This window comes from Nuphar pumila, chromosome 13 (assembly GCF_984573655.1).
Source record: "Nuphar pumila chromosome 13, dmNupPumi1.hap1.1, whole genome shotgun sequence".
Classification (NCBI taxonomy): Eukaryota; Viridiplantae; Streptophyta; class Magnoliopsida; order Nymphaeales; family Nymphaeaceae; genus Nuphar; species Nuphar pumila.
Genome location: NC_143261.1, coordinates 84,991,902 through 85,063,990, shown reverse-complemented (window position 1 = coordinate 85,063,990; position 72,089 = coordinate 84,991,902). Strand labels below are relative to the sequence as shown.

At 37.4% G+C, this 72,089-nt stretch overlaps 2 protein-coding genes across 4 annotated transcripts; both read left to right on the top strand.

Annotated features, from left to right (window-relative positions):
* The first annotated feature begins 32,583 nt into the window (after positions 1 to 32,583).
* On the top strand, positions 32,584 to 43,408 carry LOC149818959 (V-type proton ATPase subunit G1-like). Of its 3 annotated transcripts, none has more exons than XM_089985912.1 (4): positions 32,584 to 32,646; positions 42,676 to 42,768; positions 42,856 to 42,956; positions 43,047 to 43,408. In XM_089985912.1, the coding sequence occupies exons 2-4, from the start codon at positions 42,681 to 42,683 to the stop codon at positions 43,188 to 43,190; spliced, it is 333 nt and encodes a 110-aa protein (XP_089842038.1). In that variant the 5' UTR covers positions 32,584 to 32,646; positions 42,676 to 42,680; the 3' UTR covers positions 43,191 to 43,408. The 3 variants fall into 3 exon arrangements, with proteins under 3 accessions (XP_089842038.1, XP_089842039.1, XP_089842040.1); XM_089985913.1 differs by lacking the exon at positions 32,584 to 32,646 and adding an exon at positions 32,692 to 32,789; XM_089985914.1 differs by lacking the exon at positions 32,584 to 32,646 and adding an exon at positions 32,716 to 32,774.
* Positions 43,409 to 51,486: 8,078 nt separating this feature from the next.
* LOC149818958 (U-box domain-containing protein 33-like) lies at positions 51,487 to 63,549 on the top strand. The gene is made up of 7 exons (XM_089985911.1): positions 51,487 to 51,798; positions 58,054 to 58,178; positions 59,417 to 59,532; positions 60,251 to 60,656; positions 60,799 to 60,933; positions 61,369 to 61,770; positions 62,715 to 63,549. Exons 1-7 carry the CDS (start codon positions 51,612 to 51,614, stop codon positions 63,378 to 63,380), a joined length of 2,037 nt encoding a protein of 678 aa, XP_089842037.1. The 5' UTR covers positions 51,487 to 51,611; the 3' UTR covers positions 63,381 to 63,549.
* The last annotated feature ends 8,540 nt before the right edge of the window (positions 63,550 to 72,089 follow it).

The following is a 72,089-nucleotide window of genomic DNA, read 5'->3' as shown; positions in this document are numbered from 1 at the left end:
CCCCTTTGTCTGGCTGCACCTAAACACAAAAAAAAAAAAACTAAACGAATAGGGGAAACAGGGCCCTGCCAACAAGAGTCCCTGTTGGGGTTGTAGAGAAAGCGGCGAAGCTTGCCAGAGGTGGTAGCTCCACCCCCTGCTGCCATTTCTCTGACTGGTTGCAGTGCAAAAAAAAAGGCTGAAAGAAATGGGGAAACAGGGGCTCGCTGGCAAGAGTCAGTGTTTGGTTCTCAGGAGGAAAGAGGACATGCCTAAAACCTTTTTCTGGCGTGCTCTTGTTTACCTTAACCCATTCCCTGCGGTTGCAGGTTTGTAGCCACCCAAAAACGAAAAAAAAAACCTCATCCATCACCCCCTTGTTTCACTCGCAAGGTACTCATATTCTCCAATGAGTTGTTTAGGTACGCAGTAGTTGAACCCCAAAACCCTCGTAACCCCTTTTCATGGTGGTAGTAGATATTGGGGCATAACCCCAACGTCTATTTTACAGAAGAGAAGAGGAGCATGATGTGATTTTGAATCAAATCACATATGGCACATTTGGAAGCAAAAAAGCTCTCATACTAAAAGAAAATTTTGCCCATAAAAAGTTTTGATAGGATTTAACATGAGAAAAATAGAATAATTTTTTTTTGCTTGTTTGTTTGTGCATGAAAAGTTTTTTCTCCTATATTAAATGCTAACAAATGGTAGTTCTCCCACAATATTGCTAACAAAAAAAGATGCACTAATAAAATTTTGATGGCTTAATGCAATAAAGAAACTCCATCACCTATTATCCAAAAATTTACCAACCAAATGGCAGAAAAATGGCAAACAAAAAATTCAATTCATCCCATAACACATGCATGATCCCAGCATTAAAATCATAGACATAAAAATAGTGCACATTGTATGTTTCAATGAAAACATGGAGCAACCATACCACTCCAAATTTCCACAAATACATTTAAAAGGTATATAACAAATAAAACAAAATCTTAAAATCAAAACATATCAACCAAAAGCCCTTATAAAATGATCAATTAAAGAATATCCATCTAAAACTCTAATGCTACTATAAGCTACAAGAAAGATTTGACACGATGGAAACCAAAAAAAAAAGGAAAAAGAAAAAAGAAAAGAGAAAAGAAAAACCTTAAATTAACACAGTAAAAAAACAGTTTAGAGAGAGAGAGAGAGAGGACGGAAGAGGATGCTGTGCGAGGAGTGGTGCACTGTCAATGAGTGGTATGAACGTTGAGGAAGACCAACTCTCGAAACTCGGTAAGTTGAGAGAGGTTACCGACGATGAAGAAAGACGTTATCGAAGGAGTGGGGCACGCAAGGAGAGGATCACGAGTATGAGTAATACTGTCGGCAGGAGAGGAGGGGGTTATGGTTGGGGCTCCTTTCCTTAGCTGCAGAAAAATAAAAGAGGGGCAAGAGATGGGTTTTGCTTTAGTCTAGAAAATTTTTGATACGTTCACTCTCATGTGAAGAATTTTTTTTATAAAAAAAGGACTTTTTAGAAAAATTTCCTTAGAAACATTTTCTCTTGTTTGGAAAAGTTGAAAAAACCGGCACTATTTTTTCACCTTTGTATCACTTTTTTTATGTGTTTCTCACTTTCCAATGTGCCCTTAATGTGAGATTTCAAACGGGGTGAGGCGGGGCAGAGCTCCGTTTTCTCTCGATCCATTGTCATACCTAAAGAAAGATTGAGTACAGGGTAGGGTGGGGCGTAAGTCCACCCCTGCCTCCATCCCAGAACGGGTTTTGATTTTAACCTCCATCCCTGTTTCATGTCCTCCATCCCCAGTCCAAACGGGGCAAGGTGAGGCTAGGCGCGATGAGGCCCCGTTTTTCCCCATGTCCCCAACATCTTTTCTCTCTATATTCTTGTGAAAACCAGGGTTGAGGAGGTAGAGCTCACAGGCCTCCCTGGTGGGGCTTGCGTGAGCTCTATTTTTTTCAGTTAAGGAGGAACTCAACCACCATTGGTTGCATCCTATCGATCCCTGGTTTCTTGGGTGACTTGAAGAAGGGAGGAGCTCAACCACCAGTGGTTCTCACCGGTGAGCTCCACTGCCCTCTCTGGTGGGCCTGTCGGGAACCCTAATTTTTTTTTAGTCAAGGAGGAGCTTGATTATCATCGGGCTCCATCCCATCCCTCCCTGGTTTTTTGAGGTGACTTGAGGGGAGAAGGATCTCGCTCATGGTTCTTGTTGACGAACTCCAACACCCTTCCTAGTGGGGGCTTGCCAAGGCCTTTTTTTTCAAGTTTTTCTGTCAAGGTGGAGCTCTGTCCTATACCTCCCTTGGGTTTTGGGGTGCACCTAGGTGAGGAGGGGATCACCGGCAAGATCCACATCCTCCCTCCTGCGGCTCGCTGCCCCCCTCCCCTCCACTTGCCTTTTTTTCGCGTAGAGCTCCACCCCCATCCCTGGTTTTTCAGGTGACTTGAGGCCAGGAGGAGCTCGCCGGCTGGAACCACTGGCGAGCTCCAACCCCCATCCCTGGTTTTTCAGGTGACTTGAGGCCAGGAGGAGCTCGCCGGCTGGAACCACTGGAGAGCTCCAACCCCCCTCCTTGCCTGATTTCTTTCCTCACTCTAAACAAACACGAGAAAAGAAATCACATGAGATTCCAAATCATGTGCTCATGTGATTTGGAGTCTTCATTTTTTCAAAAAAGCAACCAAACATACCCTAAGAAAGCACAAAACGGTCACCAAAACCTCAAATGCAAATCTCTCTACATAATTCATCCTCTCTTCCATCATAATTTTACCAAATATTTTTACTTAAGAATCAGTTGCACCTTGTGGTTTATAGGCTTACATGGGGATGACCATGGTTCGAAGCTTAGTGTACTTTTTATGAGCAAGAAGGGCCTCAATGGTTTTAGCAACGGGAGGCCTTCCAATGTGCAGGTGATGATGAGGTCTTTTCCTTGGCTTAGGCCCTCCCCCACAAAAAAAAAGAAAAAGAAAAAGCTGAGGTACACTTTCTATTCTCTCTTGTCATGCCTTTTCAAGATTATCTTATTAGCCTGGCCTTTAATTCATTAATCTACCCTTAATTTGACCATTTTGAAGTGGGAAAAGAATGGCATGAAATGGAAGACATAAAAAAATTTGATGCATTTTTCAAATGAGATAACATTATATATGAAATTTTCACATTTTTGTATGATTTTCACCAGCTATACATACGAAAAACGTCCACCTATGGAGGTAGAGGAATGGTGGCGAACTTTGTCTACTATATATCCCATGATTTTCATACGATGAATGTTCATTTTTTTTAAGAAAAAATTCACTACATCCAAGCTTAAACTAAAAACTAGGGGATATTTTTGCTTTGCCTTTTTTCCATTGGGTTCTTACCAGCAAAAGAAAAAGTATTAGAAAAAGGAAAAGCCTGCACCTTGTTTATTCTCCTTGCCGGTTGTGGGCACTAATTAATTAGGCCCAGGGAACACTCAATTTTTTCTGCCTATTGGAAGAAGGCTCACTAAATATGAGTACCCCTTCAAAGAAATGAGCTAAATGAAAATCATTACGGTAGATAGGAAAGTGTCATGCTGGCACAAGTGGACTCCAGTTTTTCCCACCACTTGTCACTTGTGCAAATGTTTTCACACCTCTCATCCTACGAAAACATTCTTATGGAAAGGCTGATCTGACATGATATTTTATAAATCTATGCTCATTCTCATGAAAGGCCTTTCCTTTCCATGGAAATGAAACAAAGGAGCCTCATAAGAGTACATTTGCTTTGCTGCCGCAATATGATTCCTAATCAGATGAGATTTTGGGATCGTATGAATCAGAATCGCAAGGGGCCTCTCGTGGTAAAGATCCTGACAGTAAATAACAAAATGACAGTCATTGTCTCGTGCTCCATTCTCTCACGCTTGTTTTGGGATGAGAAAATGGACTTAATGAGAATCATGAACTCATTTGTGTGGGAGAATGATTATCATGGGAGATATACAAACGTGCCTTTGAGTTTTTTTACTTATAGGATGAGTGATCAACCTCCTCCACTTGATGCAAACCTTCTTTCATCTACGAGGGGGTCCAACCTATGATTTCATATATAGACTTGGGTCACCTTAGATGAAATTATTGGTGCAATGTCCTATTCAGTCCTCATGCATGCCATGTTAGAATGCATACCCGAAGAACTTTTGAAGCTGAGAGCAATATTTTATGCACTAGTTAGTTTTTGGTGAGAGGGTTGTGTATGTTCGCCCCCTATGATTCACTGAATCCCACGTCCGTGTTCGGGGGATCGAATGAGCGCCACGTATTCATGCACATGGGGCTCGTATTCCCGTGTATGTTGACATAACTTTGCATCGGACTCTGGTGTTGTTGCAAAGACTTAAGTACCCTTTATTGCTATTCTTCTCATAAAGTGATGGTTTGAAAAAATGACAAAAATGCCCTTCATTTAAAAAAGAAAAAACAAATAGTTCAAAAAAAGGACAAACATGTCCTCCGTCCAGAAAGTCGAGGATGATGTTGACTCTTCAAAGTCTTCTTCTTTTTCTGTTCAAAAAAAGGACAAACATGTCTTCTTCTTCTTTCTCCGTAAAACACGGTAAAACCCTTTCTCTCTCTAGAGAAGAAATCAAGGGAAACAAAGAGTTCTTCCTGGAGAAGGCCATGAACATCAACCCTCTCACTCTCTCTCCCTTCTCTCTCTACTTCTGTGCACATCCAACAGACGATCCTACATTGCTCCATCGTCATCTTCTTCTTCCTTCTTCGTAAAACCCTCTCTCTGTAGAGAAAAAATCAAGAGAGGTAAAGGGTTCCTCCTGGAGAAGGCCATGAACACCAACTCTCTCACTCTCTCTCTTCTCTCTCTACTTATGTGCCTGATTTAGAGTTTTTGCCCTTACAGGAGGGGGGTCCGGGGGCTCCCCCCCGGCGCGGATCCCGATTTTATTTTGAAAACTTTTTTGGGCCTTCCAACAATGATTTGTAGTATTATCGGGCTTTCCTACAGCAATTTGTAGTATTTGTAGTGTCTTCCGTAAATCGCGAAACGCTATAGCGATTTGTAGTGTCTTCCGTAAATCGCTATAGCGATTTGTAGTGTCTTCCGCAAATCGCTATAGCGATTCGCAAATCGCTATAGCGATTCGCAAATCGCTATAGCGATTTGTAGTGTCTTCCGCAAATCGCTATAGCGATTTGTAGTGTGCACATCCATTGATGGCCAGATGCACATCATCGCAAATTGCTATAGCGATTTGTAGTGTCTTCCGCAAATCGCTATAGCGATTTGTAGTGTCTTCCGCAAATTAGGACCAACTTGTCAGAGTCATATCTCCCTAACCGGAGGTCATATTCCAAATCCGTAAAAAGTGGTGTCTTTGTTATTGAGTCTAGTTTATTTCTGTAAATTTTCAGCAATTTCTATTGTCATTTCATTCCCCATTTTAACTTTAACGATACATTACAACCACAATCATCAAAAGAAAGATTGGCCAAGCTAAGAGTCACCGTTCTCGCCCTCCTCCTCGACAGCAACCCAGTCGGTGCAGTCGCGCTGAAGATGGCCAGCAGAAGCTCCACCACGTCGTCTTCTTCTCCCTAGCGAGGAGGTCTCAGCGGAACCGTCGTTCCGGTGACGGGTGTTCATCTCGTTCCGGTGACGGGTGTTCTACGAAATGTAAATCCCCCCTTCTGTAAGGGCAAAAGGCCATGAACACGCTGGGAGGAGCCCTCAGACCCCCCTTTCTGTAAGGGTAAAAGCTCTGAATCAGACTCCATAACTCTTCAAGTTGAATGATGCTACCCACACTGGGAGGAGCTCTCAGACCCCCCTTTCTGTAAGGGTAAAAACTCTAAATCAGACTCCACAACTCTTCAAGTTGAATGATGCTACCCACGCTGTGATCTTCTAATGGATGTGCATAGAAGCAGAAATAGAAGGGAGAGAGTGAGAGTTGAATGATGCTACCCACGCTGGGATGAGCCCCCAAACCCTCCTCCTGTAAGGGTAAAAACTTTGAATCAGGCTCCACAACAGTCAATGTGCAGGTCAGTCGGTGTTTGATGGAGCAATGTATGATCTTCTAATGGATGTGCACAGAAGCAGAAATAGAAGGGAGAGAGAGAGAGTAAGAGGGTTGATGTTCATGGCCTCCTCTAGGGGAGATTTCTTTCTCGGATAATCCTGCAGTGTAGAGACTGGGTCTTAAATAATCATCTTCGGGGCACTTAAGTCTTTACAACCACTCCTTTTCAATAACCGTCATTTTTTTTTGCACCAATGGAGGAGAGGGTACTTAAGTCTTTGCAATCGCATCAAACTCCAACGCTAATTAATGGTGACAAACATGGGGATACGAGACGCACATGCTTACATACGTGGTGCTCTTTGGGACCCCCGATCATGAGATGTAGCTAACTGCCCTGTTCGGGGGGGGGAACATATAACCTGCTTCGGTTTTTGGTCATGTACCATTGCACTTTTTTTTTTACTCAGAGAAACCACCTCTTGATTGTAGACCTAGCTAGTTGTGTTGGCTCTGCCTGCCGTACTTATGTTCGCTATCCTGATAGCTTAAAACTCCAAATGCTTACCCCTCGCCCCTAGAGAGTAGGGGTGGCAATCGGATCGGGTTGGCATGTCAGCATACCTCAACACGAACCCGGCCCGTTTAATAAATGGGTAACCCGACACGACCCGCCAACCCATTTAATAAATGGGTTGGGTCGGGTAAACGGGTTCTCAGGCTCGCGGGTCAGGTTGGCGGGTTAACGGGTCGGGTTGATGGGTCGGGATGACGGGTTGGCATACCCCTAACACGAACCCGGCCCGTTTAATAAACGGGTTAGGCGGGTTGACCTGTTTATTAAACGGGTTTGTATTTTCCTAACCCAAACCCGCATAAGAGGCAGGTTGGCGGGTCGTGTCAGGTTTTGCCACCCCTACTAGAGAGTTGTCATGCTTTGGCTTGCGCAGTAGGTGACCTCTCGTAAAATTTAAACCTACACCACACGCATAATGGCCTAGGCCGCCTAGGCCCCATCCCACTACCACCTAAAATTTGGTAGACTAATATTTTAGCCCTTAAGAACTTGTCACAAGAGAGGGAGGAGGCCTTTCTCTCTCTGCTTTCTCTTATGGAAGTTGATACCTGGATCACCACCACTGAGTTTTAAGATCAAGGCATGCTAATGTATGTAAAGCTGGGCAAGAGTTTTGCTGAAAGTAGTTTGTTCCTTCTTGTGAAAAACGATTTTCGAATTGATTGCTTGATGCTGTCATTCACCGGGTTGTCATCTATAACTGCTCTCTGATCTCAAGAGTTTTATATGGGTTGGAGCTAAGTACCTTGGATTTATTATAATAGGTGTCAATGGTGAATTGGTGATGTAAAACAAACTGTTGTCCCTTGATTATTTAATACAGCAATTCTTTTAAACTTGAAGCAGGCTTTTTCTTTTCCAAAATGGGCCACTAATTACATCACTTTTTAAATAATCTTTACCACAGCCAATCATGTGAGCCCACTTGGCAGTAAGCCATTTGAAACCATTTAATAATCACCAAAAAGACTGTCATCAACACTGGCCTTTGCTGTTGAAAGCTTGTTCTGATCTGCAAGAACCCTAATTTTGTTATTTCATCCCATATTTGAAAATAATTTCTTAGAGGCCCCTCAACCTTGAAATTTTATAATTTTTCAGTTTGTTCTAGCTAGCGTTCACTGAATACACGTGGCTGTTTTTAATTTTTTAAAAGCTTTGGATTATGAATTTTTTTATTGCCAGAAAATATCCAGAAGCTCTTACTGTCTTACATCATGCAATGGAAACAGTCTAATATTTCATTATTTAGCAGATGTACCCTTTTCCAATCGACAAAAATTGCCATTTAGTTTGGTAAAAAACCAACAATATATACGGTTCGGTGTCAACTGGTCAGGGTCTGGGCCTTGCCTGACCTGATTAAGGTCCATTTCCAGCCGGGTCATGTGTGTCCAGGTCCAGTTCTGAGAAGTACCAAGTCAGGTTTTAAACAATTTGGTTCCTCATCGTTTCCCAAATTGAGTTCGTTTCTCAAATTGACTTCCTTTCGCTTTCTTAATGTTTTCCTCTTGCTTCTTATAACTTCCCATTCTCTTTCCCTTATCTTTCTAAGGTTTTCACATTAAAAAATAATAACGTTTTATAGCAAATTTGGATATGGGTTTTATTTCATTTTATACTTGGTGTTCATGTTATTTCTTATTTGTTTCTCTTTGTGATTCTTATTGCTTTTTATGTGCCTTTTTTTAGTTTTCATGCACTTGGATAATCACTTCATAGCCATACCCCGCTTTCTGGTTCATATTATTTTTTAACACATGCTTTCCTGCTTTTACTTCATGCATCACTTTTCATATCCATTTCATTTCTTGGTAACTATGGTGCATAGTGATAAATATCGCGAGATTTATGAAAATCTTGTCATTATATCACGAGAAATTGCTTGAAAGTTTAAAACTGTAATTTCTCATGAGATTTATGAAAAAACATAAATACCATGATTTAAATGCTATATTTACGTTTTAAATGGCTATTTATCGTGTATTTTTATTAATATTTTTCTTTATATTTTTTAATTTATTTTTTTATTGCCAAGATTTTGCCAAAAAATGCTAGATTTATGAAAAAATTTCAATTTTTCATGAGTTTTTGAAAAACTAGATTTTTGCCAAAAAAAAAGTTTGTCACTATGCTATGGTGGTTCAAAAAACTAAAAACATAAATGCACCAAATTTTATTTTATTTTTATCAAAATACATTATTCTTGAGTTGATCACTATCAAATCCAACATGTTGAACACATTTATAGGGTCAGATTGAGTCAAACCAATTTGTACTTGTGAGCTTCAACTCATTTCTACCTCTGGCACCAAAGACTTAATTTCCCTCTCACCTAAGACTAGACTGGGCATGGACCTGACAATAGTCTGCATCTAACCCTAATACCGGTTCATGTTATGCTTTAAATCGCACTCAGAAATATCATTGATCTTTAAAAATATCACTATTTTATCACGGTAACTTGTAACAACCGGTACAATCCCAAATAAAAATCGTGATATTTCAAAATATTGCTCACTTTGAAAATGTCATAATTTTTTTTTATATTTATGAGGAGAAACTATCCTCAGGATCAGAGATCTAGCCATGCTGGTTCTGCCAGACGTACTTACCGTCGCTATCCCGACAGCGTAAAACTCCATGAGCTTACCCCTTTCCCTCAGAGAGTCGCCACGCTTCGGCTTGTGTAAGAATTGACAGCCATGGAGTTTTAACCTAGACCACCTTGGAAGGTGTATTTTTCTTTATATGTGTATAGCTTCTCGTCCCATAATTGGTGTCTGAACCAAAGCGATGGTTTCTCCTATTTTAAAAAAAAAAAAAAGGCTAAAAATCTTCCTCACTGTGCTCCTGAGTTTGAAAGTTTTCCTTCAACACAGTGCCAATGTCCCCTAAGAAAACTTTTTTTTTATATATTTTTTTATTAAGCAGATGGAAGCTGCATCCGTTGCTCTGATCTGTTCAGCAAATAGATTTTTCAATGTGATTATCCTTATCCAAAAAGAGTGGTGGACCCATCACCATGTCAACATAATGAAACCATGCACCCACCATCATGTACCCAATTAGTAATGGATGGTGTCCCCCAAAAGGGATCTAAAGGCCTGCTTTCACTCCATTGGCATAAGGCCATGGACCCCAACAAAGTGGATGGTGATGGCCATGCTTGATGTCATATGATGGGTACTAGACATCCATGAAGACAGCTGGGTCACTAGTAGTTGCAAACTCACTGTCAATTATGATATGTTGTCTTCTAATGAAGATAAATACAATAACAAGGTTGTCTAGTGAGAGGGTACTTCTATTATTTTATGTAATAGAGATGGTAGGGTAACTAAAATATGTTTACCAACCAAACATGTTTATTGGTATGAACCAAGATTTTTATAGTTTTTTAAATTTTTTTCAAAAATTTTACCGTACTAATGAGATTTAGACGCTTGGTTTTATAGAAATAGACACATGTGTCATCCAATTACGATGTATAAGAAGAATATTTTTAATGGTTGAAAATCAATGGCTTAGAATTTTCATAAATATTCAAGCATACAAAATCACATTTCTTCATCCGATTATGAATCACATTTCTTGATCCGATTACGATATTCCAACGGTCAATTCTTAGCAAATGAACCACGCGAATGCATATGCAGGGTTAGATTTGCAAAAAAACTATGAAAATCTCATATTGATACCAGCCAACATATTTGGTTGGTAAACATATTTCAGTTTTTCAAAGATGGTACATCCTAAAATGAAAGCAATGTGATCTATTGACTTGTATTTTTTTTTTTTTGAAAGAAAAACGTTTGTCCTTTAAGAATAAAAAAATTACAAAGAACACAATAATAAAAGAACATAACCCATAACCAACAAAGAGCCTTTACAAGCCAAACTCTCAATGTGAAGACTTAGAATGGGTTTGTTCAAACTTTCACATCTTGTTGTTGATAATGCAACAACAGCTAGAAAGTACCATGTGCGATGTGCTGGCTTGGACATGCAAGGGTCGCTTTTGGCTTCAAAGGAAAGTTTTTTTTTTCAAGACAACAAAACTTGAAAGACAATTGTTTGAATATTTTTGAAGCGTACTGATTCAAAGCTAGGGGTGTGATGCAGGAGAGATCCAGGCCCGTTGGGTTTTATTTTCTATTTTTTATCATTTTGGTGATCTATTTGTATTTAAATTGTGGATCGTTACATGAGATTGGTATTATGTAGGATAAGTTTTAGAAGGTTTATCAAGATTAGGTAGTGTTTACCAAAATTAAGAAATTGAGATTTGTTAAAATTAGAAACTTTCATCTATAAGAATATGGGCGTTGGATTAGAAGTGAGTTGATATAAATTATCATTTAATTTCTAGTTTTATTGAATTTCCTTGTTATTTCCTATTTTCCCTTATAATTTCTAGTTCTCCTAAATATTCTTGGATATTCCTAGATCATTTTAGTGTAGCTTCCATGTTTGGGTACCAAATCTGTAGGTTTTAGGGACAATTTTCTGAATCTCTACATCACGGTGCAAAATGAGTTGGTTAGGATCGACTTCCATAATACTTGTTTTTTATTTGGGTACAGAAAATATACCCAAACCCAAGCTGGTAATGATCCCAGATCACGTTTGGCTCTAGGAATACTTTTTATTATATACCCGGATGAGTTACCATGTTCGGTTATATATTTTGTCAGGTACAAATAAGCCGAGTAAATTTTGGGTTGGGTCAGGTTCGGTTTAGACGTAACTCAAGTTTGGTGTATGCTAACTTATGTATAACAATTTTGGTAATAATTGGTTTGGATATATAGGTTTGGGTTAAGAATATACAAGTGCAGTATAATGGTATAAATGGCTTCAAATTATACGAATCTGATTCAGGTTTGGATGCACCCACATGAACCCGAGAGAGAGAAACCTACCAAGAAAATGTATCAACCCTACCCACTAAGAAAATTTTTGGTGTTTTTTTTAAAGTCTGACCTTACATGTGTTCACCATGATTGATTTACTAGAAATCGACACTTAGATCATGCATTTTGAATGAAAAACAGTATCTGAAGCCTCAAAATTTTATGAAAATTGTAGACGATGGATTTTTCAACCTTATAAAAACCTATCATGTAACTGAATCAAATGATCCGAGTGTCAATCTCTAGTACATATATGATCTATATGCTCGTTTTTATAGGAATCAGTTTTTTGAGCATTTGATTCTGATACATGGGTATGTTTTTCTAAGTTTCAAAATCAATGACATATAATTTTCATATTTGAGGCTTCAAATACTATTTTTCTATCCAAAATTCATGATCCAAGTATCTATTTATAGTAAATTAATCATGCTAAACACATATGTACCATCAGAAAAATGAAAAAAATAACAAAAAAAAATTATTGGAGAGGTTTGGGAGGGTTTCCATTGAAGAGGTTTTTATACCCCTATATATATAGAGAGAGAAACTGAAATATATATGTTTACCAACAAAATATGTTTGTTGGTATGAATTGAGATCTTTATAGGTTTTTATGCAAATCTAACCTTGCATATGTATTCGGTGTGGTCTATTTACTAGGAATCGACTGTTGGATCATCATAATTGGATTAAAAAATGCAATGTTTTATGCTTGAATATTTATGAAAATTCTAACCCATTGATTTTTAACCCATAAAATATCCTTCTTATACATCGTAATTGGATTATCCAAGAGACTGTTTCTATAAAACCAATTGTCTAGATCACATCCATGCAAGAAAATTTTCAAAAACAAGTAAAAAGACATGAAAAACTTGGTTCATACTAGTAAACATATTTTAATTGCCTCATATATACTCACTAGAATACTAGAAATATGCGAACTAATGTTTGAACCGTGATTTTTATGATTTTTTTAATTCTTTTCTCTTGAATCTAATTGTACAAATGTGTGATCTACATGCTTGATTTTATAAGAAAATGCTCTTGAATCATCCAATTTTGATGCATATACGAGATTTTTTTTACGCTTTAAAATCAATAGCTCACAATCTTCATAAATAATCAAGCATTAAAAAATCACATTTTTCATCAAAAATACATGATTGAATGGTTGATTCCTAGCAAATTGATCATGCCAAACACATCCACATGGTTGAATTTGTAAAAAAAAAAAAAGTGTTGGAAATGCCCATATTTCTCTCTCTCTCTCTCTCTCTCTCTCTCTCTCTCTCTCTCTCTCTCTCTCTCTATATATATATATATATATATATATATATATATATATATATATGAAAAATATTGTTGAGAATAGTTGCAAGTTGTATCGACTCAATTTAACCGCATAGATGTGTTCAATAAGGATCAAGCCTTGGATTGTGCTTTTCTGATGTAAAAATGTGATCTTTTGAGTTATGAAAATTTTGGACGTTGTGCGCCATTGAGTTTTGAACCCCTTTAAAAACTGAATTACTTGTCATAATCACATGATTCAAAATAAATTTTCTACTAAACAAACCATGTTGATCACATCCCTAACATTTGATCTACAAAAAATTAAATTTTTTTGAAGAAAAGAGTTATTTTTACACATTAGTTTCTTACCTTCATTAGCTAATATTTACCCTACTATATATATATATATATATATATATATATATATATATATATATAGAGAGAGAGAGAGAGAGAGAGAGAGAGAGAGGAACAAATAAAAACAAGTTGGGTTTGGTCACAAGTTTTCTTACCAAAATACCAACTCATTTTGCAAAATGGGTCTAGCTTTTGGACTTGACACAACCATGGGTCTGCTGAAATTGGGTCGGATCAGGTCACTTCATATCTTTTGTTCCTACGTATTCTGCCCTCATTTTCAATTGGATAACCCACTAATCCGAATTTATTTAACGAAAAATGACCGTACAACAAAAATGATGCATTTTTTTGAAAAACATTACCATTTTTTAAAAGTCATTTGCGTTCGTAACTGTAACTTTTTTTTGTTGTAAAATGACTTTTCACCCTTCCCATAAGTGTCAAACCCCTTGCATTAACGTGCGCAAGGGATAAGCCTGAGTGACTCCCTTAGGGCAATGAGGGATGGCAGTGGACCGGGGCGGTGGCGGGGGACAAGGTCTCCACCCCCACCCCGTCTCAAATCCGAACCTCCATCCCCTCCTTCATCCCTGCACGGGGATGGATTTTAACCTCCACCCCGCCTCCATCCCCGTTTCATGTCCTCCATCTCCGGTCCAAACAGGGGCGAGGTGGGGCGGAGCCCCATTTCCCCTCGGTCTATAGTCATCCTTTGAAGGATTGAGGACGGGGCGGGGTAAGACAAGGCAGGGATTGGGATGGGAATGGGGGAAAGTGTAAGTTCATTCCGGTCTCCATCCCTGTTTCATACCCTTCATCCCCGGTCCAAACGGGGCAAGGCGGGGCTCGTTGTCCCCATGTCCACTGCCATCCCTAAGGGCAAGGGTTGTGCCACGGGTTTACACCGTTGAGAAAGCGATAGTAAGTATGGCAGGCTTAGCCAGCTCGAATAGGTCTTTGATCCGGAGGGTGATTTCCCCGTCCTTCATGAAAAAAGTTGAAGGCGCCTTTAAATTGTGGGACACACCCGAGCCGGGACAGACTGTGGTCCCGGACCAGGTGCTGTCCCAGGCTTGATATGCAAGACGAGTGGCATCCAGGACCGCACCCAGCCCTTCCTGTGCGACACTTTGTAAAGCGTCGACTGCACAAGGCGCACCCCCAGGGGTGTGTGACTGGCCAGTCCAGAATAAACGCCACTCATTCATTCTGCCTCCGTGGTATTTGCCCTCCGATGCAAACGATATTTTTCAGAACAATGTTCTTGTTATGGTGTAAAGGATTATGACACCTTGGTAGGCCAGAGAGAAAGGGAACAATGAAGAATCATATCAGAAAAGTCCAAGTATTTCATGGTGCACAAATTGAGACCCATGCCCAATTGAAGAAAATAGACCCAATCAAGTTGTATTGTTTGAATATTAAATAAATGCATTAGTGCTTGTGATGGAAATTTCATCAATCACAGACTTTTATATTTGGGTTTTGTGATGCAGAATATTGAGCTGCCAAGATTGAGCTTTCTTATTATTGAGAAAAAAAAAAAAAAACAATTTGGTATATTGTAGGCTTTTGATTTTTTCAACCATCATACAATCTGACATATACATCAAAAACATGGTCCAAAAGTCGGTTTGATTCTAAAAAAACTGAAAAAGTAAAATTATTACATTTTTTTTTTTACTTAAGGGTTGGGCAGCAAACATCGCCCCCCAATAACATGGCTTCTTTTATGTGATAATATGTTTGTTTATAGGAGTTGGGCAGATCACCTTTACTTGAGAATTGTAAATGCTGCAGCGGATCAATCAAAGCTCTTCATAAATAGTGAATGCCAATTTGCTGCTGAGCTGCTTCTTCCAGCATGCAGCAGCCAGGAGGTCAATCTAGGTGCATGTGCTATAATTGAATAAAATACCAACCTGGACAAAACCCTATAGGGTCCGCGTGTGATGACAAATAAGAAGACTAGATTAAGACCTGGGTCCAGACCCGAAGGTCTGATTAATACATGAACACCGGTATAGTTTGTGAAATTTTATACCAAACCCGGGCCCAACCTGAGTTCCGAGTAAGACCTTGCAATTTTTCAATGTAAAAATAATAAAAAATATTATTTTACCAGGTGTGGTTCATGTAGTTCTTATCGGGTCTAGGTATGGTTTTTCTTACAGTAGACCCAATTAAATTCAGGTCCAGACTCGATATCATACCCGAAAATCTGGTCCAAGTCTGGTTTTACTTGGGTCCGAATCAAACTCGAACCGTTGACACCCCTAAAAATAACTAGATGGTGTCCCTGGCATTGCCACATCAACGTGTTTTTCTTCGATGAAATGCTTTTCGAGTTCAACGCTGTCTTAACAAAAGCAAAAAGGTCTTGAGAAATGTTTTTTGTAAGATCTGGTTTGGATAATAAAGAAAATCAGGTTTCTAGGTTTAAGCTAAAATAAGGTTAAGAGATATAAACCAGGTTATGACATCTGTTCGGATTAGGGATGGCAGTGGACCGGGGGAAAGCGGGGCCCCGCCCCACCTCGCCCCGTTTGGACTGGGGATGAAGGGTATGAAACGGGGATAGAGGCGGGGACGAAGGTTAAAATCCATCCCCATCCGGGGGTGGAGGCGGGGATGGACGTGCACTTTTCCCCGCCCCGCCCCGTCCCCGCCACGATCCCCGCCTCATCCCCGCCCCAACCACTTTTCCCCGCAATATCCCCGCCTCGACCACTTTTCCCCGCAATATCCCCGCCCCGCCTCATCCCTGTTTGAACCGGGGATGGAGGACATGAAACAGGGATGAAGGCGGGGATGGAGGATAAAATCCATTCCCGGCCGGGGATGGAGGCGGGGGTGGAGGATAAAATCTTGAGGCGAGGCGGGGGTGGAGGATAAAATCTTGAGGCGGGGCGGGGGTGGAGACCTTGTCCCCCGCCCCACTGCCATCCCTAGTTCGGATGATGCAAAATCTGATTTTCATAAACCAGGTTTTAATAAATTGGGCGACTCCCGAGGGCAAGGGATAAGCTCACAGAGTTTTATGCTGTCCGGACAGCGACAGTAAGTACATCAGGCAAAGCCAGCGCGGCTAGGACTTTGATCCTAGGGTAATTTCTCCGTGTAAATATAAAAAAAAAACAGGTTTTAATTAAAAATCAAGTTCTTCCAAATGAATATCACCAAGTTGACAGAACGTCAAAAGTTTGAAACCCTTGAGTGGTGTCCCTTGCCAAAAGGTCGAAGCTGGGTGTACTCCCGGTGAGCATGGGGGAGGGACCTCAAGGCTTTAAAAAGTAGGGGTCAGCCAATGTAGGTTGGTGGATAATTGAAATTTGTTGGATTTTTTTATTGTAAAAACTTTTTTTTATCATTTTTAATCGGTAGCCATGATTGAAAAAAGTCTTTTTTTAATCAACAGAAAAATAGGTTTTTAGTCATCCACTAGGTTTTGGGGCATCTACATATGCTAAAAACTTAGTTTTAACCCAAACCTGGGTTTGTAAAAAGCTTAGGTTGCCCTTCATCATAAAAAGGAGCTTAAAATTTTTCATAACATGGGCTAGAGTGTTTTCCTGGCAAAGTCTTTTTTTTTTCTTTTTCTTTTTTCATTTGGAAGAGAGGAGGCAAAAGAATGAAATGGGAATATTTTGCAGATTAGAAAATGGTACAAAGATTCTTGATCTTTAAAAGAATAAGAGAAGCTTAATTAAGGAAAACTCAAAGGTCGTTGCATTAGCAATAGTTAGGAGATTCTTTATTGCATTATATTCTTTCTTGTATGTGCTGCCAGTTTTCAACTAATTAATCTAAATTAATGGAGGAAAAGCTTCGCTGTTAAACCATCTAATGGAGTACATTTTCAAACAAACTGTTGGAATATGTTACTAAGAAATAAGAAAGAAAGGCTATCTAAAAAAACAATATAATTTAGATGGATTAAATGATCAAGTTCTTAAACACGAACACGTTTTCGCCGCTTATCTCTTGCCATCATTAATGCGAGGGGCTGATGCTCATGGAAATGGAACCCTGACCACCTGCCTAGTGACCAAGTCGCCATCCACTGCACCAAACCCCTTGGAGCTAAGAAGACCCAAAAAATAAAGGAATTTACTTGTATTATTATGACCTTAAATTGGAGGAGGACCAAAAATAAATGCAATTTACTTGTCACGTGCATATGCCATTTTCTCACATGTTATGAAATATCATCTTTTGGTTCAGAGTTGGAGAATTAAAAATTAAGGACCAAAATGTTGTCTTGTTCAGTTGTTCTTGCAGGAACAACGACGCTTTACAGTAGGTGTCTGTGTTGGCCTTTATTTACTTATTTATTTCTAAATTCCTTCCAATATCCAAGATGTGGGACATAGCCTCTGCCCAATTTCAACGATGGGTAAAAAAATAGTTTCTTTTATTGAATCTGGATATCTGAATTTAAGCTAATTAAATCCGGATTTGGCAGTAGTTTCTTTTATTGAATCTGGATCCGATTCCGACTTACCAAATGCCTACAGATCCAAGTTTAGACCCACTGCCTTTCAAAATCTTGGTCATCTCATCAATACTTTCAACTCATGGAAGTTGGATACAAAAACTTATAAAAAAAATGTCCTTTTTCAATATTGCTTTTAATTTAAGAAGTAGAGAAATATTAAAAAATACCAAGGTTTTACAATGGCACATGAGGTTGTACCAAAATCAGTACCCAATTTTCTACAATGTTTGAAGTGTGCCAACCAAAAGCACAAATGGACAAAGGAATGTGGATCCCTAGCGCTGCATCACAGCTTTGTGAAAATGAGCTGCTTTCACTCATTGTAGGCCATGCATATCTTGTTTGCCCAACAGCTTGGGAGTCTCGTGCCTCACGGTCACGGCCCACTTGACTGCAGTAACATTAGGGATGGCAGTGGGGCGGGGCGGGGCGGGGGACAAGGTCTCCACCTCCGCCCCGCCTCAAGATTTTATCCTCCACCCCCGCCTCCATCCCCGCCTTCATCCCCGTTTCATGTCCTCCATCCCCGGTTCAAACGGGGATGAGGCGGGGCGGGGATATTGCGGGGAAAAGTGGTTGGGGCGGGGATCGGGGCGGGACAGGGAAAAGTGCACGTGCCAGCCTCTCCTTCTCAAGTCACTTTATGGAGAGAGAGAGAGAGAGAGAGAGAAAGAGAGAGAGAGAGAGATTGCAAAATAAGTGTACAAATCTAGATTAGGTATAAAGTATTACATCCAAACCAGAACTGAATCTGAATACGCTGTATCTGATTACCTGTATGTTATTTAATCCAGTGGGATCCACCTAGTTAGGGGTGTCAATTGTTCAGGTTTGGCCCCATATCGACATGTACCAGACCCTATAAGGTCAGGGTTTGGTGATAAAGAAGGTCTGATTAGAATCCAGGTCCGACCCAAAAGATCTGATTAGCATATGAAGCTGGTGATGGTTTGTGAAATTAAAGACTAGACCTAGGTCTCAATCCAAATTCTGATTAAGATACGTGATTTTTCAATGTGAAAAAGATTTAAAATATATATTTTATTAGGCTGGTGGACCCAGGTTTGGACTTGGTATCAGCACCTCAAAGCCAGATCTGAGTTTGGACCTACCTGGATCCGAACCCAGTCCAACCCATTGCAACCGTACATCTGCCCCTACGAGGTCATCCTAGTTGGTTACGATAAGCATTGGGAAGTCTGGAAGCCATAGAGATCCTAATGAATTCCTCATCATAACAAAAAAAAAACAGCTGGATCTGGATTCAGTACTGTTTTTCTCATCTGTATCGAATCCAGCCCCGAATTTAAATAGGAAATATCCAATCATGTGGAATGCAGTAACGCCTGCATTTGAACCAAATACGATTTAGTTTACATCCCTGTTAAAGGCCCGGTCTCATAGTTTTAAAGTACATCACGATCTTGAAAGAAGATAAATAAAATATATTCAAGTAATTAGCTTCATTATGTATTTACATGAACTTATAAAAAAAAAAACTCATTGATTTGGTCAGGTCACCATAATGTCTGAATAAACTTTTTATTTATTTATTTGTAGTTTTTCATGAAACTAATCTTGTAATGTGATCTTCATGGTTTGTTAGTGGGAATGGGCTCTTGAATCATCCGATTATGACATGTAGGTACAACTTTATGAGACTTCAAAAATCGATGACTCAAAATATACGATATTCTTAACTCATAAAATCATTTTTTTTTCATAAAAAAAAAACACAATCCGATAGCTGATTCCTAGCTAGCATTTATACTATGCTGAACATATCTATGACTACGAGGAACAATTAGGTCAGAACAACCTGCACTTATGATTTCTAGCATTTATACGTATGTTACATGCATATAAAAAAACTCAGATCTCAACTCATTACAGATCAGAAATTAAAAATTTTGTTAAGTATAGACTATTTTCTGTCTATGAAACAGTCTTTAATGGTCCCAAGATGAGCTCCCTGAGACATGTAAATTGGTTCAACTGCAAAAGTAGATGATGCCATGTCTCATTCAACAAATGGGCAGATCCAGAAAAGGCGTTCAGCGGTTTCTAGATTCTCTTCATACTAACTACAACGATTTACAATATGAAGACAAGACCCCAGTTCTGCATACGATCTCTTGTGAATAGCAATAATAGCCATACTAATGTATTACTAACAACAGTCATATAATTATCACTCGAGTGCATCTAGATACAGATGGATCTGCCAAAATGGTGCAGATCATTACATAAAGACAACTAGTTGCAATTGGCAAACTATCTTAGTGAGAGAATCTGCATTAGGATTTGATTCTCTATGAATATGATAAATTAGGAACTTGGACCTACTTCCTGTGTGCCTCTAATTATGGGTGAGCATGCAATGACTTCTAGGAATGTGGGCATTTAAAGCTGCAAGTAAACATTTTTCCAAGTTATATGGGCATTTTGGTTAGTCATTCAAAGTACCAATATTTGTTGCTTTAAAGCTTGAACATAATCATTTATTACTTTTCAAGGTTCTTACATAGTCTTGATTCTCAGCTCATCGAAAATACCTGCATTTCTTATTCTAGAATATATAAAGTTGTCCTTCTATTATGTGTTAAAAAGAAAATTTAGGTAAAGATATATTGGATCCACACACACTCGCGCACTCACACATACACATGCACACATAGACTGCCTGTATTGCTATGTAACTTGTGTTTTACATTTTCCTAGTAGCATAATGAGTTCATGTGGATCGTCCAAGCTTGGATCTGATCCATGCAGCAGCATCCACAAGACTTAGAGATTGGGTTTCTTAGGAATACACCTTTTGCAACTACGTGCTTTACTACCAAGAATGGTTTTGAAGATATTTGCTTGTAGATATGTGCATCTCATGATTTTTGGTCCTGTTCAGTATAAAGAGGTTGGTGGCAATATGGTGCCCATAACAAACAGGGCTCCAACCATCTGGTAGGAGCAGTTTGTGCAAGTCATCATGTGATGGGATGTTGCAAGTTCGAACCCCAATGGTATACCGGTGGTTGAATAACTACCTGGTAGTTTGAACAGGCCTCTGGCCTGTCTGGGATGACATAAAGGCTGTTTGTAAAAGGAGGGGGCCCTAATTCCCCCAGCTATGTTATGAACAAAAATTGAGCCCATAAAGCCCCTTACCCTGAGGGAGGATCAGGTGCAATGTGATTGCACACTTTCAGTGTGCTGCTGCATTTGATCACCCACCATCTTTGAGATAAAGTCTGTCAGCTATGGGACTCAACAGCAGATGGCAGTGATGATCAGTTGCAGCAGCACACTAAAACTGTGCAATCACATTGCACATGTTCTCAATTTCTCAAGCTATATGCATGAGAGAGAGAAAAACTTCAGATTTGCACTGATTAAGGACATAAATGCACATTCACAATGACATTAACTGAAACTAGCATTCATGTATAGACATAGGATAACTATCGGACCTAAAAGATAAGAAAAATGATCCTATTGTCCTTGCAAAATAGTGTGTTTCCTGAAATGCCTACAAATTGGCACATATTTCCTTCATATCCAAAATTTTTTATTCCTGATTTTTTTAAGACATTTTGCCATTTCGTAAATATGGTACAAATGTCATAAATCAATTTTGCGAATGTCACCCATGATGTATGAAATTTCTTTAACTATAGACTCCCGACGTATGTCCATAAATATAGTATGACCTTCGAAAATAATGTTTGTGAATGTCCCCAAACGTGTGAACCTCCTTTAACTAAATTTCATGAAGTATATCAGCAACCATGTTTGCCCCAAGCATTTGCAGCAATCCTGAAATTCATGCATACATCTTTCAAACCTCCTTTAACTAAAAACCTATGAACCTCCACAAATATAGTATAAACCTTTACAAATATACCTTGCATACCACCTTTAAGTAAATTCTCCTCAAGGAGCTCTACAATTGTGTGTTTTCACATTCACTTGTTGCAAATGTTCTTGATGTTCACACTCTTATTCGACCTTCGCAGATATAGAATGACCTTCACAAATATGGTATGACCTTATATAAGTAATTACTCTCGTACATTTGCAAATGTTTGTTAACATTCACAAATTTATGTTGTGAATGTTCATACCTTCGCATACTTGTTGATTCATATATAAATTCATTGCGATCATTTTTTTATTTGTTTCTCATGAGAATCCTATCCCTTTTTTCTTTAGAACCTTAACGCTTTTTCCTCTCTCCTATGTAGTGATTTCTGTGAAATTATCTCGCAGTATTTCGGTGAGGTTGTAGAATCATTTTGGTCAACTTTTATCTTTCAGTTAGGTCAAAAAGTGAGTTCTATTGCATTCTTAAGTTTTTTTATATATATTTAATATAGCCTTGTAGTATTTGTGTTTGGTTGTTGTCATTGAAGATTTATGTATGTTTGTCTATATTTTATTTAATATTTGGTACTAAAATTTTTGCTTAGAGGGTACTGTAGATGACTTATATTTGTTTTTTTATCCTTTATTTAATATTTGATGGTTTTGTCTTAAGGTAGTGAGGTTAGAATTGAAGGGCAAAAATGCCTTAAAAAGTCAGGATTTGAAGATTTTAGATATACAAAGAATATTGGCAAATTGATGGGTATTTTGAGAAGCACATCATTTTATAAGGACAACATGAACATTTTTAGTAAAAAATAAGCCCATGCTGACAAGCTGCCACATATTTGAAGTTAGTGATATTTTGAGAATTAAAAAGAGGACAAAGGATATTTATGGCAAAAAGACTAAGAAGCCTTTACAGTTGGCCACAACACTTTGCGGGGGCTTGATTTTCAAACATGTCATGCAAATATTTTCTTCTATAAGCCATCATTATGCATATGGTATTCTAGCAGGTGTTTCATTATATTGACAATACAAACTAGAAACTGATAAGTGGATTATGGAAGACAATTTTTTATCCAGCAAGAGTAGATTTAGACTTGACCAATGAGTTGGATAATTTATTGGATTCAACTGGGTAGGATCTAAAACCTATTTGATTTAAAACAAATCTTGTCACTTCATAGCTAGATGTGTGCCCATTTTGAGAATATAACTTAAGAGGATTGCATATTAAGAGGTACCAAGATCTCAATATGACAACTAGAACTACCCGTCCAAGACTAGTATTCATTCAGTTCAGGTCAAGTGGGTTCAGTTAAAGACATCCAACTATGGACCAGATCCATTGAACAAAATGGGGTATAAAAAACACCAAAGGACCTTAAATTTGAGATGAAAGCTTTTACAGGATCTCATATCACAAATGTTTGGTTGCATCTCATGTGATTTGGAATCACAGGAGATGAAATCAAATGTGATTTAAAGTGTAACACCCTAATTTTTGAAACCAAAAATTTAAGATTTTTTTTTTAAACTTTCTTTACATGATTTTCAAGAAATACAGTGAAAACTCGATTAAACGCAGTTAAAGCCTTGAGCGGGTTACAATACTCAATTCACATGCATAAGACTATAATTAACTGAATCAAACTATGAATTAAATTGAAATAAATCAAAGTACTAGTCTCACTTAATCAGAGTTTACAAGTTCAGTGAAATATTTAAAATTATAACTAATAAAAATAAATCAAGTCTTTCCACAAACCTAAAATAAATGTGACTCTCTTAGCATCACCCCAAGCCTCCCGCCATCATTAGTCAGCTTACCTATTACCTAAAAATGATAAAAGTATGGGCATTAACAACAAACTCGTAAGAAACACCCTATAACATAGGCATAAAAATAATACACACACACAAAGCATACATCTTTACAAAACAACTAATTCATAGCATGACATTAACATGACATATAAATATAACAAGAATCGTGATTACAATAATGATAATCATAAGCAATCAGGTTTTCACAGTTAATCATTCTTACCCACAAGTAAGACACATGTATCCACATCATTAGTAATCAAGATCATAACAAAACAAAGCCATATGTGCCAACATATGCGTGAACTCAAAACCATGCATGATATGCATAGACATTTATGTCAATATTTATTGAAACACATAAATACTTGTGAACTTCATCTAATGCGTTATTACATTATTACTCATTTTTTGGCTTATAAGGGTACACTCCCAGGAACTTAACTCAAACTCAACAATCAGATGGGGTGTTTATTATGCTATGTATTTAAATTTTTTTATTTATTCAAGGAGTCTGAAAAACACCCACTAGAGTGGTCTGTGATTGAGAGAAACTCACAATAGTTTACTGAAATCGATTTCTACTATGCAAGATTTTGGAACTTGCTTACTTATGCCTCTTTGACAGTCTAAGCCTCTACAACCGATGACTGAGGACCAAGGAGATGCCTTTATCCTCCAAATATTATAATGGTCAATCGATCGTGTGTATCTCCTATCCTCTCCAAGGTAGATTAGGGGTTCAAATAGACTATTAGATGGTATGACACTGGACTCACTAAAATACTGGGTGCACTCAACACTGGGCTCCTTAGCCATAAGCTCCACTCTGGGCAGCTAATCATTGCTTTACAAGGCATGAACCCATACCCCCAAACTTTCATGAGGTGCAACTAGATATAGCATATTTGATCCATCTCAATGTATGTACTCTCCTTTAAGGAGTACCCAAGAGTCATGCCCCTTTAAGACTTAAGTGTGTATGAGCATGTCTATTATATTCTTGGTGCTCACTAGCACCCTGATTCCACTAAACCTTGCTCACCCGTGAGCCCAGTGAATGCATGCCTTACATGACTTACATCACATCACATGTCACTATGAGACTCATTTTATTATAGCATGAACTATGAATTATAAAAAATATCATATGTATGCCTATGCACGCTACATGGCCTATTATAGCATGAACTATGCACGCTACATGGCCTATTTATTTAAATAGTTGATTCGATAGCCCTCAGAATGTAGACCATCGTGGTGATCTTAGATTTAATTATACACACATGGATTAAACAAAAATTTTATTCGACACTGAAAAATACTGATTTTTAACCTACAATTAGGCATGAACTTCAATCAACTATAGAACACTTAAATCACCACCAATTCGGGGGTATAAATAGTCAATTTTGATGCCCTCAAGATGAGGAACATCAAAGTTGACTCTGATTTAATAGGTGAGTCATCGAACAACATAATTTTTGTCAAAATAGTAATAATGTTATTCAGAGTGTCCCACCCAATAGGTTCAATCTATTTGAGATTGTATCAAATGACCAAATCAAGTCTGGTCCAAACTTCTTAATTAAGAGTCCATACTCAAAATCTAATTCAAACTTATATTGGATTCAACTAAAATGATTTAGATCCATATTCAATATATTAGGAATCCATTAATTAATTTGAATCTATATTTGATCCAAATACTAATGTTTGGATTCATATGTGACATATACAAAATCCATTATTTAAAAAAAATACCTAATGACCTAGGATCCACCTAGAGGATCTCTATGTGTTCTGAAATTGCCACTTGGCATTAAGAAGGTATAAATGTTCATTATACCCCTGACCACCTCCATGCCCTATGTGGACCCTCTATTGGCACGTGGCGCTCCACTAGGCTAGCGTGACCCTCTAGGCTCTATAAGTAATCTGGGTTGGGTTTAAAACACAGCCTGATCAATTTTAAAAAATCAAATTCTGGATCTGATCCAAGTGAGAAAACCAAAAATGGATGTTGATCTATTTTAAAAAATATATTTTTTGAACCAACCCATATCCAAAATCACCAAAATGAATCTTTTATGAGATCTATGGCTCATAACAGATCTAACTAGAGTTATACTTTAACTTAAACTATTGAATTTCACCTAAATTTAACTTGATTATAACTTAAAATTAATTTAAATTTTGCTCGAATTTAAAAATTAAAATAAACAAAATTTGCAAGTGTTACATAAAGTCATATGATTTTAAATCACATATTCCACCATGTGATTTAGAATCACATGAGAGTCACTTCAACTGTAATGCCCAAAAATAGAGTATTTTTTTTATGCAAGGCATTATCGATGATAATGCTCTGATCAAGCTAAGCACTAGAGGGTCTGCTTGTGCACAAATGCTAGTGTGTATTAGCCCACTAAAACTAAGTTCATGAAAGAGACAATCAAGGATAAGAACCCTTTATCGAGAAAAATATAAATACAGTGGAAGCATACATTTTGGTTTTGGTTACAAATTTTGGGCAGGTTACAGGTATTTAAACTCAATATAGAACTGGATCCAATTCTCGTATTGAATTTGGATCCAAGTCCAAATTCTGGATCGATTCTAACTCAATAATTTAAAATTCAAGATAGAAATAAGACAATATCATTCATGAATTAATTGAATTGTTTTGAAACATAATTAATAAAATAGCAAGCTTTAATAAGTCATAAAATGTTTCCAAAACAAATCTCAGATCTAAATAGTTGGTTCTTGGCATGACCCAAACCATCTTTTCATCATGCCGGCTAATTCATTCAATACCTAAATATTTGTAATATAAGGGTCAGACTCATCAAGTTTCAATAGAAATACAATAACCTTGCATGCATATACAGAACAAATCACAATCATTATGTAATCATAAGGACAACTATAACAATTAAATTCATGCAATATGCTACATAAAAAACACATATTCATAATTAAGCATTTGAATTATTAAGGGCATAAATCAAACAAACATCTACTTTAGAGAATGTTAAGACACGTAAACTAATTCGGATATGTTTGAAATCACACATGATACATGAATCAATGTATAATGCATGAGGTAGCTTTTATCTTCCAAATTATCACTTACTTTTGAATGTATGCATGTTACTTGCAATCAATTTATGTTTTCTCCTTAAACCCCTTATGGGTACTGTTATAGGTAAACACCGAAGTACAAGATAATACTAGAGGCATTTTCACCCACACATAATTTATATTTTATTAACCTGATCTGCACTTGTTCTTTAGGGTGACATCGGGTATCCCAACCCTAGTCGACTATTGTGTGGCTTCATTGGACATCCTCACCCAAGCCACTACTTAGCATTATCAGACAACCTCACCCTAACCAAGTCTTGGTATAATAATATGCTATCAGCTGAAGTACCACACAATCCCTAGGTCTCAATGGTGAAAAAGGTGCTCTACTAATGTGGTTGAGGACACGAGCCACAATTGGGCTCTTAAGAAAAACAACATCACTGAGTTTTGTACCATACTGTCCCACACAACAGCCAACCAAGGATCCCAACATCATCAGAGGGAAACCAAGAAAAAAAATCAGCACACTATTTATCTTTTTACATCTTTAATTTTCATATGTTCTTTCTACAGAATGGTTTTAGATCCACATTATCCATAGCATGTAATCATGCCATAAAAGCTCTATATATACTTCAAACATGCATATTATCTAATTACAATATTTGATTGGGCAATCTTGTAGCTTAGACACGTCAAGATGCCCATCATGTGTCAATTATGTGCCAATATATGCAAGTATATGTCATTCATCATATGCATCATGAAAGAATTAAAACTTGTATTCAATAACATTTTTTACAAAATATTGCACTAGCAGACAACCTCAATAAGCCTACATGTTGCTCAATAACATACCACAAAGCATATTCATGCACTTATGACACTACATTGATTTTTTTAAACCACTTGCTCTTTCATGAGCATTCACATGTGCATGCATGCTTTTATGTATTATAGCACATTATAGTTACCTTACAATATCATAATACATATCATAACAACATATTGCACACAATAACATCATGTTTCACATCATAACATTATGACCGAAATTTACAGTTTATCATTCAAAAGATGTTCACAAAAGATGGTATAAACACTCAACATCAATAGGTTCACATACTATACATCAATATGTCATGTGTTCATCTGGTTTACTTCTGAAACCATGTCATGTTCATTTAGTTTATTTTGAGAACCATGTCATGCATTTAAACATAATTCCCTAATTTGGCCTTGATAACACAAAATCTACCCATTATTATAAATTCTTTCATAAATCATTCAAAACAATTTAGGCTTTGAGATTTTCACAGAAGATTTTCACATATGTTACATGCATATAAAAAAACTCAGATCTCAACTCATTACAGATCAGAAATTAAAAATTTTGTAAGTATAGACTATTTTCTGTTTATGGAACAGTCTTGTCTAATTGTCTTTCCAATAAAAAATTTATCATAAATCATGCATAACAAATTAAATATTGAGATTTTTACTGTGAGTGACGATATGTCTAATTCAAGCCGACAAAAACTCAGATTTAAATTTAATTCCAGTAGAGAATTAAGAATAACGTAATATCTGTTATTTTTGTTATTTAACATAATATATTTTAGAAAATTACATATTCTTGAGCAACTTTCTTGATTTTTTATTTTCAATCCATGAGAAATCAACCTCTAAGATTTTAACTATGTTCTTCAATATCCAAACTAACACACCTTAAAATCTCAACCCTAGATCCTAAGTATTCTAGGTGATATGATTTTTATCTCCATAGAATCACTGTCAGGGCAAAATTCTTTTGTTGACTTGTAGAGGACATATATCTCAAACTATGACTCATCTGAGTATATGATTTAGACTGAAATTATTTTCATATGTATGGAACATCCTCACAATTTTAAAGGATTCATGAGTTCATGGTTTGAGATAATTGAATTTAGCGATATGACTGGTTGAATCAAAATACACAGAACAACATGCAGTTTTTCAAGAATCAACAAGAACTTCATGATTTCAACCAAAAACATTAAGAAAATACATTCAATGATTTTAATCAATCAAGAACACATCGTATTCAAGCATATAAACATTTAATTATACAGTAAATACATAAATACAACACATATCATGCATCTACATCCAAAATCAACTATTTTACCAAAGAGAATATGTTTTTCTCAAAACCAGATTTTGAAAAAGGAATTTCAGTTTCTAAAACCTTCATACTCAAACCCATATAAGTGCCTATATGAATCTAGGCTAATATGTGTGAAGATATGTATTTGATGATTATCCCATAACATGCTCATGTGTTTTAGCACCATACATACATACAAAGTTACGATGTACCTACCTCAAAAATTGATAAATCCTACGTAAGACTCTTTTCAAAATTGCTTTCGCCAACCGGCTCCTTCCAACACAGCTACACACCTTCAATGGAGCTTTAGCTACCCTAAGAGAACTCTCTTTCAGAGAGGGGCGTGAGGGAGGAAGAAGGGAGAGAGAAAGAAAGAAATGGAAAAGAGGAACTAGGGGGTGTGTGGGAGAAAGGAGAAAGGAGAAAGGAGGAGGTCATGAGTTTCCTAATTGAATAAAGAAACTCCAAACATCTTAGCTAACTAGGATTCTCACCAATTAAGAAACCCTCTAGAAACTCTTATCTAATTAAGTTCCTTACTTAATTAAAGAAATAATTAAATAATTTGACTAAATTAAATAAAGAAAATAGGAAAGTAGGTGGGAACATCCCACCTTGTTTGAACCATGATTGAGTTCATATCTTGGACTCTTATTCTAAGAACATCAATATCTAAAGAGGCATCCCAACCCATGGGTCTTAATCTCATATATAAGGTTAATTTTAGATCCAGATACCATGCTGCAACTATCCAAATTAAAAATCTAAATCGAAATCCAATATTAGAATTGCACTTATTCATATCCAAATCGAAATTTAAAACATGAATTTCATCTTTATTTCAACTAAAATTATAAAAATTCCCAGGTGTTACATTATTTTTCTCTTAAAAGAATTTCGTCATCGAAATTCGATATAAGGACTACTCGAACAAACTGAGGTATTTTTCTTTCAGCTTCTTGGAGCTTTCTTCACACTTGTTATTCCATTCAAATTTTATTTTATTTTTCTTAGTAGCTTAGTCATAATAAAAAAAAATCATGAAAAATCTTGAATAAATCACCAATAATATCCTGCCAAACTGAAGAAACTCCTAATTTCTTCAATATTCTTTGGTTGTTCCCAATTCATAATCAAATGTGCATCATATTAAAAAACCTTTAAGTATGCTTCATCATCCAAAACTGATTTCATGTTTCGATCCTGATTATCTTCAGCTAAGCAGAAGATGGGTCATCACACTAGTCATAATGTTAAAATTTCAAGTATAATATATAGGATCTAGGATGCATGATTTAGAAGTATGAATGCCACCACACACACACTCATTGTCCCATAACATGAAACCACCTCTTTGGGTACATTAGTCAACACCCATAAACCAAACACACATAGGTCAACACCCACAAATGGGCTATCTCATCCATGAATCATGCATCACAACCTGATTACTATACTCAACAAACTCCCAATATGAATAACATGACAACATGTCATGCCTGCAACTAGTGCACTCTTGCACCAATATGGTTCCCTTTGGACTCTCAGAATCTACGTTAGTGCCTCTTAAAACAAAACCATGAATCAAAACAGGATTTAGTAACAAATTCATTAATTGTAACACAAAAATCAGGATCACAAAAAGATTCAAGAATCACAATAATGTCGAATCATAATCCATGCTTCTAGCATAAAATCAAAGATTTCAAGATAAGATCGAGTTATAAACCAAGAATTTTATCCTATGTTTTGATACCAAGTTAGTAATGCTCCATAATTTTTACCCAAAAATTGATTTTTTTTTGATGCAAGGTCTTATTGATGACAATACTCTAACTGGACTAAGCACTAGGGTCCTCGCTTGTGTACAAGCACTAGCGTATATTAGTCTACTAGAATTAAGTTTGTGAAAGAGACAACCAAGGATAATAACCCTTTATTGAGAAAAACAGAAATACATTGAAAACATATATTTTGGTTTTGGTTAAAAAATTTGGGTGAGTTATAGGTATTTAAACTCAGCACGAAACTAAAGATGTCGGAGAGAGAGAGAGAGAGAGCCATGGTGGTGGCTGATAGAGGTGGTTGGCGGTGGTTTGAGAGAGAGAGAGAGTGAAAAGAGCCAACTTTTTTTTAACTGTTTTAGACCTTAATTGGCGCACTTTTTATGTGCGCTAGAAAAAACTCTCTTTTTTCGTGCAATTTTTTGTTGTGCTAGAAAAAATACGTTTTTACTAAAGCTCATTTTTTGTGTGCCAGAAAAAGTTTTTATACTGGCACAATACTTCTAGTGCTAATATAACCCTAATTTTTAGTGGCGCTAAGTGAAACAGCACTAGTGAAAATGCTCTTTTAATGGCACATCAGGGGTACATGCCACTAAACGTGCTTTTTCTTGTAGTGTGATTACCAACTATTGGCTCCACATGTGGATAACTCAATTAAAAACAGATTACAAGTCCAATTATTAGCCTTCTTCCGAGCCTATGCTTTGAAGACATAATACCATGATACATACACATGTTTCTTTTTGTTCTTTTTTTTTTGTGTTAACCACTTGGGCTTCTATCAAAGTATTATCTGGACGGTGCTTGTTTCTACCGCTTATTTCTCTCCCATTGTTGTCTTATTGATGACCATTTGTTTTTCATTATTACTTTCATTCTATTAGGTGGTAGTGCTTTGAGGTTGTATGGTTTGTTTTCTTTTTCTTTTTTAACTGGATGTTACTCCAATCATCTTAGATCTGACTTACACGATATTCATTGACAAGATATTGTATCTATGTTCTCAAAAGCAAACTTTTGCAAATGAGATCTCATGAGATTTAGAAAGTAAATCAAATTTGCACAGCACCCCCACAAGCAACCAAACGTACATATGTTCCTTCATCTGCTGCAAGCAAGTGAGAAGGCAAAATTTGGGTACTCTCTCTGTCTCTCGTTGAATTTGTTTTGCATGACTTAAAACAAAAGTCCATGTTCTTATGAATGCGTTTGATTCATCTGTTGCATGTTTCAAGGTGACAGGAATGCTCATGTTTGTGTATGTATTTTTTGCAGTCTTGTACTTCATTTGTATTAGTTTGGATGCCATTCTTTTCGAGTTCAACGGCATCCAAGGGAGCTCTATGGTATTACCATCAAACCTCCCATCTCGGATGGAGGTAGGCCGGCACAATGGACTGCCGCAACAGAAAACTGGTCCAGACCCAACACACCTAAAGAAGGAAATGCCTGTCCAATTCTACAAACCCAAACCGTCCATTATTTATATGGCCAGGTTAGGGTCGGCCCTGACTCAACCCGATCCGTGGATTGAATTAGGCAAATCCGGGGATTTAAAAAAAGAATGGATGGGTTTGGGTTTTTATATCTCTGACCTGACTATAACCTGGACCCAAACTTAAACCTGCTCATTGTTTATATAGTTGGGTTAAGGTCAACCCCGACCCATCCTTGATCCGACCCGTTGACAGCCCTAGTACTCAGACCTCCAATTGGAATCCAACTCATAGCTTTATGATATGGATCTCAAATAAAATACAAAGTGCTTACAGATTGGATTTGGACTTATGTGATAGGTCATTTTCAGTTTTCAGATTAAGACTCCAGGATCAGCATTTTCTATTAGTGTGTTTGGATCTGGATCAAAGCCGTTTGTGCTTTTTCACATGTAAAATCACAGGTTTTCATCCTTTCATACTGGATATATATAGTATAAAACACAGATCCAGGTTCAATTCTGGTTCGTCAGATCAGGCATGTACTTGGATCTGGACTTGAAGTCTCATCTTTTCTCTTAACTGATCTAGTGTTTGCAAAATAAACATCAATCCGGATTCAATTATCGTTCGTAATTTGATCCGAATCGAACCCGGATGCGGATCGGTCATTATAAGACTATATCCGATCCATTTGCACCTCCATGATTCCCCCATGGTACAAGGACTCTTGTCCATAGACTTTCATTGTTTCCTGTGGACTTCTTGTAGCGGTCTCTCTCTCTCACTCTCACGAGGCGGCGTGATTGCAAGGTTGGTGCTTTTCCCAGACAATCAAATTCTCCCTTTCCGTCTTAGCTTTGTCTGGAGCCTCCTCTTCTTCTTTGGGTTTCAGTTTCTTTTGGATTTTTACATGCACAGTTGAAAGCAGCAATAAATCAGTAAATTTCTTGTTGGTAGTGTTCTACTTATTTCCTCATCGGATCTGTATGATTTTGACTGTGATTTGTATATGCTATTTTTTTTAGAAGATATCTGTATATGCTATTTGTTGAGAATTGGTATTTTGAGTGTTTGGGTATTTTCCTCTTGGGGGTTTTCTTGGGTATGGTGTAATGATTTTCTTTTTCTTATTACTTGTAGCGAGTTAGATTGGAACCAAGTTGAAATCAAAGCTGTGTTGTTATTTTTGTGAATTGGTGATGACCCAAGTTTGGTTTTTGATGGTTAGACGTGATGAATAGGGTCTGTTCAGTTGTTTCTTGTTGGTTATTTATTTTTTTAGTTGGATCTTGGTCTGATAACATGCTTGGTTGGTATACCTTGTTGTGGTTGGAAGATCAAAATCTTGACTGCCGATTTTGGAGAGGAAGGAGCCTGTGTTTTGTTGTTGTTTGACATTGATTTTGCTGCTCAGATTGAGTTTTGGTTATAAAAAATGTTCAAATGGTTTTGCATTGTTTTTTGCTGCAAAAGATACATGTCTCAATTTAGTTTTTATATGCTTGGAAACACGAATCATAGAAGAATTTGTTGTTTATTCATTTATTCTGAAAGCAATTTCCTATTTTTTAGAGTGACAAGAAGATATCTGGATAGAAATGTAAGATCCTAGAAGCCATAGAGTGAAACTTTCGGGTATTCATTTCTTACTGGTGGGAGCTTAAAAAAATATTGGTTAAATCTTCGATTCTCTGCATTTTATGTCCAATCACCTCTTAAGTAGAGGCTGTATCCATCACTATTGAAGCTGTTTGAGCCTGTGTAGGCTCTTTTTCTTTTCCAGAATTCCTTTTTTTTCTTCCTATAGAGAGGAAGGGAGAATCTTGCTGATCTATTGTATATTGGTATGCTAAAAGTCATAAGGTCCTGCACAGAAATTGTCTTTCCTTTCATATGTGTGTGTGTGTGCTGTTTGCACGTGCATGCTTGCATGTGTGTGTTTGTCTTGTGTTTATGTGGCTGTGGTTATTTGTATGTGTATGTATCTATGCATAGGTTTGCAGGTGGATGTGTGTGTGAAACTGCACTAGTGTGGTGGATGTGGATGTTAACAAGTGCACAATTATTATTACACCTGATGAACGTCAATTTCCATGTTAGTACTTTCATATAACTGAAAAAGGCATTTAAGTAATACAAAACATGATTGCCTTTATTTCTTTTGATTATCCAGTGGTAGGAAACTTTTTTAAGGAGTAATTTCGTCTGTTACAAGCTTTATCAAAATACCATTAGGATTGTTAGATGCATGACATTTTAGCTGCTGTTCTGTTGTTCAATTGGTTTAGTAGATTTTGTATTGCTTTACTGTATTCATAATCATGATCATGGTTTCTCTAGAAATAAAATTGAACTTATATTTTACATCTAAATTGATTAGAAGAGGAATGGATGACCTCTGGAATCTTCATTCAGGATATTGTTCCTTGTTATCTGCTTGCTTTGTTCTAAAAAACAACATTCACCTTATCTTTTGAACAGACCTTGTCCTCAAGGTTGGATGTTTCAGATACATTTGGAACTTATAATTGTATAGCATCCTCTGAAGGCAGTTGTTCCGGTTGAACTCACTAGGCTTACACATACGTATATTTTACTTTTTAAGCCTGTAAGTCTTCTGTTTTCCATTATATCCCAGGGGTAATTCTTTATTTTCCCACCTTTCTTTGTACCATGGTCTTTGTATACTCTTTTAAAGCCTTCTTTCTCTTAGTGAATGAAATCACATTGCAAAATTTGCAAGTTTTTGCCATGCAAGTCAAATACAACTTGGTGTTTGATTCTTTTATCTCATGTCAAGGCTGGACAATCTTCTAGCGTCCTCTTTTATATGTTCAGTGGTTTCCGATCATCCACTGTTGCTAATAGTTGGAGTCACTTCACCTAGTTTTTGAAAAACTCAAAAATAAAAAATCTTATGTTGCCTTCAAAATGTTTTTACTTTTTCCACTCTTTGGTCTGTGCAAGCCCTTGAAGTGCAGTTCATGAGTCCTACTCTTTGGAAGGAATCAGACACAGGTGGATATTATGTCGGTATTTGACATAGGCAGGACTATTTTATGAAGGTTAGGGCATAGGGTTGTGTGTGTATCTTGGGTTTTTTTTGGGGAGGGGGGATGTGTGGTTTGATTCTGGGTTTGCATGTGTGTGAGATTTTGATTTTTCATTGTACAATTACAAATTATCAAGTGAAAGACATTATCATTAGTAAATACAAATGTAGCCATGTCAATGACTTACCATTGAAACAAAGTGTTCAAGAACTTCTGCCTACAGTGTGAGTGCTAATTACTCGTCCTTTAAAATTCTAAGGATTAGTGCAAGAGAGAAAGATATTGTTGAGTGAAGAAAAAGTTGAAGACAATGAATAACAGAGGCAAAACCATGATGGGAATCTAGTTAATCCCCCTTCTTTTTATTTAGACAATAAGAGAGTTTACCATGCATGGCAAAAATGCACTTGAAAACAAAAAATTAATCCAATCAATACATTATAACACCTGCTCAGCCTCATCGATTGAAAAGTGAACAAAAATGGCCTTCCATAAAAAAATCATCTTCTATCACAACACTCTCCCTCAAGTTGGGGTGAAGATATCAATCATCCTCAACATTCTTTGAAGCTCCATGCGCTTGTCTATATTGACCAACCTTCTGGTCACATCAGCTACTTAATCGAGTTCTCATATTCATTTTTCAAATTTTTCTTGGATAAAGTGACAATTTATATTAATATACTTTGCACATTCATGACTCACCACATCAGGATCAATGTGTATAGCAGTTTTACTGTCTCAATAAAGAGTCATGGGTTACACACTTCAATTCCTAATTCATCCAAAATTTGACTCGAGTAATGTTCGGTCACAAGCTTCAAGCACCAAGGCTTTATATTCTGATTCTACACTTGATCTAGAAACTATTAGGCTGGAGGTCCATGACACTGAAGGCAGAATCAGAATTCAAGTGGAAGAGCCTTCTAGCACTGGCAATCTTGTAATATAGCTATACTGTAGGGAACATCCCTTTTGTGGCATATTGCTGTAATCTTTATTTTATTTTGTACTTTTTATTAACATCGCTAATAGGACTCATATATATAATGACAGTTTTCAGGTGTAACTCTTTTTAAGATTGTATATGAAGATCTTTCTGCTCTGCAGAGTAAAGTGGAGTTGGGTTTATCAAATGGTTACCATTGTCTAGTGTACAGACACCATCTATTTTGCAGTTTGCAGACAACCTTCTTATCTCCAAACTCACATCAACAGCACAGATGGCTAGAGTATGTGTATGGCTATTGCTGATTGCATTTTGAAAGGTTCTGGGTTCAAGATAAAGAGGACAAGTGTTCTACAATATATTTAATTCTGATCCCCTCTTTGCGTAAGACAAGAAAATGTATATTCGGTTGCCGTGTCTAAGACCTATTAATAATATATTTGGGTGTGTATCTAATGAGGGGCTGCATAAAGGAATCCCACTAGGCTTTGGTTGAGGATAGAGCTAGTAAGAAAATCCAGTGCTCAACAACACAATATTTCTTGTTTGTGAGTAGGATTACACTGGTTAAACACGTTTTGATGTCTATCCCTTTATTTTCCATGTCAATCTTCAAAATTCCAAAAGAAGGCAGAAAAGCAAATTAATCGGTTGTTTAGATCAAGGTTGTAAAAAATGTATTGTAACCCGTATCGGCCGAGCCCAAAATAAGATACGTATTGTATCTTATCATATCATAAAAAATCATATGTTTTAAATAAAAATTTTAAAAAAAATCCAAAAAATCAGGAAATTTTCTAAAAAATTCAGAACACAAGAAACAATGATGAATTGCAAAAGATAAAACTATAATATCACATACCAAAACAATTATGTGATATGAATGACATGCATAAGACATCAAACATTCAATAATCAAGATCATATGCTATAAATGCAGTGCATATCTCACAAGAAAAATTCAATCAATGAAATAATGTGCATATTAAGTAACGAATCTAAGATAATAAGTCACAAGATTCATAATAATGTGTGTTTATATACACAAAAAAATATCATAAATTTTTGTTTCAATACTTTAACCAATTTTTTTTAAATTCAAACAAAAATAAATTAGATAACGCCAATCATGAGTATCATCATCATCATCATCTTCAATAATCAAGATAATATGCTATAAATGGCATGCATATCTCACAAGAAAAATGCAAACAATGAAATAATATGCATATTAGGTAATGAATTTAAGCTAATAAAGTCAAAATATTCATAATAATGTGTGTTTACATAAACAAAAAAATATCATAAATTGTTTTTTCAATACTTAAAAATTTTGCATAACAATTTTTTTTTTTCAAAATTCAAACAAAAATAAATTAGATAACGCCAATCATGAGTATCATCGTCATCTTCTTCCATTTTTTTTGCAAAAAATCTCCCTAAATCACTCTTAAGCTCTTTAGGGATGAATAGGAACTAGCCCTAAGGGGCCTTATGTGTTTTCAAAAAAAAAAATTGAAATGAATGCACTTAAACCACATTTATAGTGTATCTTAAGATATGCCCCGTATCGGAGTGTATCGTAAGATACATACGCCTATCAAGATACAAGTGTGTATTGTATTGAAACACCCCATAGACTATGTCACATGGGTGCGGGTGCGGGGGTGTGGCACTTTCAAAAAACCTGGGTGCGGGGGTGCGGCAAAAATATAAAAAATTATATATATATATATATATATATATATATATATATATATATATATATATATATATATATATATATAAAGTCTAAAAGTTGGACATAAATGACCCTGGGTGCGTTGACTGCACCCAGGGTCAGGTTGACCGCATCAGGTGCGGGTGCGACACGGGTGCGGCACCTAGTTGGAGAATCCCTGTGACATATAGGGCAAAAAAAAAAATCTTGGCAATTTTTTTTAAGTTCGAGAATTGGACCAAAATGACCCTGGGTGCATTGACCGCACCCGGGGTCGGGTTGACCACACCCGGTGCTGCACCCGCACCCGCGTCGAGTTGCGTCGATGAGGGTGCGGCACCCTGCTAGCCGAATCCTTTTGACATAGCCCATAGATATGATATGGTGCAATACTTGCAACATTGGTTCAGATCTATGTCAGAGGGACTCGGCTAACTAGGTACCGCACCCGCATCGACGCAACGCGACACGGGTGCGCGTGTGTGTGTGTCACCCGGTGCAGTCAACCTGACCCTAGGTGCGGTCAACGCACGCAGGGGTCATTTATGTCCAACTTTTGGACTTTATATATATATATATATATATATATATATATATATATATATATATATATATAATTTTTTATACTTTTGCCGCACCCCCGCACCCATGTGACATAGGTTCAGATCCTTCATTTGGTAGCTCTCTCCTAGTGGTAAGGGACCTGGTTTGGTGGGCTGCAGCTTAGTAACACTCCCAAGCAAAAGAGAGGATTGGGTATTGGCTGGTTGAACATTATGATTAAGGTGCTTTTAGCTAAGTGGTGTTGTCTATGTGCACTTGAGATAAGAAACAAGTTGATTTATTAAACGCTAAATATGAGATCTCTGGTCAGCCATGGAACTAGACAACAAACAACAGTTGGAAAAAACGTTTTAGTATCTAGAAGGGATGGCTGAAAGTCATCAAGGATTTTGAAGCCTTTATTGCTGCTAAACATGGAGATGGGTGTCAATCATAGTCACCAGTTTTGCTGATATGTTGAAGATATTTTCAAAATATCACCTTAACACACATTTTATAAAAAATATTTTTATATTTTTAAATGTACAATTTCTTTTTTCTTGTATTTTAAAACTTCTATACTTGTTTCTTTATATTTTTGAAAGGAAAATATTACAAACCTATTACTTTTGATCTTTATTAGTAATTCTATCAACTTCTAAAACTTTCAAGTTTTTCTTGAATTTTTTTAAAGAAAAACTACTTTTTAGAAAAAAAAACTCTCTTGAAAAACCTTGTCGAGAACGATGCTGGTGACATGGTGTAAATTAAAGTTTTGGACTGACATCTGGTGTTGCCAATCCTCTCTAGTGTCCAGCTTCCCACCTCTTTACACTCTCGTGAGCTTAGTAGCCAAAGTTGTGCCTCGTCGACCGACTAGGAGCCTTGTTGGCCTAGGCATACGCCCGGTGCCTAGGCCCAAGGACCTAGTCAATGGACTAGGTCTTGGGTGGCTAAAGGTTGGTAGATAAGGAAGTGAGGGGGTCAAACTCACACACACACACGCACCCTTCTCTCTCTCTCTCATGTTTGTGCCCTAGCTCCTAGCGGATTAGAAGAAGATGATGATGAATAAACCCTAAAAATCAAGGTACATACCTTTCTCATCCCCTTCTTCTTGGTGCAACCCACCCCCTCTCTCTTCTGCTTTTGTTTTCCTTCCTATTCTTCTTCCTCTCGGCCCTCTCTTCTTTTTCTTCTTCCTCTCGGCCCCCTCTTCTTCTGTGTTTTTGCTTCTTTTTTTTTTTTTCTCCCGACTAAGCTGAGTACCATCTAAGCGCTAACTAGGCTTTTTAGGGGCCTAGTGCTGTGTATCACTTTTTAATACATAGCTCGCCAGGGGACCAAACTGCTGGGTGCAGGATTTTTGGACTCCCAATCAAAGTTGGAGTGTATTGTTCGTAAGGACTTCAAGGATAATGAGTACCAGCATTGTTTAAAGCTGCTTAAAAAGCTGGAGGGATGGAAGCCTAATGAAGAACAAGACCAGGTCACTCAGCTGGCTGATCACGCTAGTATCTTTGAAATATCTTTTTTCTATCATGCTTGTTGCTATGGTACCTGGACACTCCATTTTGCACCTCCCGTACCCGTGTCGACCCCTGGACACGCCATTTTACCCTCCGTACATACAAGTTTGTATTGAATTTATAATTTATAATTTATAATTTATAATTTATAATTATATTTTCAGTTTATAACTTTATATTTTCAGTATATATGTTAGATATAACATATATATTCAGATTATATTCAGTTTATTTTGTATTTATATGATATTTAATATATATATATATATATATATATATATATATATATATATATATATATCCGTGTCGTACCCTCCGCACCTGCACCCAGGTGACAGCTTTTCTAGAACCAGGAATGGTTTGGTTCTCAAAGCAGGGCTATTTGGGGTCTTGGTCTTCACCAAGGACGCAAACTGTTGTGTGGCTGGTATCTTTTGACAGGGATCACAAAGTATGTACTGAAATAAATTTGTAAAAGTGTGGCCTATATTTGGCTGGTAGATGCCCTATGTGCTGGAAAGAGGAGGACAGCAGGCCTCAACTTCTTTGGTTCTGCGCTATATGCATCACCTGTGCTCATTGGCATGGTAGTTGGGACTCTTTCCTCAATCTTGCTTAAGAAAACTAATCCTGGGACTATGTAACATTCGGAAGGGAAAGATATGGAAGCACATTTGGAGGTGGTGAGTGCAAACTACATTTGTGGTTTGTGCTATTTGAGAGGAAAATGTTCAAAGGCCAGGTTTATATTCTACATTTTATTCATGTCCAGGCTATGTCACATGGGTGCGGGTGCAGGGATGAAGCACTTCCAAAAAACCCGGGTGCGGGGGTGCGGCAAAATATATATATATATATATATATATATATATATATATATATATATATATATATATATATATATATATATATATATATATAAAGTCCAAAAGTTGGACATAAATGACCCTGGGTGCGTTGACTGCACCCAGGGTCAGGTTGACCGCATCGGGTGCAGGTGCGGCACCTAGTTGGAGAATCCCTGTGACATATAGGGCAAAAAAATTTTTCTTGGCAAATTTATTTTTTAAGTCCGAAAAATTGGACCAAAATGACCCTGGGTGTGTTGACCGCACCCAGGGTCGGGTTGACCGCACCCGGTGCCGCACCTGCGTCGCGTCGACGCGGGTGCGGCACCCTGCTAGCCGAATCCCTGTGACAGTGTGTCCAGATGATGTTTGAGATTAATGCCTCAGCGGAACAATGACCCTTCCTGGCTGACTGTGTCTTGGGTATGATGTATAGAACGATATGGACTGTTCATTGCTGTGTCTATCTCTGTGATAACTCATTATTATTGTTGCTTCATAAATAAAAAGTTTTCTCCTTGAAAGGGTAAGAGGGGAAAAACTAATTTGTTATGTTTGTATGTCATGTATTTAGGATATTAGAGTTTTTAAAGTCGTCCATGCATCTTAGTGGAACTTCCCTTTCCGGTTTATTGATGTGACACATCTCACTTTTTGACATGGGAACTCTGTGTGGTGTGTTTCCATTGTTGTGTATACTTGTTCTGTTCTTTTTGTGAAACAGATTGGAAGTTTTGTCAAATTTTATATTATCACTCGATCAGCCTATTTCTCATAGAGTGGAATTTTGTTCCTTTTAGGCGTGCTCTGGTTTAATTGCCATTATGTTGGATTTGTTGATGTTTAACATTACAGGCTGATTCATCCCCTATCATATTTACTTTTCGTTTTGAGAATGTATTTTATATTATACTGATGGTAGGCCTAGGACATATATGTCCTCACTCCTCACTAATACAGTATTTAAATAGTTTCCAAGCTTGTCATTTTCCATATACAATTTTCGTGGGAACTAATCACTTCCAGTGCCTAGCATACAATATTCATGTTTTGGGAAATGTAATTGTATTTCAGCTTATAGTGTATGATCCTAAATCTAGATATTAGGTAATCGTAAAGCAAGTGTATAAGGGTGATTTGGTCATTGTATTCTAGTGAAGTAATCATTATGTGTTTAGAAGTTACATTGTGTGATGTATCGTCACGTTAATCAACACATGGAAGCCATTCAACAAAAGCTAATTTATTGGGATTTCACCTTATGGTTTTGATGTGCTAGGTTAAATTATGAAAAGAAGCACTGGGTTCATGTGCACAGTACTCCGAGTTGGCTAAGTTGATTTTGCTTTCAGTCTGTTCTCTGTGGTCTGTCAGACTGTCAGCTAGCATTTTTGCTGGTTATGCTAGTACGGCTGCATGTGAGCCAAGCCAGAGCCTGGGCTGATCGAGCTCGCCTTAGTGCCTTCAGCACAGAGCTTGTGTTTGACTGAATGAAGTTTGTTTCAGCTTGGAGCTGAGTGAAGTAAAGCCTGGGTCTTTCGAGCTCGATTTTTAGTGCCTCGGGCACCAGGCTTGGGCTCAGCTTGACCGCACTTGTTTAAGCTCAACTTCAGCCAAGCTTGAGCAAAGCTGAGTCATGTTTTGCACAATAAAGAATTATTTTCTTTTTGTCTAACAAATTAATATATGACAGGATTTGAACCCTGGCCTCCCTTTCAAAAGAAGAGCAGGGTTACCATTCTAAAGTCCTTTGCTCATGTTAAAGTTTATAAATGTGTGTGTGCATGTTAAATGAGCTTAAATGAACACATTTTTAAGTGAACAAGCTTAGAACAAGGCTTAGGCTTAGGCTTGGCTCGTTTAGTAAACAAGTGAGCATAAGCTGAGCCCGAGCTTGTCACAACAGGCTGGGGTCATCAAGCGGCGATATTACAGTGTACACTAGGTCGTCTAAGAGAAAGATTGAAGCAAGAAAAGGGAACTTGTGAAAGAAAATAAATGAAATGAAATGTAAACTATAAATATAATAGCCTTTTAATTGATCAATTGCAATCCATAGAGACCAACAAATTGCTATAAAGATTGACTGGGTTAACATCTTATGGGGTAATTTGCTGGGGTCTTCTCTCTCTTCTATGTTCATTCTTCTTATATTCTCCTTATTTCTACACTAAGATCGTGGAACTGTCTCTTACAGCAATCATGGATTCCAACAGGGGTCGGGGAGGAATTCAGCTTTTACTTGCTGCAGAGCAAGAAGCTCAGCACATTGTTAATGCTGCCAGAGCTGGTACATTCACATATCTGTTATATCTGCTTAATGGATGAGTTTTACTGGACAATTTTCACTAAATACTTGAGCTTGCTTTGTCTCTAGCAAAAATGGCCAGACTGAAGCAGGCAAAGGAAGAAGCTGATAAGGAAATTTATCAGTATCGTGCTCATATGGAAGCTGAATTTCAGAAGAAAATTGCAGCGGTAAATGTTCATTGGATTATGTGTTCCAATTTTTATGTTTTATACCATCATATGCGTGACTCTCTCTCTCTCTCTCTCTCAAATAAACAGAGCAGTGGCGACTCTGGGGCTAATGTGAAGCGCCTTGAACAAGAAACTGAATCAAAGATTCAGAACCTGAAAGAGGAGGCTTCGAGTATATCACATGATGTGGTTCACATGCTTCTCAGGCACGTCACAACCGTAAAGACCTAGGCATATCCCCAGTAGCCTGTCATCTTATCATATGTGTGAGCTCTCATTTCTGATGGGATTCTGAATCCTAGTTTTCTTGTCTTTCATATTTCGAATGCCTTTTTTCGTCTGTATCATCTTTGGAGGTGCTCAATGTAAACCATATGGTCGACACTTATTTTATTGAAAAAACAAAACAAAATAGATGCAAAACCATGACAATCCTGTCATTTATTGCTTATTTCAGATCCATATGAACAAATATATTGGTTTACTCGGTTAAATTTCACTATAAGCACTGAATTGTGCTGTGGAAACCTTTGAATTGGTGTATTTTCATCCGCGTCTATGTGAAGATTATAGTTGTTTTTTCGTGAAATTCCATTGAGCTCATCGATGTGCTTACCTTTCACTTGTGGGACTGCAGCTTGAAGCCTATAGAATGGCCAGGTTAATGGGTGGTCTCTCCCATTATGTGGACGCCACTCTTTTTGAGGTCAGTTAACAAAGGTGGTACTGGACAGTCCTCTAGAGTAAAACAGTTAGAAATGATTCGGTTTTCATGTTTGAAACTGCTTCATTCTTTGGATGGATGATTAGTTCTATTAATCATCATAACTGCTTGAAATCCATTAAGAAAAAATCGCCTAATATGAGATCCTCACCGTGAGATGGCTCCTGTTGTGCCACCAAGTTGAACTCCATTGATGAACTGAAAAAAAAAAAAATCATTGGAAAAGGAAAAGTGAACTCCATGGGTGTCAAGACATATGAACCGGTTCCAAAAGCCTCCATGAGTAGCAAACTCCATAAGAAGTCCTCCAAGGAAGACGTCTCTCATAAACAGACCAGGTCCATTCCAGAAGCCTCCATCAGTAGCAAACTCCATAAGGAGTCCAGGAAGAAGCCTCTCACAAGACAAACCAAGACCACTAGAGTCCCATTGCCAACACAAGTGTAATCACGAAGATATACTCGTGTAAAAACATCAACCAAAGTCCTTTTCAGTAAGCCAACTAGCTGACCTCCAATGTACGTGCTTCTATATGAATAAGACCCTCTATCTCACGATAATGTGTGTGAGAGAGAGAGAGGAATCGTGGACGTAGGTCTCCTTGACCGAACCATGTTAAAACTGTGTTCCCTTGGTGTTTGCGTGCTTGTGTGAGTTCGATCTCTTAACCGAACCTATGCACACACAGGTGGTTGGTGGTCTTGAACTTTGAAAGGTCAAAATCACTTGTTAGTCAAGGAAAACGGCCTTTGACTAAAATGGTAAAGCCTTTGTGAGTTGCTTGACTGTTGACCATATTAAACTTGTGGGCTCACCCTCACTTGGGTCAACAAATATTGATTGCTGAACCAGAGGTAGCAGATAAAGGCTGCCGATTTGAGGGGTCAAAAGTTTGACTCGGTGACCCTAACTAAGCTTAGTCGGCCCTAAGTCTAGCAGGTTGGTCGCGAGTCATGACAGCTGAAGTCCACAACTGTCACAGATTTCGGCGATATTTTTGAAAACTATTGTCATTTTGTTTTGATATATATTTGGAAAATAATAAATCTGAATATTTTCAAAATTTTATTTTTTTTAATATCACTATTTTTTTTATGAGAGAGAGAAATTCACTCCCCTCAATTTATTGTGGTATGGGCTTGAGTTTAATGGTCTAGGTCGGCCCAGTTGATGAGGTTCATCGCTTGAGTGAAGAAACTGCTCGAAACTGCAAAATTCAAAAAATTAAGTATATTTTTTATAGTTTGTCATAACAAAGGAGATGAGAGTTGAAAGCCGACAAGGACTCCATTCATCTGGTAAGGACGACTAGTGAATGCCACCATGTTGATGGGACTTTTTAAGTTCGAAACCCACAGGTGGTGTCTCTTGCCTTAAGGTTGAAGCTGGGTAGGCTCGCCGGTGAGCATGAGAGTTTTACCAACTGGCGGTGTCGAAAGAAAAAGAAGATGAGAGTTGAACCTTCACATTTGCAACAAAATTTTGCTGTGTACTACTCATTCTGTGAATTTTGAATACATAACCTCGAATACTAATTAAAAGAAAAAAGAAAAAATAGAGCTTAAAGAGCTTAAGCTCAGGTTGGAGCTTGATTTCTTAAACTAAGGCCCTGTGCAGAATCTTGAATCCGGGATAGGAGTTAATGCATTTGGCAAACAGTTGGTCAAACTACAACTTGGGTGGCTGTTTGAAAACTGGTAGCTGGGATGGGAGTAAATGCATTTGGGCTGAGAAGTGGCACTGTATTTACACTAAAGCATAGAATTGACAACTACCACCTCTAGGGGAGGTAGTTGCCCTTGCCACTTCTCATCCCAGCTATTAGTTTCCAAACATGGCCTAAATACAGTTTAAGTGTAATACCTCCGTATTTTTTTACAAATATTGAATGAATAAAGATAAATTTTATGTCTCAATTGTGGGTAAAATTTTTATTTAAATTAGAATTTAATTGGCTCTCAATTTAATTTGAATTTCATTTGAGAGTTAATTTCAATTTGGAGTTAAATTTCATTTGAGATTTAATTTGAGTTGAATTTTATTTAAGATTTAATTTAAATGTAAATTTATTTTGAATTACACAAGAATTTGAATTTGGTATTAAATTGAATTTGAATTTTATTAAGTGTGAATTTAAATTTAGAGTTTAATTGAATTTAAATTTAATTAAATGTGAATCTAAATTTAGAACTTAATTGAATTTGAATTTGGATACAAAAGTTAATTGGGATTTGGATTGGATAAGGATTTAACTTAAATAGAATTGACATCTAATTTAATTTAGATATTTAGTAAGATTTTGAATTAAAAAATTTAATTAATTTATTTATTTAATCAGACAAGTAGGATCCTAAGGGTAGGACACCCCCGACCCATCCTACTTGGCTAAGAATCCCATACTCACCTAACTTCTAATAGCCTAAGAATCTACCTTAATTAAAGTCAAAAAACCAATTTAGTTTTCTAATTAAGAAATATGTTAATTAGCCAATGAAATTGAAAACACACAAGAAAGTTATTTTGAATTTATTTAAGTAAGATGGATTCCAAGGTGGGACACCCCACCTCCCTCATCTAAATTATTAATTTGAATAATTAAAAAATGGCCTAATTGACTAGAAATCCTAGATAGTTAGGGTTACCTAATTAGATGCCCATTTTATTTAGAGACCTATTTAGAGGTCATTATTATATAAAGTTGGGTATACTTCTCCTTTTCTCATGTTTTTATTTAGGAAGAAATCACATGGTATTGAGAATCTCATGTGAGAGCTTATAAAGGGAGACCCCAACTCACGTTCCTCCCTATTTTCATATTTTTTTTTATCTCTCATTATTTTCCTAATGCTTTCATTAGTAATCTTTCTCTCACCCTAGTTTTATCTCTTCTTTCTTCTTTCTTCCTCCATATTTCACGCCCTGGAGTTGGTGCAATTGATCTTTTGTTGGTGGTGCAGCCAAAAAGAGGGTAGTCATCAAGGAGAAGAAGCTCTTTTTAGTTTTTGTTTTCAGTTTTTAGCTTTCAAGATAGGTGTATGTATGATGTTAAGGAGCATGTGCATACTAGAATTCAATTCTCAAATGTATACAAATGCATATAACAATCATAATTGATGTAGAGTATGATGTTGTTCAATCCATTAAGCTAATCATTTTTAAAAAAATCATTTTGATGTAATAGCATAAACTGGTTTGATTCTTTGAAATTTTATTTTATGTGATGCATGTTATATGTTGTGTGTTAGATTTACTTATGAATGTTATGTATTAAGTGAGGTTTATGTAAATCTGATATTAATTGATTCATGACTATTTAAAAAATTTAAAAATTTGATTCATTTATGTAAAATTGATTTCTTTTAAGAAAATTAGGTTTTCTTATAAAAATACATTAGATCTTGCATGTGTTTTATATTATGTATTTAATCTTTATGAATTCAAAATGCTAGGATGTGTACATGCAACTGTATGACACATTTATATTGAAATCAAATCATGAAATGCATGAATATGGTGCTTTCTTTATGAAAAACATAGAATTTTTCGTGTACTTGTTAAAAATACATTTTGTCCGGTGAATTCTATTTTGATTAGTCTGAAATATATTCATAGTTCTCTAAAATGGTGAATCTAAAATTCTTAAATTTTAAAGGTGTATTTTAGACAAGTACAATCTCAAAAAAAGTTTGGGTTCGTTTGAGATTCGGATTGTTGTTGCACATTTTTGTTGATTTTATTTCTCTCAAATTGTTTGATGTGTATGGTTAATATTTTTATGTATGTTAGTTTATACAATGAAGAACACACGATAAAAAATTTATGCATAGATTTTTTACGGTTGGATGATTAAAAATCATGAAAGTTTATTATGAAAACCAAAATTTTTGGAACAGTTTGTTCTAAAACAAGAATAGAGTATAGTGTATGAATTTTAATTCTCAAATGGAGTTTAGACTTGATTTCTTTTGAAGATTTTGTCAAATACACTCAGCTAACTACAATAAAATTTATAGAATTTATTTCATTGTATAAATTCATTGGTTGATAGTTCTTCAATAAAGCCAAACCAGACAGGTATGTTCTTTGAACAAAAAATCAATTTTAGTAAAATATTTATTACTTCCTGATCCGGAATGAGATTCGACTCCTGTAGATAGCTAACACACTTGTGCATCTACTATAAAAAATGTAGATTTAAATTCATTGTATTTTATCCATAACAAAATTTATATTGACATATAAATTTTGCCTTTGCAGTTTTGAATTGAAACTTTTGTTTGCATATATGTTATGATTTTAGAAAATGAACTAGTTTGACATGTATAGGTCATAGAGCTGGACCGTAGAAACACACACACCATTAGAGTATTGTGTGTGGACCTAATGAAGCTATACAATTACACTTTTAATTGGAATCGTGTGCTAATGTATATGTTATAAAATTTATATACAATGTTAAAGTGAATTGTGTGCCTAGTTAATGTGTTTGTTTAATAACATTATATGCAACTTTATATTACTTGCAGCATAAGTTTATGATAGTCAATTTAATGTCATAATATGCATCATAATGATATATGTTGATGTTATGTGAATGCTTGCACATGTGAATGCTCATGAAAGAACTTAAGGTTCAAAGAATCGATTTAGTGCTACGAATGCACAAATTGAATATGTTGCATATACTTATCACGGTCATGCTGCAAGACATAAAAAATACATGTATGCACATGTTGATGAATGCAATTATGATTTAAAGAACCAATGTGGTGTTGTGTGTGCACAAATGAATATATGTTTGACCTGTAATTTTCAATGTCAATATGAGTATATCAGTTATTGTATTTGTGCATGTAATTATAAAAGTTTTATATATGCACATGTGTATTCATGAAAGCATGTTGAGCATTGGTTTCAAAAGAAAACTAGGACATGCTGAATGCATTAATGGGCTATCCATGCGAATAAGCCATATTGACCTATAATCTTGATAAAGGTAGTTATAATTTTTGGAGATTCTGGGTATACCATGCAAAGGTATATGTTACTGAAAATCTCAAACTTAGTACAAACTTCTGTGTGACCCAATATCTGTTTAGTGAAAGTATTGTGGTATTATGGCTCACCTGATCTCCAGTCTACAGGTGGTAGGAGGTCCGAACTACCAATACTTGTCATAGGCAATATGTCTATATCTTCTGCTGAGGTTTATAATGTATTATGTTTGTTTAGTGACCACTATTGAGATTTCTCTCGACATTGAACGACCCTCATTGGATCTATCTCAATAAGTCACTCATAGAAATTTAAATTAAATAGAATAATAAGCACCTGAGTGGTCTCTTCTTATTCATGACAGTGGCTTGCGAGTACCCTTAAGAATGGTAAAAAGAGAAACAATAACCTTACCCTTGAATACATTTATTCGGTAAAACTTGTGTGAAAACATGCCCGAATAATTTATATTCATTATTCTTATTTTGTGATATCTTGCATAAAAGCATTGGTTGTGCATGTTTAGTTTAATATCTTGTATTGGTTATGTGCAAGATGCATGTTTTTAATGATATTTGATGCCATGCATTCTTAATTTCATATATGCATGCATGGTTACAGTGTTATCTTACTAAGAGTCGTTGAAGTCTGACCCCTACATTTTATACAAATATAGGTAATGAGTAAACAAGTTGGAGTGATTGTGAGATGCTTAAGTGGTGCCATGTGAACCAAGTATTTGAATCTCGAGGACAATATTTTAATTAACTGATTATTAAATTTAAGATTGTTTGTATAAGCAATTTAATTATTTAAATTAATTTATGGATGAATGGTGATGTGTTTGACTATTTGTAACTAGCTTAAGATTTTAATCAAAAGTAAAATGATATTTTTGTTGTTTATTAAATAAGTTTTTTTATTTAATATAGTCAAATCGATTGTCTTTATTGATTCAAAATTGAACCTAGTACTATGAGGTTAAAACATGCTCAGGCTTGCGCTTAGGCGAGTCGTCTAGTACTTAGTGCGGTTGGAGCATAACCATTGTTTAGCCCATTACGTCATTATGTACCAGAATCAATGCTTTAATTAAAACAAATTATGTATTTTTATATTATAATTTTGGGGCATTGATTTCTTAAACTAAAGAGAGGTTAAGCTCAAGTTGAACCTCACACTCACACATTACAAAGCTAGTTTGAATTGAATTGGAGGGACAAGAACCTTTATCAACAATCGCGAAAGCTAGACCTAGTAACACATGTACATTGGTTTGCATCTTGGGTCTTGGTCCAATAAGACCCGAGGATTAGCTCAAACCCTAAAGCTGGGTCAGTCTAGCTAGGGGCACGCGAGGGCCTTTGGCTATGCCTAATAGGCTCTAGTAGAACTTACATGAGCCTGACTCTCCATGCCCATTTGGATCCATTGGCCATGACTAAGTCAAGACAATCTTTTACAATTTTACTTGGAGCAAAGGGTTGAGAGAAGCCAGCTATTGGATTGACGACCTTGACTTTGACTTTGTGTGAAGAGAGAAAGGAGACGGGAAAAAGCCTACCAACACGCTTTTCCCATCCGTATAACCAAACGTTACATGCTATATAATAAAATTAAACAATTCTCGTATGCAAATACATGATTTAAAATGTGTTTGGATATCACGTTTCTCTTGTTTGCGTAAAGCATGGAAAGTTGTAGAATTGTGTCACTGTTTCATTAGTTTTTCAAAAAAATAATAACAGACTTTTTAGCCTTTTTAATGGTATTTAGAGTTAATTACCAGGGATAGAGATGTAATAGTTGGTTGGACTTCTTGAAAATTGGTGGGCTCGCCGCTCATGACACTTAGATTCTTAGGAACCTCTACTGATGAGAATTTAGTTTCCCACCAATTTCATTCTCATCAAACGCTAAACGCTTTGCAATTGGTGGATCCACATTCCCGGCTAATATCGTTTCAACTAGGGCTATCATAGGGTCGGGTACCCGACCCATCAGGTTATACTCAAACCCGCCGACATAACAAATGGCTGAGTATCGGACGATTTCTGGGTCAACGAAAATGGAATCTCAAGTCTGGATCCGCACAATTTCAGAAATTTGCTTTTACTGAAAATACATATAAAATACTGAGCTGGGTAGAGTATCGGACAAAAAAGTCAGGCTGGGACAGGTACCCAGAAAAAATCATAACCCAAACGCGTCCTGTATATTCCTTGGATCGGGTTCAGGTCAAACTGAATATTGTTAGGATGGGCTCTCTTCATACTCGAAAATTCGGTTCGGGTACCTGGTACATACCTGACCCATTGACAGCCCTACCTTCAACTTCAAGGTAACAGAAAAAATTATGGGGAGAGGAATCATCCACGTCTACATCATCACTTGGGCGTGTCAACAGGAATGGTTTGGTTCCGACCCAGGTGAAACCAGACTGGATTAGATTTTTGGGTATAGTATCAACTCTGGACCCAAGTCTAATTGGGTCTACTATAAGAAAAACCATACTCGAATCTCATAAAAACTACATAAACCAGACTCCGATCATACCCGATAAAATAATATTTTTTAATCAGTTTAACATTAATGGAAAACTACAGGTCTTAATCGAAACTCAGATAGGCTATAAAATTTCAAAAACTATACTCGCGTCCATGTATTAATCGGACCTTCCAATTCAGACCCGGGTCTTAATCGGATCTTTTTATTTGTCACCATACCCAGCCCCTAAAGGGTTTGGTCCGGGTAAATTCGATCCGTTGACACCTCTAATCTTCACAGGCGTCAACAGACTTTGTCCAATGAGAGAGAGAGAGAGTGTGGACTCTCTCTCTCTATATTCCTTGTGACCAGCCATGGTTGGTCTTGGTCACAAGGAATAGAGAGGGAGATCTCTCTCTCTCTCTTAATTTTCTGACACTGTAGAGATGGAGATGGAGGAGGGTGAGATCCAGGCGGAGGCAAGAAAGGAAGCGGCAAAGAGAGTTTACATAGCGGTGAGCAAACGATTTGCAGAGAACAAAGCCAACTTGGAATGGTGTCTGCGCAAATTCAAGGGGACAGAGCTCGTGATATTACACGTCCATCAACCCTCAGAATTTTTGCCCTCACCAAGTAAGCCCCCTCACACCAATTAATCATCTTTTTAATTTACTTTCTATCTCTGTTATTTCACTGGAAAATTATAAATAGTTTGATGACTAATTAGAGATTTAAAAGTCCAAATGTATATATCCCATCAATTTAATTTCGTTTTCTTATATTAATCTGATTTAGTTCCTGGCTACAAACAGCGTTTGATATTATGAGAAGATCACTCTTTTATTGCGAACTGTCACGGGCTTAGAAGTAAAGGCCCCCCCGCGAATTGAAAACATGGCGGTCAGGAACACGCACAATCCTTTGCTTTTCTTATTTTCATGTTTCTCTTCGCAACAACAACTACTACTACGCCTTCACCCCCAAAACATTTGGGGTCGGCGATATGAACCAAAAAAGAAAATCATTTTGGGTCTTCAACATGAATCCTTCTCCTCCAATCATTTTTATCCAATGCCATGTCTTTTGTGAGGTTCAAAGCATCCATATCCTTTCTTATTATTTCCATTCATGTCTTCCTAAGCCTACCCCAACCTCTTTTAACTAATATATTTTTCTTTTTATTAGATTCCATATATTTTTCTGAAAAACAGATTGCTATGAGATTTATTGTGGGGTTTTGTCTCATTAGGGATGGATTCAGCACGGCGATTAGTGATGGCCAATGCTGTCAAATTTTTTGTATCGGACTCCGAATCGATTTTCAAAACAATTCAGGATTGCTATTCCGGTTTAGCATCGAGCTGAATCGGCCAATTTTTAACCAACATCAATTTAAACACCTTTTCAAAAAAATATTTAAAAGACATGCCGATTCAGCTCGTTTTGTATCAATTTCATGTCGAATCGCCGATACGATATCACAAAACTGTTCATGACCATACCAGTAGACAGGATATGCCTGCCTGGTCCAGCAGGCTTGCCGACATGAAAAAATTACAAAAACACGGCTCACTTTTGACAATTTATAAACTCACGATTAACTTTTGAGATATTACGAATACACATCTAGTTAACAAAGAAAGTCTTAAAAAGTTAGACTGACAATTTATAAACTCACGATTAACTTTTGAGATATTACGAATACACGTCTAGTTAACAAAGAAAGTCTTAAAAAGTCAGACGCGCGTTTATAAATAAGTCAAAAGTGAGCCGTATTTTTGTAATTTTTTCTACAGACACTTCTCAACGTCAACGGTGGTGCTTCATAGAGATGATAAGAGTCGTGCCTTTATTGACGTATTATTACGACTTGTTCGTACTAGCGTTGTGCTGTTCATGGTCGATGAGCTCTCCCTGTAATGGCGATCTTTTTTTTGTTTTTTCGAAAGCCAATCTGGGGTTAGGCAGACCCTTACCAGTTATACGACCATACTATTGGGTTTTGAACCTGCAACGTCCCAACACAAGGTGACTTGCACTAGCTGCTCTTAATTATCAGAGAACCGGAGCCCCCCTAAGTACCAGTGGCGGAGCCAGGAGTTTTTCGTTGGGTAGGCAGACCTCGGGTCTCGGGGACAATGCTATGGTCTTGAAGGACGATCCATTTATTCGGATCAATGGCGGAGCCAAAAAAAATTGGTTGGAGGCATAGTCGTTGGTGAAGAGATAAAACTTAAATAAGTCTTTGAATTATATTGAAATCTATTGGTTATCAATGTAAAAAAAAATCAACAATATTTATCACAATATACTCAAATCATTTGAGATCAATCTTGCATACATTCAGCCCAAATAAACAGCAAGGAACCAGAACATTACGCTGCTTTTGGAAAGCAACTTCTAAAACTTAAAACGCACAATCCAGAACCCGGTTGAATGTAGATTCGAACTCAGGGAGTGACAGACGCAGGTCCAGATTAGGTGGAAGCTTAGGGTGTATGTGATACCGGTGCCACCGGAAGACATAAACGTGTCAGCACCACTTGCTGATTGTTGTCCTGGGCGAGTGCTCGCCACCTAAAACAAACTACATCTAAATGACAACACACCACGGACGATAATATCCAGAACAGATTGCTGGATTAAAAGTAAACATACACTTATTTTCTGTTTGTCACACACCAGACAAATTAAAACACACATAGCGGTAGGCATTAGCATACAAGAGTTAAAATCAGATTCTTTGTTTCTTTACGAAATATCGCTGGAGGCACAATATTTTTTTTTTCGGTTTCAAATTTTGGGGTGCCACCCATGCCCACCCCACTGCTAGGTACTAATGGCGATCCTTTATGGTACTATTGTGGGTGGTCCTTTAGCAGCTTAATCTTGGGTGTAATGGTGGTTGGGGTGATACCGCTTTTCATGCCATCAGTCAAATTAAATGAACCATGGATTTTTTTTTCGTAAGGCAAGCTTTTGGGGTTAGGCGGACCCCTACCAGAACAACAGCCGCCCCATGTGGCAGAGGGATTCCATCCTGGGCCTTCAGCTTGACACAGGACCCCGCTTACCACATGAACCATGGATTTTGCCTCACCCTCCCTACACTTTTCTTCAGCAACAATGCAGATGCCCCATATGGGAAAAAGTCAATTACCCATGTAGGAGACGTGAAACAAACGAAGCCATTTGATGCAGGAAACACTATATATATATATATATATATATATATATATATATATATATATATATATATATATATATATATATATAATTTTTACTCGAAAAAACAGCCCCAGCGCAAAGACTTGTCCATGTCGCCATAAAACTCTGAGAGCTTACCCCTTGCCAAGCTTTGGCTTACTTGAGGGTGACACCCATGGGATTTGAACCTCCCATCAAAGAGTCTAGGCCCCATCCCACTAAGCCAAACTCTCGGGTCTAGTAAACACTATATATATAAATATAGCCACTAAAATATGTTACCTGAAAATAAGTGAATTGGAGTATGAATTAAGATTTTTATAGTTTTTTTTATATTTTTTCTTAAATTTTACCATACTAATGTGATCTAGATGCTTCGTTTTATAGAAACAAACTATTGGATCATTTTATTATGGTGCATGATAAAGATCTTTTAAAACAAACTATTGGACGACCACTGTTGCACCCTCTCTCTCTCTCTCTCTCTCTCTCTCTCTCTCTCTCTCTCTCTCTCTCTCTCTCTCTCTCTATATATATATATATATATATATATATATATATATATAGCCACTAAAATATGTTACCTGAAAATAAGTGAATTGGAGTATGAATTAAGATTTTTATAGTTTTTTTTTATATTTTTTCTTAAATTTTACCGTACTGATGTGATCTAGATGCTTAGTTTTATAGAAACAAACTATTAGATCATTTTATTATGGTGCATGATAAGGATCTTTTAAAACAAACTATTGGACGACCACTGTTGCACCCTCTCTCTCTCTCTCTCTATCTATCTATATATATATATATATATATATATATATATATATATATATATATATATATATATATAAAGAGAGAGAGAGAGAGAGAACACTTAAAAGAAAGGTAGTATATTGAATTCAAGCGTAGAGGTAAACAAATAGTAAATTTTGTACCTTCGAAAGCAAGAACCTAAGATTCATATTTCAATTTAAATTCTTTGGATTCATGAGAAGGAACATATTGGGCTAGAGACACGTGTATTCTCGATCGAATCCAAGTTTGAGATAAGATCCACCCAACAAACCCTCTTTTCACTTTGAAATGTGCATGCAGTTACTGGTTACCAGGCCAAGGCGAGGCAGAAAGGGAATAATACTCTTCCCTAGTTGAAAGCTTTTGATGATTTTTTACAAGAAAAAATGATCAGCTTGCCTTCAAGGGGTTTGTCCTAATGGGATGAGGCCTAGGCTGTTGGAAGGATAGTCTAGGTTCAAATCTCGTGGGCGTCAGCTCCTGCATAATGGCCAAAGCAAGGTGACTCTGTGAGAGTGAGGAGTGCGCTATGGTCTTACGCTGTCAGAGAAGACCATATAGGCTTTGTAAGCATAGTCCAACGGGGTCAGATCTCTTACTCCGAAGGTGGTTTCTCCGTTTCTTGTAAGAAAAAAAATACTGATCAGGTGGGTGGGTGGGATGGGATGAACCCGAATAAGGTTAGCATGCTGTATTTCTTACCACCGACCAGTCTTGGCATTTTGAGGGCTCAAAACAGTTGGTCGTCAGCCAAACTATGGATTTACACCAAGAGGGCATTATTTTATGGCACAAATCACAAAAATTTGATACTGAGATTTGTACAAATCTGATTATAAATCAAGTACACAAATCACAAGAGCTCTTGAAGTGTTCGATTCCGACACGTGTGGGTTTTAATAAGGTTCGAAAAATCAATGATCTAAAATCTTTGTAAATTTTTTAGGCTCCAAATATCATTTTTTTCATCGAAAACAATGATCCAAGTGTGAATTCCTCATAAATCGACCATGCCCAACACATTTATGGGGTCAGAACTGCGAAAACACACACCAGAAGGATAGAAAGCCCCATTTAGCACTTATCATTTATCACTTAACGTATGAGCAGCTATAGTTTGAAGCGTTTTATGATAGATGTGTTTAACATATTCAATTTAATGGGAATTGACTCTTGAATCATATTTTTTTGATGAAAAAACATATTTTTATATGCCTGGAAAAACTGATACCTTCGTAGCCATTGAGGTTAGATTACTGAAAAAACCTGTATACAAGTCAGATTCCGATGATCCAAAAGCCGGTTCCCACTAAACAAAACCTATAGATCACATCTATGGTGTTAGATGTGAGAAAAAACACTAAAAACTATGATTTTTGGAAGGGGCCTAACGGGCAGAATAAGAAAGTGGTGCAGAACCAGCACATTACTCACATATATATATATATAGTCTAAATGGAAGATGAATCCATCAACTTTGCTTTGACTTAACTTTTTTTTCTATGAAGGACGGAAAAATCACCCTCAGATCACTTAGTTGCACTGGCTAAGCTTACTTTGACATAATTCTTGTGTATCTTTATGTGAAAAAAAATTATTGTGTATCTGCAAAAGATTTGGATTCTATAATATTTTTCTGAAATATGTGGAATCCATTACGAATATGGAGGAGAGCAAATTGGTGAAAGGACAAATCTATGTGCTGATCCTTTTTAACTCAACCAAAGGGATTTCTTGCTTTTCTCTTCATTTGATTATTAGGTATAAAAGAAAATTTTTGACAAAAAGATTTTTTTTATTAAGTATAAAAGCAAAAAAGATGAAGAGGAATCGTCTTGAAATTATAGTATTTACATCAGATCAGTAAGTAATGAAGCAACGCGGAAGAAAGGCCCCAAAAGGCGAGACCCCATCCACGAAAGATCATGGTTCGACCAAACTGCTGTGGCCGAGTGAAAGACATCCGATTGAATGAGGAATAGCACGCTACTTATGTCATTTTTCTTGCCATTGCAGTGCAGCTGCGTATGTCATGTGTGTGTGTTTTCACTATTGCTAGGGATATTGGTTTACATGTTATAATTATGCCGCTTTGTGCTTTTGATGTATTTTCATTATGTGCAGAAGATAGTCCACAAAGTTTTGATCGTTAAGCTATTGGAAACATGGAAAGATATACCATGATTGGTTTCCAGAAAGCATATTATTTTTTTATTATTTATTTTTGAAAATCTTAAATCATATTTGATGTTTACTTTGCCTTTTGTTGTTTGAATTAAACTTGGTCATTAAGTAGATCCAAGTTTAGGTACTAATGCGGATGCCTGAAATGCACAAATTTCTTCTAGCCCATGATTAATTTGCTAAGAGTCTCTCATCCATAGTTACTGCTTCCGAAGTGAGAACCGTCACCTTTCTCACAAAAAGGGGGAAGCGTGGGGGAAACTCGCTTTCCATTTGTGAAAGACACGCTTTCCTCTTACGTGCCCTTATTTCTTCACTCATTCCCCTTCACTTTCTACTCGCTTCCCCCTTATTTTGCTCTTGCTTCTTTTTTTTGTGGGTTTTTTCATATTATTATTTATTTATTTTACTTCCTCTAACTTCTCACTTGTTTTCTTCTTGTTTCCTTTTCATTTATTTTTTACTTCTCACACGCTTTTACCATCGCTTACAAAAATTGAATCATGCTTCACACTTCATACTACTTTTTAACACTTGCTTCTCAGCTTTCACTTGACACTTTGCTTACTAGCAACTATGTTCTTATCTCTGTTTCATGACTACGGAATGACGGGAAGAATGACAAGATCCAAAACATTCTAATCAAATCAGTTAAATATGAGCGAGAGTTCCAATTACTGACTTTCCTTTGGGTTGCAGTGGGAGGAGGCAAACTGCATTATTCCAAATTGGATCCTCGAGAAGTAGGTGAACACAGGAAGAGGGAACAAGAGAACACAAATAAATACATTGACCAGTACGTTCAGGCTTGCAAGAGGGAGCAGGTAAAGTGCAGCAATTTTTTATTAGTTACAAAAAAAAAATATTGAATTCATTATATTCAGTGATTTTGTTATGAAAACCCTCAAAAGCAAACTGCAAGATAAAGAGAAGAAAAAACAAGAGAATACATGAGATTTACATGTTCGGCACTTGGGTCTACAATCACAGGCGAAGGAAAAACAAAGATCCACTAGCAAGATGCGAGAAAATACAATGGCAAGATAAATAACTCTAAAAACCCTAATGCCCAATACACTAAAAAAACTCTCAATCCCAACTCCCAAAGAAAGTCTCTCTCTCTCTCTCTCTCTCTCTCTCTCTCTCTCTCTCTCTCTCTCTCTCTCTCTCTCTCTCTCTCTATCTATATATATATATATATATATATATATATATATATATATATATATATATGTGATCAAGGGTATAAAACCTTAGCCAGTACAAAAGAAAAAATAACAAAACAGAATAGGTCTATATTGTGAGGCCTCCGCCCCCGCACCCCAAAGAGGTTTGTGGTAGGCTTTGGCCTCTCCCACAAACAGCAAAAAGTCTTTATTCTGTTGAGCTTGCTGCTTGTCACCTGCAAGGTTTAACTAATGCCTACCCCATACCTTTCATGGTGTGGGAGGGACAGTGGCATAATTCCTCCAAGTCAAGCCTTCCTCCCTGGCTCTATGGATGTTTGCATTAATGTTGTTAAAATCGGTAAGTGAATAGGTTTCTAAAAAAAGTGACAAAATCGGTCTGAATTGAATTAATCAAATAGTTTCTAAATCAGAACACATTTGAAAGATTGATTTTTTTTTATTTATTTCTACTTTTATAAATACATTTTTTAAAAACATCCAAGGTAAAAAGCCTATTATATTGATTGGATCTAAAACTGGATGATTTTTTAAGAGGGCTGAATCGGCCGATTAGGATTGATTTTAACCACAGTGGTTTGAATAGGCAAGACATGCTCAACAATTAGTTAGCCAAGTTAAGTCAATACATTGAGAAAATGAACTAAACACTTAGCCGATCAACTAGAATCAAGACTAGGAAATAATAGATTATAGCACATATGAGCTTGGCAAATCAGATAATACTACCATGGAAAGACCAAGGTTGAGTTGCTAAGTTTATGGCCACTCTAAGCAGCTAAATTCCATAGGTTTCTATCTGAACTTGGTAGGCTTTAGTTGAAAACCATTCCTTGAACGGTGATTTGCTGATTACATGAGTTCTTGGTCTTCAGGTCACAGCAGTAGCTGAGATACTTGAGTGGGACAATGTTGAAAATGGAATCATTGAATCGATTTTCCGGTACAGTATTCAGACGCTTGTCATGGGAGCAGCAGCAAAGCATACCAGGTGACATATTAAATGCCCATTACTCCTGAATCTCTTTGCAACAAGAAATAAAATGCTTATTCCTTTCTTATAATGCAATCCAGAACTAGAACTAGGAATTGAGGTGAGGAAACTCTAAGGGCCCGTTTGTTGCAAGGCTGCTGAGGGAATCCCCTTTCGGGCACCGAAGAAACTGTGTGTGTGTGTGTGTGTGGGGGGGGGGGGGGGGGGGGGGGGGCAAAAGTAAAAAAGGATGGGCCCCACAAAGATTTTGGATGCCGTTCACTTTCTAGATGAAGGGCAATTGAAAAATGGATGGTTCTTGGGTGCCGTTCATTTTGATGATTGACGGCATCCAAATTACCTTGGACCTGATATGCTCTCCAATTACATTGAACTGGATCCGTTCACGAAAGGAAGCCCTTTCCATGCGTAAGGGAATCATATCCCATGAATTAGACGAGCCTACTGAACTCTCTCTCTCTTTCTAAAAGAGATTATATCTGCTTTAGTCTATAACACTTGATCACATTACTGAATATTTTAATTGGGTCCAATGGAACTCGGAAAAATGTTTTTGGTGCTTTCCCGCAAATCTATCCTGTCCTTCTACTACTCCCAGTTAACTGAGTTTAGAGAAACTGCAGCGATTGTTTGTGGATTTTCCTTGTTCATGGTCACCAATAACAAGAAGCAGCTAATGCACCTGTTGGTTCATATGACCATGAAACTGACGCAGGAGCATGGCCGCACCAACCTCAAGGAAAGCGCTTCACGTCAAGTCTCAGGCGCCACCGTGGTGCAGTGTGTGGTTCGTCTGCAATGGCGACCACGTCTGCGCTCCCACCACCACCAGCGGAGACGAGCCAAGCACTGCCGGCGACACGCCGGAGAGATCACAGTCTGTGAAAGAACACCGCCGGGGAACTCTCCTGTCACCATTGAACTGGTTCACGGGAAAAGGTTCAAGGAGTTTGCCGGGCACCAAGTATGCTCACACTCCCCCCAGTGTGGGCAGCAGCAGTTCCTGCGCGTCTGGTAGTGCCGGGACTTCCTCAGACACATCATCAGTTTGGCGAGAGGACACAGTTGATGATGGTGAAGGAGCAGCAGAAGCAGAAGAGGAGAAGAGGATGAGATTGCAGGTGTGTGTGTGGAGCAGATCCAGTCATGCATTAGCGATTTTCTGTGTTTTATGTAGCCCGAGTACGGATCACCCAACCACGCCTGGTGTATGTGTGTATGTGTTGATGTTTTCTCATGGCTGAGTGTGTTCAACTGTTGTAGGAGGAAGAGGTGGAGAAATTGAGGGAAATGCTGCGAAACTACCAGTTGGAATCTAAAACATTAAAAAAGGAGGCCTACGACGAGCTGGTGAAGCGCCAAGAAGCAGAAAATCGTGCCATTGATGCCAATGACAAGGTAAACTTATGGAAAAAAAATGCATTCTGCATGCATGTATTTAAGGGTGCATTTTGGATCCAACCCAATGCCGAATAGATTAATGTAACATGCCTTGGACCTAGACCTTGACTAGCCCAGTGTGTTTCACATTTAGGAGGTTTTCTTTTTCAGCTATTCAGAAAGACCCACTTTCTCTCTCTTTGTGTGTGTTGTGATATCAATGAAAGTTTGATTGTTTTGGGGATCAATTAGTCCCCCTACTATAGCTTATTTCTTAACTTTGCTGACATGGTGTATGTAACAGTAACCGTTTAGATTAAGCAAACCAACCGCAAGAGTTCTCTGCTTCCCTCATTTTACAACCAAAATTATAGCAAGAAATCTAAGACTTCCATAATTCCTTCAAATTATTCTTTAAAAAAAACAATTCCCTCAAATTATATCCATCCACAGGCAAAATCTGCAGAAAAATTGAAAAAGAAAGCAGAGGAAGAAATGCAAAAGATAGAAAATCTCCTGGAAGAGAAGGAGTATACTATCACAGCGCTTACAACGGAGAATGCTTCCCTTCAGTCTCAGATTGATGTTTCGAAGAGCGATCTAGAAGCTAAAGACAAACAATTACAAGAAGCTTTGCATTCACTTGAAATCGAGAGGAGCAGAACAGGCATTCAAAGCTTCATAGAGTTCCCGCTCGACGAGCTAAGTACGGCAACTCATGATTTCGATCCAAGTCAGAAGATTGGTGAAGGCGGCTTTGGAGCAGTTTACAAGGGCCAAGTCCGTTATACAACAGTTGCCATCAAGAGGCTCAACCTTGAGAGCACACATGGGGTGGCTGAATTCCAGCAAGAGGTAAATATGCTACTCATAAGTAGACAAGGGGACGTTTGCTTGTCGCGGAAGAGGGTGCTGCGGCACCTCTTCCGCGTACTCAACTTCTGCTGAAAAGGAATCGGATCCCAAACGGGAACCGTTACCGCTGAAAAGGAGTCCAGCATTGATTTTGGGCTCCCTTGCCTCGCGGAAAGGAAACCCAATGTTTGTTTTGCTACTGTGGGTCCCGCAACACCCCCTAGAGATCATGACTGATATTCAGAGATTTTAGAGGACAAATGCGCCTAGAAATGAGTCGACTTGTGGTACTAAATCTATCAGTGAAGAAGTTGGCCTCATCTAACTGCCATGGGTGCATCCTGCATGTATAGTCATCCCTTCATATTCCCAAATAGGATTTGCCACCTTCTGATACGGACGTATATTTCCAGTCTAGTCTTACTGGAAATGACAAACACAAAAAAATGCATTATTGACCTATCAAGACAGTTGCACCCTCATGAAGTAATTTACCAGACTTTTCATTCAAATGGAAGATGATGTGGAGAGACCGACCACAATTTTCTAAAGAGTAATGACATGACTGATTGATAGCATATAAAATCAAGTACTGAATTCAATGCTAACAAAAAAGAGTAGAAAATAAAGGAGTCTTTGCATACCTTGACAGGTGGTGCTGTGAATCAAAGTTGAGGTCTTCTATAAAATTTCTGTAAGACAATCATTTTCCTTCCTGAAGATCCTTACTAATGAGCTTTGATCCACAAAATGCACCGGAAGCTTGTTTTCGAATAAAACCATCCCTCACCTTGTCACACCATGGAATTCATGTTAGTTAACACCTACAAATGAAGCAGCCTGTTTCTGTAAGGACTTTAGCTGCTCAGTCAAAAATAAACTGCCCCCATGTGGCTATGATTAATAATTGATGATAATAATGTTGTTGTCTTAAACCAATTCAGATACTTGTTTTGACAAGTTTGAGACATCCACTCCTTGTTACATTGATCGGAGCTTGCTTGGAAAATCGTTGTCTGGTCTACGAGCACTTAGCGAATGGCAGTCTCGAGGATAGGCTCTTCCCCAATGCTGAAGGGCGGCCATTGTGGTGGAAGGTCAGACTTCAGATAGCTGCAGATGTTTGCTTAGGCCTCCTCTTCCTTCATTCCAACAGGGTAGTCCATGGTGACATGAAACCTGCCAACATCCTTCTGGATGCTAATGACAATGCCAAGATTTCGGACTTTGGGATCTGCCGGTTCCTCCCTAAAGCTCAGAGAGAATCCGCAGATACTGTTTGTAGGCTCACCAATCCTAAAGGCACTAGGGCATACATGGACCCTCAGTTCATGATGTCTGGGGAATTGACATTCAAGGCTGATGTTTATGCATTCGGGATCATCATTTTGCAATTACTTACTGCGAAACCTGCACTCGGGTTGCCTAAGGAAGTCGAGAATGCCATGAAGAACCAAACATTGCCTAAAATCTTAGATCAAGATGCTGGAAACTGGCCCACCAATGAGGCAAATCAGCTGGCAAAATTGGGACTGCAGTGCTGTGAGATGGAGAGGAAGCGTAGGCCCGATATGGAGGAAGTCTGGAAGGTCTTGCAACAGCACATATAGTGTGGCTTAAGTTATTCATTAATTTTACATTCGTATTGTTCATGCTGTTGGTAACAAGCATCATGTGTTGTATGCATCATATCTTGCAGGGTAAAGTTATTCATTCTTTCTATACATTTTCTTCCATCTATTTCTCTTTTGGCGCAGAGAGAGAGAGGCCACACTTAGCTTTACAGCTGATCAGATGATTGGCCGCCCATATAGCCGGCCCCTATAAGATAAATTGTTAAAAAGGGTTTTAAAACATATATATGTTGGATTTATGTCTCAAAATAAAGTATTCACTTAAACTTAACCTTGACCAAGCCACCTATGATGTTTGGTTTGCCTTGATTTTGTACACTTTTCCAAATTGGTTTTTAGAGGAATTATTTGTTGACAGTTAAATGAGCTAGCCATTATATGATTGTTGGATGCTTAATTGAGTTAGTTGTTTTTGAACTAGCCATTATATGATCGTTGACCGTTGAATATTTATTAGTAACTATTAGACATTTATTCATGACCATTGAATATTTATTTGTAACCGTTGGATATTTTATCTGTGACCATTAAACCTTTATAATACAAGGGATCCTTTGTGTCACGGGTTTACTTTTTTCAATAAGTCAATTGGGCGCGACGGTCTTTCCTTACTGCCACAAGCATTTCTATCGCTCTGTCATAGGCATAGAATGCTTCGCAAACCCATGATGCGCCAAGTTGCCTAAGTTAGCCAGCCTAATGGCCAAAGACTGTGTACCAACACCTTTCCATGTACTTAATCATTTTCATTGGCCTTGCGCACCACCCAGTGTGCAGCTGCCTAGCAAAAGCTGATCAAGCGCATTTCCAAATACGCATTCCATGTAGTCTATGTTGCTTAGTGCATAATCGTCACATACCAACTATCACTTTCGAAATGGACACAAACTTACCTTAACCTTGCATGTCATAGAGCGTATTACGACTTCATGCGCACGACACAACAAAACCTTTTCACTGAATGAACACGACCTTACGGCCCCGAGTCCGATGATCAATTGATTATTGAACACCAAAGCGAAGAGCACCACCCAGACTCATTCGTTGGTGCCTAGGCATTCACTCACCTAGCCCTGAGTCACCATACTCGGTTGGAATCACCTAAAGTGATCCCTGGAGGAATTAGCCTTAACCCACATGCATCCCCGTGCGTCCAACCGCTACGCATGGGACATCCTGCAAGCCGAGAAGTCCTTAACCAAATCTTCAAAGGCAACATCCTCTGATCTCTTGGCATTGTTTAACCAAACAATGCTCCATGTCTATGCTGCCATACAATGATACACTAACAGCGATATCGTTGCCTATCGCATGCCATGCTACCACTGCACGTCACTGATCAAGCCAACGCACACCGCGCATTCCTAAGGTTGATGCATTTTCCATTCAATAGAGCCCTACACTGCACATGCCCCATTATAAAAAATCAGCCCGAGACATTATCTCCCACCCAAAACCATTATCGTCGACGACAATGCTGGTGTAGGTAAGAACATAGTCTTCACTGATATACCAGTTTTCCTTTGTACTTATCTTTGGTTTACTTTTTTTTTCAGCCTACTTGATGTGGACTTGGTAAGCATCGATCCCCGATTCAAGATCCAAATGGATCTCGATACGTGCAGAAGCATTTCACAGGAGTGAGTCCGAATAGGACTCGGGAAATAGAGTTTTTGGGACCCATGCACTCTGTTTCGACAGAGGCGGTTCAAAGGAAATTTATGCACGACGTGTGTGCCTTTTTAACAAATCTACAATCATTGGATTCATAGCAGAAGTGTCTGCTCCATGAACTGAGAACGGCGACTGGTAAACAAGTTGGCGACATACTCCCGGGATCAGTGGGCAGTCTGTTCACAGAGGTGTTTGACCCCTCAGACAACAGAGTTTGAGAAAACTCTCAATAAAGGAAATGTAGGTCAGATTCAGACCTTTTCAACGAGCTATGATTCGCAATTTTTGGCCTACCCTACGGGCATCTATGGATTTTTAAACTTTCTGACAAACTAGTTGGTAATTGTCACATCCTGCAACAGGGGGCTCTATTCATGCACTCGAACCACCACGGATTCAGGCACTCAAATGTGGAATTCAGAAGAAACTCTGAACTTCGCTAAGGTTCATCAGAGTCTTATCTAACCAAACTACTTTTTTACTTTTAGAAAACACGCGATAGATACCCAGATATTCAAAACTTATGTAAACCTATGCATGATACTACAGCAGGAGATTCCCATGCTCAGTTCTAAAACATATACTGAAAGAATGACCTTTTCAAGTATCTTACAGGATGATTCAGCAAAGTATGTAAACATAAAAGTTATAGACCTGCATCTTAGATCTCCACAGAATTAAACAGATCCAATTTTTATAGAGGAAATTGTGAGAAATTTCAAAAATACAGAACATTGTCTCGAGTGTTCTAGATGGGACAGGAGCTGACAGGCTCTGTCCGACCGACGGCTTGACAGGGAATTTTTGGACCCCTACCAGCTAAATCAGGTCGCGACCTCAACAACAAAGTTGAAGGTATGTGTCTTGGCTTTCTAATAATTTCAAGAACACCGGAATCGAACCAGTATCGAGGCAGATACGATCGATTCTTTGAGGTTGTCTCTGATAACTCTGGACTCGGGTGACTCGTTTCTTGACAAAAACCGAGTTAGGTAAGACCACGATGCTCAAAGACAAGATGAAACTGAAAACCACATACAATACCATAAAATGCCCTTAAGCAATCAGTACATCAGCAACAATCAGTTAGTTGGCAGTTATAATCAATAAACATCAAGATCGAAGTATCACATTAACAAGAGAGATTGAAAAGCCAAACAACCCATCACCATTTTTTCCTTCAAGTGATTCTTCCTCCTCCACTCAAACACTCACTAGGGTCCCTCACAACCCATCACCATTTTTCTTTCTTCTGTCTTTTCTTCTCAAAAAAACAACCAGCCCTCATGATCGACCCCCATGAGGGTCTTAAGCCTTCAAGAGGGTACAATGATGGTGTCACCCACTTGCTCCAATCACTCTCAAAGGGAGGTGGGCTTCTCCAAGCCGCCGCCCACTTGCCCAATGCATGGACTCCTTTTGAAAATGGCTATTATTGCCTCCCAACAGCCATGTGCCCCTTTTCAAGTCAAACTTGGAGTTTGACTGGAGCCTTTGGTTGTCCACATGAAGTGGCACCAACTATGATTGGATCCCAAGTGGTTTGGATCTTGTGTAAGATACTAACATCTAATAATCCGGATCCAACTCCAAAAATACATTAAAATTAAAATCCAAGAAAAAGAAAAATCTACCTGACTTTCTCTTTCACCCTCTAGTGCCGCAAATCAATCCTACAGAGCACTAAAACTATCTGGATTCGTAGAATCCAACACCTAAAAATAAAAAAATAAAAAAATAAAAATTACATAAAATAAAGGCTGACGACAAAATATCCAAAGTATGATTCCATGAAGAGCGTAATGGAATCAAGCGAAGGATCAAGGCGAGCATCGACTAAATTGTGGATCCACTAAGATAGGGGCATCTTGCAAGTGGATGGATCACCTCGGGTAGCGATGCCCGAATCGGGTCTGGAGAGTTGGATTGGGATCCAACTTCGTGTCCAAAATTTGAACCTCTGGATGCTCTGCATCATCCCCCCAGGTTGAAAAGACTTTATCCTCGAAGTCGGCTCCTCGCCCTCGACATCACCATGGTACCACTCGAAGTGTTTGACATTGAACACGTTCAAAGTCTTGAATTGAGGTGGCAACTGAATCCTGTAAGCATTAGAGTTAATAACGTCAGTAATTGCACAAGGACCAATGCGCTTAGGCGCCAACTTACCATGTAGTTCAGGAGGTAAATGTTCTTTAGTAAGAGTTACCCATACCAGATCTCCAATTTGAAATAATATTTGTCGATGCTTCTTGTCATAGCTTGACTTATACTTACTTATGTTGTCTTGCAACTTCTGATGTACCTGTTCATGAATATCTTGCAGAAAAGAAATACAATCTTAAACAGAATTTAAAACAGAATCAACAATTGAAATAAGAGCTAAATCAACAGGAGAACATGGATTAAGACCATAAAGAGCAATAAAAGGGCTAAATCCAGTAGAACGATTCACAGACTTATTGAAAGCAAATTCAGCTTGTGCAAGTATTTGAGACCATAACTTTGGTTTATCATTAATTAAAGCTCGCAACAGGTTTCCTAAAGACCGATTAACAACTTCAGTTTGTCTGTCGGTCTGGGGATGATGCGCAATGCTAAATTGTATGTTAGTTCCTATTTTTTCCATAATTGTCGCCAAAAATGCCTTACAAATTTAGCATTTCTATCAGAAGTGATAATTTTCGGAATGCCATGTAATTTATAAATTTCCTTGAAAAATAAATTTGCAATGTGAGATGCATCCATGGTTTTCCTACATGGGATAAATTGAGTCATTTTTGTATAACAATCGACAACCATAAAAATTGAATCAAGACCATGAGAGGTCTTAGGCAACCCTAAAATGAAATCCATGGTTATATCTTGCCAAGGTTTCTCAAGGATGGGCAATGGTAAATATAACCCTGCATTTGTGACATTTCCTTTAGCGATGTGAGACATATGACATTTTTCGACAAATTTATTCACATCCTTTTGAATATGAGGCCAAAAGTAGGTTGAAGACACCAACTGCATAGTTTTATCATGACCAAAATGTCCCTCATTATGTATCTTAAAAATGAAACGATGTCTGAGGAAGCAGTCTGGGATACAAAGCAAATTGCCTTTAAATAAAAACCCATTGACTAGAGAGAAATTGTCATGAGAATGATTATTCACTTCATTAACAATTTTTAAAAAATAACTATCTGTCTCATATAACGAAGTGAATTCTTCAAAACCCCAAATGGATAATTTCATGGTAGACAGAAGAATGGTTTTTCTGCTTAAGGCATCTGCCACAACATTATCATTTTCTGACTTATGCTTCAGAACAATAGTAAACTCTTGCAGATACTCGACCTATTTAGCTCTACGGGCATTCAATTTATGTTGACCATTGATGTATTTGAGAGCTTCATGGTCAGTATGAAGGATGAATTCTCGATGAATTAAATAATGCCTTCAGTGCATTAACGCTCTAATAATCGCATAGAATTCTTTATCGTAGGTGGTATATTTCAATTTAGCTTCATTCAGCTTTTCATTAAAGTAAGCAATAGGCTTACCTTCCTTACTCAAAACAACACCTATACCTACTCCAGACGTGTCACATGATAATTCAAAAGCAAGTTCAAAATTGGGTAAGACCAACGAAGAAAGCTAATCCATGGAAATTGTGAAGGGCAGTGATAGAATTTGACATTGGCCAATCTTGAATCGACTCGACCTTTGAAGGGTCAACAAATATACCCGATGTCGATACCACATAATCAAGAAACAAAACTTCAGTGGCCCAGAAGACACACTTATCAATTGATGCATAAAATTGTTCCCCTTTAAGGATATCAAACACTAAACGCAAGTGTTTCAGATGTTCGACCTCAGTTCGACTGTAGATGAGAATATCATCAAAATAAATGACCAAAAATTTGTTGATGTATGTTCGAAAAATTTGATTCATGATTCTCATAAAGGTAGATGGAGCATTGTATAATCCAAATGGCATCACAATCCATTCATAGAGACCATCACGAGTTTTGAATGTGGTCCATTCATCTTCAAGTTTAACTCGTATTTGATGATATTCACTACGCATATCTAATTTAGAGAATATTTTTGAACCAGTCAGTTGGTCCAACAAATCATCCAATCTTCGAATAGGGAACCTATACTTGACGGTTATTTTGTTGATAGCTCAGCTATCAATGCACACTCAACATATTGGCTCTCATATGCCTCTATCAGTGGCCAAGATCTGTATCCTGTCATCCGTGCTAGAGCATCACGGGGGTCAAGTCCCTTGACATTGATAAAAAATTGTAGCTCTATGGGATCATCTGGCTGACCAGCTAGCTTAGGTAGACCCATGATATCTGAGAATTCATCCAGTAGTAGAGTCATCTCTCCCCACGGGAACCAAAAGGTATAAGTACGCAGATTCCACCGCTCTGCTAATGCTTGAATCAAACTGTTGTTGATAATTTGCTCTTCCACTGATGATGCCAGTTCCAAACTACAGTTACTCAGATGGTCCAGAAACATACGAGAGAAGTTCTTGAGCCAAGAATAGTACCAGTGGGGAATGAAGGATTTGGTGTTCAGAGTCTGATGATCAGAGAGACCTTGTCGCACCTCATAGGTGATATGGTCCTCATAAAAGACTGGATCAAGCTGACTAGATGCCATCGGGATAGACTGGAAAATACAAAAGAAGTAAGGGCAGGATTTGAGAGAAAAAACACACGATTTTTGAAGAAATTACAGGCAGGATAAAAATAAGGCTGGAACTTCGAGATCCAGAGGAAATAATGGATAGAAATCACCTGGAGTTTTGAAAAAAAATAAAGGTTTTGGGAAAATTGTCCAGGGTTTGAGGAAAATAGAAGGAAAATGTTTGGTAATATATGAAAGTAAATGAAAAATAGGGGATTTTGAAAAATTGTCTAGTATTTTCTAAAAATTATAAAAAATGTGAGAAAATAAAGAGAATAAAAGGAAATAACCAAAGTACATTCACTCACATCCTGCACAAACAAGTAGGTACATATAACATTCCCTAAAGGGTGACTCTATATGCACAAGTTTTGAAATAATTGTAGGACCCTAATCCTAACTCTAAGGCTCAGATCATTCGTGTCCAATCATGCTATGCCTATATACTCGAGCAGAGTCCGATGTACGTGGCATAAAAAGATTTCTCTAGTTCTATGCTTGTATTTTCAAACATCCTTGAGCGCCTGCCGATATGCTTTGGACTATGGCCTTTGGTACGTGGCAGGGGGGGTTAACCCAAATAGGTGGCCCAGTTGTGAGGCTTTGTCCCGAACTATGGTTCTGAAAGAAAGCCCAGCAACATGGTGGCCAGGTAATAGTAGGTGGGGTTGTTTTTGAAACATGATCAACATGCAAGAAAACAGAATGCTCTAATGACCTAAAGAAGTAGAATTTTACAAAAATTTATGAGAGGCAAACATTGTTTTCAATCAGATCCTAAATTGAGGAGGATTGTATTTGACCTAAGTCTAAGTGAGCATGAATAAAGCCTCCTCAATTGGTCCTACCAAACCATGCCCAAGTCTACATGCAATCCATGTCAGCTGGGTTTGATTCTAGGCTCCTAGGTTCACAAGATATAAAGCTAACATTTATGAAATAATGATTTTGACAAGTTGACCAAAGCAAAGCACATGATTTGATCAAGTGAAGACAGGTCCCATCACGGTCGTCAAACCTGTTATCATTGCAAAATTTTACTTTTTCAAGTCAAACTGACCTTTGAAAAGTTTTTAAAAATAACTCGTCTCCGTTTTAAAATGCTGGATAATTTCAAAGAATGGGACTCGCCTGTCGGTACGAGGTTCAACCGTTCCTGGAACCTTTACCAGGGGTAATTAAACCAAGGATCAATCTGGTGCTTTGCTTTGTTCAACTTGTCTAAATCACGTTCTATTTTCTAAATGCACGAAGAATCAGCCATGTGCTATGAGTTAGAGAAATTTTTGATTGAAAAACATGATGTATGCTTCAGAGATTTGAAATACTTAATTTTTTTTTAGAAAAGATGACCCTTTGAAAATCATTAATTATGGTTGGGAAAGTATTTCTGAAGAAAAAGAAAATTGTTTTTTGATAAAATCTTTGATGCTTTGTGGAAATCGATTTCTGAAAAAAAAACTTGGATAATTCTGACAAAAGTTTGTTTTCTATGAACTTGAACTCTGGAATTGAGAATATAACTTGGAAAATCGATTCTTGAGCTTTGAAAAGTATTTGGAAATCCTTTGAAAAACCAAGGGTTTTTGAGAAAATCAATTTTGAGGAAAATCAGGACAAATTTAAGGAAAATCGATTTTTCTGAGATGAAATTGAGAAATAAATCAAAAGAAGGGGCATGTAGCCCTGTGAAACTTTTATTTTCATGATGCAACCTAGACTTAAATGATGTATGAATATGATTTTGAGAAAAGATTTTTGAGAAAATTGTTTGGAAAAGAGGGTTTATGTGCCTTATAGGACTTTAATGAAGTAAATTTGCCTCATATCCCAGACTATGGCCACAGATATGGATTGAATATATATCATTTGATTCTAAAAGGAGAAAAAAATATTTATGAAAGATTGAAATATGCAGTAGTTTTTTAAAATAGCTTAAGAGTGTAGGTTGATTGTGGCTTAAAAGAAGATGATAAACCTGGATTTTGTTTGTATTCTGACTATGGTCATAAATACGAACTCAATCGAGTTTACCAACTCCCTAGAAGCTAGTGCATGTGTCATTCATATAGACCATGGTGAGTTTGAACATGCGTGAATCATCATCCATCACACATTGACATTATTATAAAATTAAACTATATGTACATGCAAACCCTAATCTAAGCAGAAATTTAAATTCTTATTCCAAATTTATTTACAATTTACATCACTAATTAAAATTAAACAATGAAAAACAAAAGAAATACAGCCTTGAATGCCCCTGCAAAACTAGAAAACTTGTTACTGAAGATATGTTGGCTTTTCTAAATG

Bases quoted from the DNA above. Each gene is read 5' to 3' on its own strand.
- LOC149818959 (XM_089985912.1), top strand. From the start codon at position 42,681: ATGGATTCCAACAGGGGTCGGGGAGGAATTCAGCTTTTACTTGCTGCA. The intron at 42,769-42,855 runs GTACATTCACAT...CTTTGTCTCTAG, and splicing joins TGTTAATGCTGCCAGAGCTG to CAAAAATGGCCAGACTGAAG. The intron at 42,957-43,046 runs GTAAATGTTCAT...TCAAATAAACAG, and splicing joins TTCAGAAGAAAATTGCAGCG to AGCAGTGGCGACTCTGGGGC.
- LOC149818958 (XM_089985911.1), top strand. From the start codon at position 51,612: ATGGAGATGGAGGAGGGTGAGATCCAGGCGGAGGCAAGAAAGGAAGCG. The intron at 51,799-58,053 runs GTAAGCCCCCTC...TTTGGGTTGCAG, and splicing joins AGAATTTTTGCCCTCACCAA to TGGGAGGAGGCAAACTGCAT. The intron at 58,179-59,416 runs GTAAAGTGCAGC...CTTGGTCTTCAG, and splicing joins AGGCTTGCAAGAGGGAGCAG to GTCACAGCAGTAGCTGAGAT.